This window comes from Leucoraja erinacea, chromosome 10, assembly GCF_028641065.1.
Source record: "Leucoraja erinacea ecotype New England chromosome 10, Leri_hhj_1, whole genome shotgun sequence".
Lineage (NCBI taxonomy): Eukaryota > Metazoa > Chordata > Chondrichthyes > Rajiformes > Rajidae > Leucoraja > Leucoraja erinaceus.
In genome coordinates this window covers 33,516,095-33,568,305 of record NC_073386.1, presented here as the reverse complement: position 1 = coordinate 33,568,305, position 52,211 = coordinate 33,516,095, and the positions used below count along the sequence as shown (strand labels likewise).

Below are 52,211 nucleotides of genomic sequence, written 5' to 3'. Positions count from 1 at the left end.
ACAATACAATACAATACGGTTTTATTCGTCACATTGCACATAAAGAGCAAATGAAATTAATTTGCCAGTATTGGTACAATGATAAAGAACACACAATACACAATAACAATTTAACACAAACATCCACCACAGCGTTCATCACTAGTGGAAGGCACAAAATGTAGCCAGTCCTCCATTTTCCCCCGTGGTCGGGACCTCAACACTCCGCAGCCGTAGCTGCGGGCGTCCAGATGTTCAGACACGGTAAGACCAGATAAGTCCTGAAACGGTGCCTCCCCACCAGAGACCGCGGCTTCAAGATGGTGCAGGCCAGCGGTCGAAGATTGAAAGTTGCCGCAACCAGAAGGACCGCAGGGCCAGCGGTCGAAGCTCGCCTCCAGGTGTGATGACATGTCCACGCCGGGTTAGGGTGCCACAGCGAAGGCCAGTGGAAACCAATTTCCAAACTTGTTAAGGTAAAGCTGATCTCACTTGCACTATCCTAGGCTTGCATTGGTTTCCACTGGCCCACCGCTGTGGCACCCTAACACCCCGAAACAGAGGCGCCCAATGGTACCATTGCGGATGGAAGGGCCTCAACCTGAAAAGTCACCCATTCCTTCTCTCCAGAGATGCTGCCTGTCCCACTGAGTTAATCCAGCATTTTGTGTCTACCATGTTTTTTTTTTTAACCACTATCTACTGTGTTGCCATTTTCAGGAAGCTTGGACCATCAGATCCCTGTGTACTTTAATGCAGTTTATAGGTCTTGCCATTAACTGCATTACTCTTACATTCACCCTCCCAAAGTGCAACACCTCTTAATTGCTTGGATTAAACTCCATCTGCTTTTTCTCAGTCTGTTTATGTAGCAAATTTGTATCTCACTGTATACATTGACAACCTTCCCCAGTTGATTCTGGCAACCTTGCTGTCATCTGCAAAATTACTAACCAAGCCATCAACATTTATTTCCAAGTCACATATTGCAAACAAATCCCAGCAGAAGTCCAATGGTCACAAACCTCCAGCCCAGAATAGCACCACAACCCTGTCATCTATGGGCAAGTCTCCTGAATCCATACGATGAAATCATTGTGAATCATCTTAATCTTCTGGATCAGTCTGCAATGGGGGACATAATAATGTCCATCTAGACAACATCCACTGCCCTACCCTCATCAGTAACCTTCATCACTTCCTCAAAAACAATCAAGGTTGGAAGATATAGAAACATAGAAAATCAGTGCAGGAGTAGGCCATTTGAGCCTTTCCTGCCATTCAATTTGATCATGGCTGATCATCTAACTCAGTATCCTGTACCTGTTTTCTCTCCATACCTCCTGATCCCTTTAGCCACAAGGGCCACATCTAACTCTTAAATATAGCCAATGAACTGGCCTCAGCTACATTCTGTGGCAGAGAATTCCAGAGATTCACCACTAAAAAAAAATTTTCTCATCTCAGTCTTAAAAGATTTCCTCTTTTATCCTTAAACTGACCACTTGTTCTGGACTTCCCCAACATCGGGAACAATCTTCCTGCATCTAGCCTGTCCAACCCCTTAAGAATTTTGGAAGTTTCTATAAGATTCCCCCCCCAATCTTCTAAATTCTAGCGAGTACAAGCCGAGTCTATCCAGTCTTTCTTCATTTGAAAGTCCTGACATCCCAGGTATTAGTCTGGTGAACCTTCTCTGTGCTCCCTTTATGGCAAGGATATTACCTACCGCAGACAAAGCCATACCGGTACAGTGGCACAGTACAGTTGCTGCCTTACCGTACCAGACCCGGCATGGGGGAAATGAGAAAATTGGTGGGGGGGGACGACAAAACAAGAGAGAATCATTATCTTTCCTCCTATGGCACTGGAACATGCCATGTGCTTTTGTCGGCGCGTAGGTGACAACGCTATTTGTATACATCATAGTATCTTTATGCAAACTTAGCAAAAAATCTCACTGTGATCACATCCTCTAGTCATAATAAAGTAAATTCCTGCTGCTTCTCCAGAGACCCGGGTTTGATCCTGGCAATGGATGCTGTCTGCACGTTCTCCCTGTGACTGCATGGGTTTCTTCCCACACTCCAAATGAACAGGCTGTAGGTTAATTGGCTTTAGTAAAAATTGTACGTTGTTTCTAGTATGTAGCCTGGTGGTTACCTGGAGAAGGAGCTGCTCCAGTACATCAAGTGTATGGACTGGACTTTTGGTTAATGATGCGAAAATATGGTGACTCGTGCATGTGCGATCTATGCAAAAAGAATTTCACTGCATACATGACAGAGCACCACAGAATCATTATCTTTCCTCCTATGGCACTGGAACATGCCATCCTAAACTCTGATCAAATGGACTTTTAAACAAATCCCACATCAGATGCAGCCAACAACTGCTCCCAATTTACTGCCTAATAACATAATGTGCCTTACTCCAATTTAGTATCCCGGAGTATTGTGACGCATGGAACACTTTTATTCATCTGGAGCTATTTACAGAGGTTAGGGTTCTGATGAGTACAGATATTATAAACGGAGGCGCCGAAACGGCAACTCCGAAAAGTACCCGACCCCTTCCATCAGTCTGAAGAAGGGTCTCGACCCGAAACGTCACCTGCTCTCCAGCATTTTGAGTCTATCTTTGAATTAAACCAACCTCTGCAGTTCTTTCCTACAGGATAAAGTAGACATGATATGCTTGCCTTCATCTGTCAGGAAGCTTTATAAGACTGATTAAACCACATTTGGAGTATTGCAGTTCTGGTTGCCCTGTTTCAGGAAGGATGCAGAAGTGATTTACCAGATTACTGCCTAAATTATAGGGTGTTTGTTTTCTCTAGAACACCAGAGGCTGAGGGGAGATTTGATAGGAATATAAAGTTATGAGAAGTATAACTATGTAGATAGAACCTTTTTCCCCTAGCGAGGAAATGTCAAATATTAGCCTTATGGTAAAAGAGGCAAAGTTTAAAGGAGATGTGCTGGGTATTTTATTTAAAAAAAACACTTGGGGTGTTGGGTGCTTGGAATGCTGTGCCAGGGGATGTGGTTGAGACAGGTGCACATTGGCTTTTAAATAGGTGCATGGATATGGAGGGATTTGGATCATGTGCAGGCAAGACAAGATTGGTTTATCTTGGCATCTTATTTGGCACAGCATTTTGGGCTGATGGGCCTATTCTTGTGCTTTACTTTTCTGTGTTCTGGATGAGCAGAAGAGTGAGTGAGAGGAGAGCTGGAGCTTCAGAACAAAGAAAAGAGAATGGAGGTACAGGGTTAAGGCTAAATGTCTGAATCAACAAAATATGATAGTCAAATGGCAGATTCTACCAGGTGAATTAGGGGGGTGTTTTTGGTTGGCAGATCCCTTTGAAAGTGTGTTATGAAAGTGGAAGTTAAATCAATGACAATCAATAGTTGGATACAATTTTACAGTCCCATGACATCCAGTTATGAGTTATGGTAGGCAAACAGATAAAAGGAGGAGACAGCTCCATGAATAACTTAAATGATGATAAGATACTAACATATGGGTTGGAGTTGTGGCAATCTTCATCTATATATGCTGATTAGTAATCCAGTCATGTAAATCTTAGGGTCACTTCATGTGTTAACAAACTGTCTGAATGGACTGAACACAAAGTTTAAGAGTCAGAGTCATACAGCGCGGACAAGCCATTTGACTCGCCTCCCCACAGTGGATCATCCATCATTTGGCCCATATCCTTTATGCCCAGTGGCCATCTAGACACCTCTTAACATGCTGCTAGTGACTGTTTCTAGCACTCTTTCAGGCATGGGTGAAAAAGCGCACCCCCCCGCCCTTGGATCTGTTCTAAATCTATGTCCTATTAATTTTATCTACTTTTGTTCTGGGGACATTTTTTCTGCAGTCTACTTTATAATCAAATAGCCCTCATAATTTAATATGCCTTAATTATTCATGTCCCTGCTTAGCCTCCTCTACTCCTGGGAAAACAGATCCCAGTGTCTCCTTATAACTGAAACACTCCATCCCAGAAAACATCCTAGTAAATCCCGGCAATGAAGAATCGTGCCTCTAAGCACATGGATTTTAGTGTAACCACATTTGTTTGGACAATAATGTAAAAGGTGTCAAGGATGTCCTGGCCATGAAATGCAGGTTAAATGGAATCTGAAATTACCATCATAACAATTTATTCTTAATTTTTTTAAATCCTATCAAGGAGTACTTCCTTACCAATAAACGGCTCATTTTGCAAGACTACATTGTCTCTTGATTTTATTAGAACCATGCTCCAGATTGAGAAAGGTACTTATTTCCAGAAGTGAAATGAGTGACTTCTCTTGATTTCATGTCAGCATTTAACAGGGTAGAATTAATAAGTCCAAGTAAAATTAAAGGAAGTGGGGACAAATGCATTGAACCATTGAATAGCTTTCACTGTTCACACAAAATATAGTTTTCATTGCTAATCATATCAGCCCTAGGATTTTTCAGGGTTGTCCTAAATCTTCAGATATTTATCACTAGACCAAGTGCAGACCCGTTGGGTCTGTTCCCCCAACGTGTGGATGAGGTGGGGGCATGCGGAGTCACACATATTAACCACCCCTCCCCCACACACATTAACTACCCCCCTTATGAATATAATTAACTTGCTCCTTTTACCCCATAATCGCCCTATCTACTGACGCTTAGCCCCCAGCTCGCAGGCGTGTCTAGAAAGGGAGGGTAGAGTGAGGGCAGAGAGTGGAGGACTTGCAAGAGGCACGACTGGCAGCACGTTGGGTTTGCAGAGGGAGGGAGAGAGGGAAGGAGTATGGCGAGAGAGGGAGCGGGTGGCTCTGATGGAACAGCTCTCGCATGACGATTCCCCGTGTCCCTGCGATTAACGGAGGAATTTCAGGTTTCCCCAGAGGGAGTAATGCCCCGCGTGACAATAACTGCCGCTGCCATGCTCAGGCCGGTGACCTCCCGATCTGCGGAGTTAATGAGCAGGCGAGCGTGGAAGTCCAGCTGCGGGAGGCGTGGCACGAGCGTACTTGAGCTTTAATCCACAGCGGGGGGGCGGCGCCTGGAAGAAAGTGGGCCTCGATTGGCGGGAATGGGGACATTGTGACATCAGCAGCTCAAGCGGCGATTTAAAAAAAAAAAATTTTAAGTGAGTTTTGTGATCAATTTTATTCACAATCTGGGGAAATAATTGACCAAGGAGTGGATTTTCGAACTCATAAGGTAAATCGCTACCGAAATGGTAAAAAAAAACTGCGTTTTTGCGTCTGGTTTTCGAGGAGATACGTTTCACATGCAAACCCCCCCCCCCCCCCCCCCCCCCCCCCCCCCCCCCCCCCCCCCCCGCAGATGTTTCCGCACTGTATCTCAAAACTAAACTTATTTGAAACAGAACAAATGTTATGACAGGAAAAGCACAGCAGCTGTGTATTCAATGATAACTAATTAAAATTCTTAATTCTTAAAAACAGCAAAATATCTTGCAGAGAATTGAAATGGACAGATTGATTGATGCACCTTCCACACCAACGCAATTCTGGTGCAATGCAGCAATTTCCCCAAATGTTTCTTCAACTGCACTCCCCAAACACTGTTTTCTATCTCTTGGAAGTACTAAGACAGCATACGTACTGAAACACTTAATCTCCAAGTCGCATCATCCTGAATTGGAAATACCATCCATTTCAATGATTGTTGCAAGAATGCACATGAACAATTTTGCAATCATGAAATGGGGACAGCCAAAATCAACACAGGCTCAAACAGTGGCAGTCTAAAATGCTGAAACTGTTTAACGCAGCAGTGGTAATATAGCTGCTGCTTAGCTACCAAGAGATAAAGGCAGTAATTGCAGAGAACATACCTCTCCAGATTGATAAGGACATAGTGCTGCAGTTAGAGCTCCCTGATCACAGGAAAAATAATACGACTCGACTCGGAGAATAGTCGCATCCTCGCCAGGAAGTGACTGGGAAACGGTTTCCCCCTTACCCTTCCCCCACAATGAAAAGCTAAGAAAACCTCAAACACAAACTTTTAAAACTGACTAAAATTTTAAAAAGACAGAAAAACAGACAGACTGTAGGTAGAGGCTGCCATCAATGCAGCACCCCTAAACAGGCATTAGGCTCACAATGTGCTAAACATAATGCAAAGTTAAACAGATTTCATCTGCATTTTCACCACCACCAACAGGATCCCACTAATGGCCACATGTTCCCATCTCCACCCCTTTTTACTTTCCGCAGAGACAGTTCCCTCCGAAACTCCCTGGTCAAATCGTCCCTTCCCACCCAAACCACCCTCTCCCCAGGTACTTTTTCCTGCAACCGCAGGAGATACAACACCTGTCCCTTTACCAACCCACCCGACTCCATCCAAGGATCCAAACAGTCTTTCCAGGCGAGGCAGAGGTTCACTTGCACCTCCTCCAACCTCATCTACTGTATCCGCTGTTCCAGGTGTCAACTTCTCTACATTGGCGAGACCAAGCGCAGGCTCGGCAATCGTTTCGCCGAACACCTTTTGTATCCATGATACAACTTTTAGTGCAAGATATAATTCTGATAGTCCCATTATAGTTAGTTCAAAGGTCTCCAATGAAGTAGATAAAAGGTCAGGATCACATTCGAGCTGATGAGGGGACTATTCAGTTGCCCAATTACAGCTGGGAAGAAACTCCCCAAATCTGGAGGTATGCACGTTCAAACTTCTGTATCTATCTAAAAGCCTCTTAAATGTCAGTATCGTATCTGCCTCCACCACTACCCCTGGCAATGCATTCCAGGCTCCCAACATAAATGTAGTGGATTATCTATTCCAAATTGTATGCTAGTATCAAAGGGATGCACACAACTATTCATAGAATTTTACAGTACCCTCTTCCTTGTTAGGAAAGGCTGTTAGCATTCATTCATATCCCTCCAATAAACTAGGTTAAACCACTTTGCACCTGGTATCCCTTACCTAGACTTTGTGGGTTAATTGGGTTCAATTAAAAAAAAGCAGCAACAGGCAAGTCTAATTATATAATTTTAATGGTAAATACAATTTAGGAAATTTAGGAATTACAATCAGGAAAATACAATTAGACTTAGAAGTGAAAAACTCAAAATGAATCATAACTGAACAAGTTTTATATAGTAACAATAGTTACTAAATTGTTGTTAATTTTTCAGTCTTTATAAAACTAAAAACAATTTAAAGAAAACAAGTACAAATGTGCTGGATTTTGAACCAAATTTGTACAAAGCACATTTGGTAAACAACTTTATGCTAGTTTATCATATCAATACCTCCAGATACTGATAAATATATATATATATGATACTTTTTCTTTAAAAACTCTAATCATCCAATTTAATATTTTCATATCATGACATGTGTATTCATTGCTTCATGCTCCCATTTTTGTTAGCATTGTGGAACGGTTCCGATAATTGTTGAAATGTTAATTTTACACAATCTTTCAAGTAGAGTACAATAAAATTCCCTGCAATTAACTTGTGATGTCTAAGACTTGAAGGGAATTGCAAACTTCAAGGTCAGCAGTCATGAATAAGACATGTAAATCAATTACAAGAAATGACATAACAGGCTAGAAATGAGTCACATTACTCTGTTCCACAAGTGAGGTAGCCTTCAGACAGTTCTCACTTGGATAGTCCTACTTCGACTTTCAACATGGTTATACAAGCATTAAATTTTAAAACGGAGGATTTTTTTTAAAAGTGGTATTTACTTGGTAGTTATATACAATGCATTAATTAAATGAATAATTCTGTTCACCACAAAGCAACTGTTTGAATGAACAGCAACTGCAAAACATTGTGGATTTATTCTATTAGTTTTTAAAAACATTTTATACAAAAAAACTTCAAAATTGTGTAGATTGTGTATCGAACATGACACAATTTCTCATCAGCTGAAGCCTACCTGTGTTTGACACACGGTTGTCCCCATGTGGATGTGTTAGGAATCATCAACTGTATTTAACAGAAATTGACTGGCCACTTGTCTTTTCACTTGGGATATTGTCAGGCATAGCCAAACAATGCTGTACTACTTTACACCTGAACAGACCTCAAAATCTTACTGTGAATTTCATAATATCAGCTTAAGCAAGTACCACCACTTTGAAATCTTACTGATACACAATGGTTTTTATACAGTCATTATTCAGTTGCATTGAAACTGTTTTGCTTATGGAATCACCTAATTAAAATAAAGTTCAACTTGGAATTGGAGAACACGAACCATTTCCTTCTTTGGACAGTCATACGGTGTGAATAATGTTCCCTCTAATATTGTGGGTTATTCTTTCAAAACCTAGCTTTTCAATTTGCTGATACTTATAAAATTAAATTAATGTAGTTACAATAGTGTTTAAGATCATAAAAGGGTACACAAAATCTAGTGTACAAATAAATATCAAAATTGTAACAGCAAACCTATTTTGGAAACAAATGACGCAGCAGTGTGATATTTTGGAAGTTGCTGGGATGTATTCCATAATAATTTTCTCTTTTCATTTAGCCAATTTTTGAAGGTGGATTACATCAAAGTGATAACCGTTGACATTTCTAGCAACCAAATGATAAATATATACATGTACACATTTATGAAAGTGAAGTTATTTTACAAATAGAACATTTTGAATTTAAGGTCAGGAATTTAATAAAAGGATTTTTCCAAATCAACGAAAAAGCCGTTTAGTCTATTTCTGTAAGACATTACACTCTCCCATTTAGGAATGTTCCAAAGTTTCTCCAAGTGATATCATTATATCACCAAAGAAGAAAGATGTTAAACTTGTGAAGGGGGAAAAATAAGCACACAGCACCTAACACTTCTCATCATCCGACCATAACCAGGCAGCCAAATCAAAGTTCAGGGAAGCGGCTGGGATCTTCACTATAGTCTCTTGGAATATTGAAGATTGATTCATCAAACCCGTCATATCGGAATTCCTGAAATGTCACAGTGGCAGTGATGGTTGGAAACACAGGTATGTCTAGACATTGGGAGAAAAGTCAGATTAGATCACGTTGATCCTAAATTGTTCTTTCCAAACTGGTTATTTCCATCAAATGGTTTTATTATTACTTTAATTTCATTGTACATCATTATGTTTTGGAATAAATGTTACCATTTTAAATGGGAAGTTGCAGACCATAACAAATATTGATTTTAATTCATTCAAGAACAGAATTAAAAATAATCTGTTCCACACCAAATACCATATTAAATTAGGTCAAATTCTCTGATGCCAATACTCTTAGATTGTTCTTGTCCATTGCCTTTGGACAGCCTTAAATACTGACCTGACGAGCATCAGGCAACAGTTAGAATATAATTTTGCACGAGAGAAACAATCCATTCAGCAAATAAAATTCATGGCCTTTGTTATATTTCAATCCTAACTTAGTCTGCTAACAAATTCACCATTAGTTCATCTTAAATAAAATGAAGCAGAATTGTGTGGCAGCATGATAGCTAGTGGCCAGTGCATGGAACAATAGTTCTGTGTGGCATTTCCTAGGATACCCAGCAAAAACAAAAGATACTGGAGGAACTGAGCAGATCAAGCAGCATCTGGGGAGGAAGAAGGGATAGACAATGAGCCCTGCTGCAGGGTTTTGACATAAACCATTGACCAACCCACTATTCCCCTATCCTTTGATTTTTTTCAGCAGTTTGTTGCTTGCTCCAGATTACAGTATCTGTAGTTTCTCGCTTCTGAATTTTTCCCATAAGTTATAGGAGCAGAATTAGGCCATTCAGCCATCAAACCTACTCCACCATTCAATCATGGCTGATCTATCTTTCCTTCTCAACCCCATTCTCCTGCCTTCTCTCCATAACCCCTGATAACCTTACAAATCAAGAATCTGTCAATCTGTACTGTAAAAACACCCAATGACTTGGCCTCCACAGCCACATGTGGCAATGAATTCCACAGATTCACCAGCCCTTGACTAAAGAAATTCCCCCTCACCTTTCTAAAGCTACATTTTTTATTCTAAGGCAATGGCTTGTGGTCCTAGACTTTCCCCAATGGTAGAAAAATCCTCTCCACATCGACTCTATCCAGGCTTTTCACTATTCAACAAGTTTCAATGAGGTTCCCCTTCATCCTTGTAAACTCCACTGAGTACAGGCCCAGTATCGTCAAACGCTCATCACATGTTAACCCAGTCACTCCTGGGACCATTCTTGTAAACCTCCAGTGAACCCTCTCCAACGCTAGCACAACACTCCTCAGAAAAGAGGCCCAAAATTGCACACAATACTTCAAATGTGGTCTGACTAGTGCCTTAAAAAGCTTCAGCATTACATCCCTGTTTTTATATTCTAGTCCTCTAAAAATAAATGCTAGCATTGCATTTGCCTTCCTTACTACTGATTTGACTTGCAAATGAACTTTTTGGGAATCCCAAGTCCCTTTGCACCTCCAATTTCTGATTTCTTTCCCCATTTTGAAAATAGTCTATGCCTTCATTCCTACTATCAAAATGCGTGACACCACACTTTGCTATGCTGTATTCTACCTGCTACTTCTTTGCCCACTCCTTCTGAGCGTAGCTGCTTTTCCAACACTACCTGTCCCTCCACCCATCTTCGTATCATCTGCAAATATGGCCACAAAGCCTTCCATTCCCTCATCTGCACCATTAATAAACAACATGAAGAATAGCGGCCCCAACAGCGTCCGCAAGTCACTTGCAGCCAACCAGAAAAAGCCCCCTTTATGGCCGTTCTTTGCCTTTTGCCATCCAACCCTGCTAGTACCTATCCTCTGATAACATGGACTCTCATCATCTTTAGTAGCCTCACATGAGGCACCTTATCAAAGGGCTTCTGAAAATCTAGATAGCCAACATCCACTGACTCACTTTTGTCTATCCTGCTATTTATTTCCTCAAAGAATTCCAACAGGTTCATCAGGCAAGATCTCCCTTTCACAAAACCATGCTGACCGGCCTATTTTATCATGTGCTTCTAAGTACTCAGAAACCTCTTCCTTTATAATGGACTCTAAAATCGTACCAAACACTGAAATCAGGCTAACCGGCCTATAGTTTCCACTTCTGTTTTGCTCCCTTCTTGAACAGCGGAGTGATATTTGCAATTTTCTAATTGTGTGGGACAACTCCTGCCTATAGTGATTTTTGAAAGATCACTACTAATGCCTCCACAATTTCTAAAGCAATCTCTTTCAGAACCCTGGTGTACAGTTCAAGAGGCTTATCTAACGTCAGACCTAGGTGTTTTGCAAATTAAATACATAGTTGGGACTGTTTATCTCGAGAGCATGGTATTTCTGAACCTTGAATTTTCTTAACATCCCTCCATGTTTAACACATTTCTAATGTATTTACAGCAGTGCGGCAGAAAGTCAAGAAAATTCAGGTACAACTTCCAGCATGACTTTAATCTTTTTCAAACAAAAAGTATCTCTCCTGAATTTTTCATTTAATTAAAATAAAATCCAATGAGCGTACAGAGAGATTTAACAATTACAAAAAGACAGGCCAAAATGTTTGAAATATTTTGCAATAAAAGATGGAGTTCACCGATTGAGAGATTAAGACGACATTCAATGGAAACTCCAACACAAATCAGGCATACATTAGCATAGCAGTGAAGGGAATTTATTACATCAATGTATACAAACTGCACGAGGGAGTTTTGTTGTTTCCTAATACTATTTGAAACCCTAGAAATAAACTGTCCAACTTCCAAGACAGTTTTAGATATTACCATTGAGGTAATTTTTGTCGATAAATATGATGATGTTGTTATCATCTCAAACCTAATGCCGCATTACCAGTTGTGAAATTATTACTGAATGGAAAATATGCCCTGAACAATCCAAATTTCTGGTTTTGTTGATTTAGTAACATTCTTTACATTACCAAGACTGCTTACCTAGTTTAACAGGAAATCCTGGTGGAAGTTTCATCTGAACAAATTCTCTGAGTTTATTAAAGTGCTTGAAGGGTGCTATGACCTCTAAAACATTCAGTAATCTATTAATAAGAGACCAAAACAATGAACAAATTAGGAAACATAAATCAAGTTAGCATTTAAAAAGTGGAAGAGAAGAAAACTTCTGAATTGATTCTGTATAACCGTCACGCAAACATTTGATATCGTGTGCCGATCGATATCCACATAGAACAAGCTTATAAATCGGCAGGTCCAGACAACCTTGAGCCTTACTTCCTAAAGTTAGCCGCTGATTTTATTGCATTGCCTCCGACTTATCTTTTTAATCTATCCCTGGAGACAAACGAAATTCCCCTTATTTGGAAATTTGCCTTTGTTCTCCCACTGTTAAAAGGGGGAGACCCACTGTGCTAAACAACTATAGGCCCATCTCCAAACTGTCAGTTTTAATTAAGGTGCTGGAATCCATTGTAAACCAACAACTGAAGGACTTTTTATCAACTAACAGTATTTTATCTGAATTTCAATCTGGTTTTAGGAAAAAATATAGTACGTCAACAGCTGCTTTAAAAGTAGTAAATGATTTTATTGAATTTTTAAACAATAAGCAACACTGTGCAGCCCTTTTCGTTGACCTATCAAAGGCTTTCGATACTGTGGATCATGCCTTATTGTTACAAAGACTATGCAGCATCGGTTTGTCTGATCAAGCTGTCTGTTGGTTTAAAAACTATCTATCAGGCAGATCCCAGTGTGTGCGAGCAGAAGGTATTACTTCTAGCTCTCTTAATGTATCCAAGGGTGTGCCACAGGGATCAGTTTTAGGACCTTTATTATTTACTATTTATATTAATAGTCTAGATCATAAAGCTCCGAACGCAAATTTTCACCTATATGCTGACGACACAGTGATATATTGCTCTGCGTCTAACCCAAATCAGGCTCTCTGTCAGCTCCAAACTGCTTTTAACACTGTGCAACGTAACCTGTGTGATTTAAAACTTGTTTTAAATGCTGACAAGACAAAGCTCATGCTGTTCACTAAAGCTAAATCAAAGCCCTCGGACCTCCCTCCTATCACCACTTTGCAGGGCTCTGTGATTGAATCTGTGTCTCAATATAAATATCTGGGAATTATAATTGACGATTCTCTCTCTTTTAAACCTCATATCCAGCAACTTGTGAAAAAACTAAAGATAAAATTAGGTTTTTACTTTAGAAACAAATCTTGTTTTTCTTTTGAAGCCAAAAAAAGACTTGTTGCTGCAACGTTTATGTCTGTGTTGGACTATGGTGATGTTTTATATATGAATGCATCTTCAAAATGCCTACAGTCTTTGGACACGGTCTACCACGGAGCACTGAGATTTGTTACTAATTTTAAAACCCTCACGCACCACTGCTCTTTGTATGCTCAAGTTGGATGGTTTGCCCTGTCCACCCGCAGACTCCATCATTGGCATATCCTTATTTATAAGACTATCCTCGGTGTTCTTCCTTCATACCTGCAGAAGTATGTAATTCGAAAAAGCACAGGAACCTATCAGCTCCGCTCTGAGGACTTGTTCTTACTAACTGTACCTAAAGTCTGGGGTAACTGGGGAAAAGGGCATTTAGTTATGCTGCTCCCTTCGCATGGAACCAGCTGCAGAATGAACTGAAACTTAAGGAGCTGGTTTATAATAAACAGATTTAAATCCCTTCTTAATGAAGTTGAAGCGGGCTCTTCTGTCTGTACATGCTTTGTTTGATGATGTTCTGACTGTGATTCTATTTATATGTTCTCTGTTGTTTTTAAATTATTGTCTGTAACTGTGGAACTGTGCTGCTGCCTGTCTTGGCCAGGACTCTCTTGTAAATAGATTTTTAATCTCAATGAGACTTCTCCTGGTTAAATAAAGGTTAAATAAATAAAAATAAATTAAAAAATTGAAAGGCTTGTTTAATATATGCACTTTTTAAAAATTGTTTTGCTCAATTTAATACATAATTTCGTTAAGAGGAAGGGAATGAGAAAAATGTAAACTATCTTTACTTTGGTGAAAGTAAAGTTATTTTGCCAAATATATTCTTAAAATAACTATGCCAACCAACAGCTGGAATGTTTGGGAATTGTACATTTTTATAGAATCAAAATTTTCATTTTGCCATATTTTCTCTATACACATATTTCAATTGCAAATATATGAGTTTTATATTTACAACGTGTTCAACCATTATACATCCATACAAGGCTACTCACGAGTCTATGCCAAGGGGAAACTCTTGGCTCATGGCTATTGTGGCTTTGAATATCTTTTTGCTCTCTTTGCAGACTAGTTCTCTTCCAAGATGTGGAGCCCTAAATGGAAATTGAAGTTGTATTTAATCACCATTTATTTCAGGTTAATTATACTTCCATGTCCAATTCAAGTGATCTTAAATAGACAAAATGAGCTGGTGGAACAGGCAGCATCTCTAGAGGAAAAAAAGATGAGCAACGTTTCCAGTCAGGACCCTTATTCATACCAAAACCTAGTCAAAAAGTGAAATGCATTTTGCTTGGCTTAGAAAATAGCATCAGCAAGCCTGCAATTTGTTAAAACTACGTCAACACATGAACAGATTTAATGCAGAAGATCCCAGATTAGCATTCCTTGAAATCTCTGCTTCTCCACTTTCTACCTAAAGGATTCAATGTCAGATGCAAAAATAAAAATAAATTTCAAATAATTTCCTTGGATGAATTATTGAAGCAAACATGTATTCTGTAGTAATTTATATTTAACAATTAGCCAGAGTTATAAAATTTGCTGGTGTTCATGCCATCATAGCCTTTGTGTTTTTATATTATTGACTAGATTAAGTGGGACCATTTGGGCCCCCGTCACACGGGAGGCCTGATCCCCCAACGCAACCAGTTCCCCAATGCAATATTCCACCACTCACCCGTTCCCCCAATGCAACCCATCGCCCCCAACGCAATATTGCACCACACACACCACACACACACATAGCCCCCAACTGCGCAGGCACGGCTCATTCCCCATCATCCTCCAGCACTCCTCCTCTTCACCCTCCTTCTTTCCCCTCTCCTCCCCTCCCCAATCCCTCACCCCTACCCTCAGTCACTCCCTCCCTCCATAACTCCTCTCCGTACCCCCTCCTATCCCTCTATCTTCCACTCCTCACCTTTCGCTATCCCCCCCCCCACTATCCCTCCTGACCTCCCCCACTGCCCTCCTCTCCGATTCCCCACTTCCTACCTCCTCCCCCACTTCCTCTACCCCCATTCTCCTCACCTCCCCCACTTTCCTTCTCTCCTTCCCTACCCCGTCCTGTACGACCGCTGCTGCCGCCGCTCAGACCATCCCCACCCGCTGCTGCCACTTGGCCCGTCCCCACACTGCCCTGCCTACCCGCTGCCGCAGCCGGGGAGATGGAGCCGGTGTTAGTCACAGTGGGCACCACGAGCTGGTGGAGGAGATCTTCTCCGAGAAGGCCGTGAGGGTGAGTTGCCACAACGGCGGCGGCAGTCCCAGGTAGACGGGACCGCCATTGCCACAGAGGGCGGACGGGGGAGAGCGCGGCAGGTAGGCGGCGCGGCTCTGGCCAGCAGCGGCCTCTGCAGCCTGTCCGCGTTTTTGTTATTTTTTGTCTGTGTTTCTGTGTAGTTTTTTGTTATGATTTATTATATGGTGTTGTGTGTGGGGGGTGGGGGAACTGTGGTGGTGGGTCTTGGGGGGGGGGGAAACTTTTGAATCTCTCCCTGCACTGGAGACCCGACCTTTCTCGTCAGGTCTCAGGTGTCGTTGAGGCCGCAACGAGGAGCGGCCTCCAACGGGAAGAAGCCAGGGACTCTGGTGCCGACTCACCTCACCGTCGCGGAGCTGGCCGAGACTGGAGCGGGTGGAGCGGTGGAGGAGCACTGCTGCTGCTGCTGCTGCCGATGCCGCTGCTGAGTCGGAGGCTGCTACTGCGAGTCTGCGGACGGCTCGGACGACCCCGCGCGGCTCCCTGGAGGGAGACCGCTTTTCGGGCTGCTGCAATGGCGAATTCTCCCCGCCATTCTGTAGGAATTTTAGTTAACGACCCCCGCCATTTATGGAGAAAACCGCTTTTGGCTGCTGCGAATGCCCCGCCGTGTCCCCGTGTTGCGGGGTTGAAGAGCTCCTGGAGCGGGGCCTAACACCATTGCCCCGCGCAGCTGGAACGGCCGCGGGACTTTGCGAGCGCACACCGGGGGCTCCAACATCAAGACCCGGTGTGCGACCTCGCACCACCCGGCGTGGCTTCAATGGCCGCGGGACAATCGCCATCGCCAGCCGGGGGCTTTGACTTTGACATCGGGGGGGGGGGAGAGTGCAGTGGAGAGATAAGTTTTTTTGGCCTTCCATCACAGTTATGTGATGGATGTTTATGTTAAATGTAATTATGTTGTGTCTGGGGTCTATTTGTGTGTAATGTATGGCTGCAGAAACGGCATTTCGTTTGGACCCCCAGGGGTCCAAATGACAATTAAATTGACTCTTGACTCTCTTGTCTTGACTCTTGAGTAATGAGGCAGAGAGAGACAAGACCTGGACTTCCACTGGACCTTCACTGAACCCCCTCCTGCGGCTGCCGCTGGTGGTGGTGGAGACAATAGACTAAGTTACTGCGAGGAGCGGAGAGAGGGATCTGTGAGTGAGGCGGGACAGGCTGCCGCCATTCCGGCCGTGGCATTGACTGACAGGAGAAGAGACCATTCTGCGGGTCGCTGACTGAAGGATACTGCGCACACGTGCTTTTTAAGATTTTTAAACCTCGATAACTTTTACAATTTACCACCGATCAGTATGAAACTTGTTGCACTCGCAGCAGGAGAACGGTGAGTAGCCTTGCGAAAAATCGTAGCGCTACCACGTCTCGTTTTTGTGCAAATAGAAAAACCACCAAACCGGAAGAGCACAAGATTAGTTTTAGTTATGTATAGATGACACCAATTTTATGCAATACATTAAGTACCCCTTGCTAAACATGACCCTATGTTAAATAATGCAGGAACACCATTGAAGAGTGTAAGAGATCAATTTATTTTATGGTCTTTGTGCTGTGATAGATGTAGGAATTCAAACTGGGATTTGCAGCAAAGGCAGACAAAAACTTGGGAGGCTTCCACACTTCCAAGGATGCTGCAGTGGAAAAAAGATGATTGCTGAAGGGACAGTGGTTTGATAAAACACCTAGCATGGGCTCTTGATAGGTTGGGAGAGGGGTTTGGAGTCATGGAGGAGGTATGGATTGTAACCACAATGGTTTTGAAAATGGGAAAATGGGTGGTACCCAAGAAAAATAAACTGCAATTTAAGATCGCATGGAGCAGATTATTATTATTTTTTTATTTTTTTAAATACAACATTGGGTGAACATAACTTCACAGAAAATAGCATCAATTTTGCAGCAGTAGTCATCCATTTTCATCTTGGTTTGGAAGAGTCAAGGTAATAGGACAGGCAGTTGGAGTGGCGAGAATATGTTAAAGTCTAGTTATTGTTTCCAATGTAATCTTAGTGCAAGCAATTTTGGCAGGAAATTTAAATGTTGAAGTTATCATTAGCAGAATAGGCGAGAATTAAACCATGGACCAAGAAGTGGTTAATAGGCTGAAGATGGAGGGCAAGATTTACAGTTTGAGGTTGTAACCTGAAAATTGGTGTTCATTTACCGTTGTTTATACGTTATATTAATGATTTGGATTGGGGACCAACACTACACAATCAAGTGTGCTTGTGCTATAGATTGTAGTGAGAATTGTCAGGATGCAGCACAAAACTTAACGGGAACATAGACCGAGTGAATGAGCAGGAACATAACAGACAGAATATAAATGTGAAAAAAAGTTTAAATTGTCTACTTTGTTGAAAAGCAAAAAAAATGGTGATGGATCAAAAACATTTTGGTGTTCAAAGGAAATTAGGTGGAATAGTAGACAAATCACGCAGTTAACTCAATGGTACAATAAGCAATTATGCAAATATATTGAGCTTTACTTTTAGTTTAGTTTAGTTTAGAGATACAGCGCGGAAACAGGCCCTTCAGCCCACTTGGTCCAGGCCGACCAGTGATCCCGCAGATTAACACTACCCCACACCCACTAGGGACAGTTTTTACATTTACCAAGCCAATTAACCTACAAACCTGTACGTCTTGAGTGTGGGAGGAAACCAAAGATCTCGGAGAAAACCCACACGTCACAGGGAGAAGGTACAAACTCCACTCAGACAAGCACCCGTAGTCGGGGTTGAACCCTGGGGTCTCCGGTGCTACATTCGCTGCAAGGCACCAACTCCACTGCTGCGCCACTGTGACCGCCCGTAAGAGGATTTGCGCACAAGTGGAAAGAAACCTTACACAGAGCCTGGATGAGACTGCACCTAGATTCTTGTTGACAGATCTGTCCTCCCAACCCAAGGATGTAATTGTGATTGTGGGAACATAATGAAACTTCACCAGAATGGTTCACCCAGGATGGGTTTATATTTTCTTTTAACTGCTCACTGAACAGGAATGTCTGAAGAAGGGTCTCGACCAGAAAAGTCATCCATTCCTTTTCTCCAGAGATGCTGCCTGACCTGCTGAGCTACTCCAGCTGTTTGTGTCCGTTTTAGGAATATGTCAGCTCCACATACTATGCCACCATGCTCATATACGAGGTATTAATTGAGTAATATAGGAGTAAATTTCATGCAACTCCTGAATAACAGAAACATAGAAAAAAGGTGCAGGAGTAGGCCATTCAGCCCTTTGAGCCATCACCACCATTCAATATGATAATTGTTGATCATCCAAAATCAGTACCCCATTCCTGCTTTCTCTTCATATCCCTTTATTCCATTAGCCCTAAGAGCTATATCTAACTCTCTTGAAAACATCCAGTGAATTGGCCTCCACTGCTTTGTGGCAGAGAATTCCAGATTCACAACTCTGGGTGCAAAGGTTTTTCTTCATCTCAGTCCTAAATGGCCTGCCCCCTATTCTTAAACTGTGACCCCTGGTCTGGACTCCAACATCGGGAACATTTTTCCTGCATCTAGCCTGTTCAATCCCTTAAGAATTTTATATGTTTCTATCAGATTCCCATCTAAATTCCAGTGAATATATCGATCCATTCTTTCACATGTCACTCCTGCCATTTCAGGAATTAACTTGGTGAACCTACACTGCACTCGCTCAATAGCAAGAATGTCCTTCCTCAAATTAGGATATCAAAACTGCACACAATGCTCCATGTGTGGTCTCACCAGGGTCCTGTACAATTGCAGTAGGACCTCCTTACTGCAAATCCTCTTACTGACGGCCAACATGCCATTTGCTTTCTTCACTGCCTGCTGTACCTGCATGCTTACTTTCAGTGACTTATGTAAAAGGTCTCGTTGATCCTCCCCTTTTCCTAATCTGACACCATTCAGATAATAATCTGCCTTCTTGCCACCAAAGTGGACAACCTCACATGTATCCACATTATACTGCATCTGCCATGCATCTGCCCACTTGTGGGAAACTGTGGTGTTGCTTTTTATTTTCAACCATATCTTTATAGTCAAGCGATTGAGATTAATCCATCTTGTTGACACAAAACAAATCTTTGAAACATGCTATTATTCATCTATAATATGCCAATAGTGTAACACAAATTGAATAGGAAACACTGCCATCATATTCCTGAACCAATCACCTTTTTCACACCCTCTTCCAGGATGTGCTGCCATGTACTGTAATTCTACCTCATTCTGTTAATCGATGAATGCACTCTTTTTTTGTTTGCACTACTTCACATTGCACTACAATTTTTGCATCGTTCTGCTGTTTTGGACTTATCATTGTATCTATCATTACCATGTATTTGTTTATAAGTTTCATGCGAACAAGTAATTTCATTGCAATCTAGTGCATATGACAAACATATCAAACTTAATGCCTTTAAGATATGGATTAGAATCAAAGGCCAAAGATGTTGTTTCATGATGAAAACAATATACATTACTACCAGTGATTACACAGTACTTACTTTCCAGATTCTGCCGAGATGTACTCTTCCCAAGTGATTGTATTGGCGGGGGGAGCACTGAGCGATTGTCTTCGAACAGGCTGAAAGGGAAGAAATGTATATTTATTAAAGTTCAATATCAAACCAGAATTTCAAAATGAGTACAAAGCGGGAAGTTTAAACCCATTAGGTTTATAACAGTTCTTTGTAAGAGCAATCCAACTAGTCTCACTCCTCTGCACTCTTGCCGCAGCCTTTCAAATTCTTTCCTTTCAGATATTTTCCCCACTTCCTTAATTAACTCACAACAGGAACAATCTCTCTTCATATTCTCTGTCCTTACCGTTTATCAAATGCCCCCATCCGTTATTAATGCAACCTCCTCTATTCGAAGGAGGACAACCGCTGCTATTTCAGTCCCTACATTCGTCGGGACTATTAAACACTACAACGTCCAAATAGCCTCCGACCTAGTCTCGAGGATCTCTGGCGTCACAACAGGCCCACGGGTCGTCTATATATTTGTCAGTTTTTTTAAATATACAGAACTATTTTTGTTTGTTTATTATAGGTTTTACAGAGTACTATATTCACATCTGTTATGCTGCTGCAACTCAGGATTTAATTGTTCTGTTTCAGGACATATGACAATAAAACACTCTTGACTCAACAGTTAAAGTCCCTAATGCTCGAATCATTCGGGCAAACCTCAGCAAAGAAATGAATCCATATCCAAATTCAGCAAACCCTAGTCAGGTTCAAGCTTTGAATGATGTGGTGTAGATTGGCTATTGCATGTTGGCCAATCAGAATGCTTAGTAATTATAACTCCGCCTAATTATATGATTTATAGTGTAAGAACTCGCCTGCTGCCTGGCAGTAGCTGCAGTAGACTAAACGTGTGATGTACTGCATATGTAATAATGAACAAGACAATAAAGATGCTTGTGCTTCAACCTGTGTGAGACTAAGGTATTTACATGGTGTCAGAAAATCGTGTCTAGCCCGCGTCTGTTCACCGCGATTTATTTTGTTTATCAGTTTTTATTTGTGAGTGATTTTGACGACATGGCTAACTCTTGTCGAAAGCCAAGCCCGCTCGTGTTTGATTCTGATATAGCCGAGCGCTGGCGAATGTTTGAGCGAGACTATGCTCACTATATCCGCATCGTTCACCGAAATGACCCCGATGACCTAAAGGCATCGCTACTGTTGAATCTAGCACGTCCAGAAGCTATGATCCGCGCTGACTCCTTTAAATCTCTAGTAATAGTACTTTTTTTTTTTTTTTTTTAAAACCTATTCTTTGCTCTACCAATTCGAATCTTAAGGTAGCATTTTGCCTTTCCCTTGATCTTATGCATTTGATAAAATAGGGCAGCTGACTTGTATCTCTCAATGACAAACAACCACTACATTTTTGGGTGTAAATCCTTTAGGATTATACATTAAAGCAAAGATACATCTGCAAATGGTCCTATGACACTAATTCTCTTCCTCATTTGACTAGTGGTTTTGAGCACAAGAGTATCCAGATCTTAGAATATCCAAGTAAACACCCAGACATAGCATCTAATACATCTAGGCACAACAGAATGTTTTTATTTTAATTTTTTTCATATTAATCCAGAGTGATACAGAATGTAATGATTGGTGTTGATAGAGAAGGGAGGAGACAAGATCCTTTGCAACAAACTGGCATGATATTTTAAACTAATTTCTAACAATAAAAAGGACTCTCAGCTTCGAAGTGAATTAATTTAAAATCTATTATTTCTGCAAATTATTAGTAAAGTACAGGGATGCAAATTGGTATGGTTATTTACAAATAGTATCAAATTATCATGCACCATTTTTCTTATCATTCACCATGTATACCATTAAAAAAAATCCATTAGACTCCTATTTATCAGGCATAGCTCCACCTACAAGACCATAATCCCATCCAAATTCATCACCAAAATCCTGGACCTAGGACAGCCACTGGATCCTGGACTTTGAACCACAGAGGATACACTGACAGCGACACCACCTTCTCCAGAATAATTCTCAACACCCATGCCCCACAATGATGCATTTGTCAGTCTTCTACTATATTGCGTGTACACATCAGACTGTGTGGCCAAATTCAGCTCTACCCCCATCTATAAATTTGCAGATGACACCACAGTGGTAGGCCAAATCACAAACAATGATGAGATAGAGTACAGGAAAGAGACAGACTCGGTAACAGTGTCAGGACAATAACCTCTCCTGCAATATCAGTAAGGCAATGGAACGAGTTATCAACTTCAAGCAGCATGGTGGAGTTCATTTTGCAATCAGCATCAATCATGCCAAAGTGGAAATAGCTGATCCTTGGCATTCATATTACCAACGATCTGTCGTGAACCAACCACATTCATGTGACAGCCAAGGCAGCACACCAACACCTCTTCTTTCTGTGAATGTCTCCAATGACCCTTATACATTTCTACATATGCCCATAGAACACATACTGTTCGGTTGCATCATAGATTGGTTTGGGAACAGCTCTGCTCAAGACCACAAGAAATTGCAGAGAGTTATAGAAGAACCCAAGTCCATCATACAGACCAGACTTCCCATCATTGGCGGCCCCTACAGGCTGCAACGTCTGTCTTTTTTTTTGTCTAGTTAAGTGTAGTTGTCTGTGTTTTTTTTAAATACTGTTTTTAACTGTGTATATGTGGGGGGGCGGGGGAAAAAAAAACGTTAAAAAATCTCTTCCCTGCACGGGAGACCCGACTTTTTCCTGTCGGGTCTCCACTGTCGTTGGGGCCTAGCACCGTGGAGCGGCCTCCAACCGGAACAACCTGGGGGCTCTAGTCACGGAGCTGCGGACTTACCATCGCTGCTGCGGTCCGACTCCGGAGCTCGGAGGTCCGGACGGGAGACCGCTTTTCGGAGTTCCCGCAACGCAACTTCTCCAGCCCGTGTCGCAGGGTTGGAACGACCCGGACCGGGGCCGTACATCACCCGGCGCAGCTTTAATGGTCGCGGGACTTATCATCGCTCGCCTGGGGCTTCGACATTCGGGAGAGAAATGGTGCAGGGGAGAGAAAGGACTTTGCCTTCCATCACAGTGAGGAGGAGATTCACTGTGATGGATGTTTGTGTAATTGAATTGTTTATGTTTTGTAGGAATTGTCTTTGTTTGTATGGCTATGGAAATGGAGTTTCGTTTGAGCCTCGCTGAGGTTCAACGACATGGAATAAATATTGTATTGTATCTACACTTCACGGTGTTTCGGAAAAGCAGCGAACATAATCAAAAACTTGTCCCACCCGTCATTCTTCGTTCTCCATGCTCTTGTCCGGTAAAATGTACAGAAGCTTGGATTGTGGATTCCATTGTGGGCACTGGACTTTATCTATGGAAATGATGTGCTACAATGCTGAGAACAATATTCTGTACTCTGCATCTTCCCGTTTGCGTTATCTATTGTACTTGAGTTTGACTAGATTGTATCTATGTATGGTATATCTGATCTATATGGATAGCATGCAAAACAAAACCTTTCATTGTACCAATGAACACATGACAATATTAAACCTAAACCACCAAATGTTATTTCTGGGCACTTCCAACAAAATTAAATTAATTTCCACTCTGATTAAGCGGTTTGCTACTTAAAACCCACATGGGAGACATGAATGAAGACATGGGAGAATTACCAGATTTGCTTTTACTTACCACTCAAAAAAGTATCAAACCTACCTCAAAATTTTGCTCCATTAAATTTCCTCCTTTGCTCAGACTTTCCATTATAGCTTTATTTCTTAGAATATCCTCTTCACTGAGGTGCTCACGTCGTTTTCGAGATTCCAAAACAAGGCCATTTACAGTGTAAAAATCTGCCAAGAAATTCCCAACTCGCTCCTGTAAGAATTTTTTTTTCCAAAATTAGTCAGCCGCCCTATTTTATCAAATGCACAGCATCATATTCAAATAAGATCAAGGGAAAGGCAAAATGCTACCTTCAGATTAGAATTGGTAGAGCAAAGAATAGGTTAAAAAAAAGTACTATTGCTCAAATAATCTTTTCTCATTCCATACCTTAATATATATTATTCATATATATGCATTTCGTTGTCTCTGTACTGTACACTGACAATGACAATTAAATTGAATCTGAATCTGAATCATAAAATAGCAATCTCGCTTCTGTTCTTACAATCACATCCAAAGATGTATAGAGGTTCAACAGGGCCCTGGTGAGACCGCACCTGGAGTATTGTGTGCAATTTTGGTCTCCTAATTTGAAGAAGGACATTACTGCTAGGGAGTGCAGCTTAAGTTCACCAGGTTAATTCCCGGGATGGCGGGACCGACATATAATGAAAGAATGGGTCGACTGGGCTTGTAGTCACTGGAATTTAGGATGAGAGGTTATCTTATAGAAACATATAAAATACTTGAAGGATTGGACAGACTAGATGCAGGAGAAATGTTCCTGATGTTGGGAAAGTCTAGAACCAGGGGGTCAGTTTAAGAATAAAGGGTAGGCTATTTAGGACTGAGATGAGGAAACATTTTTTCACCCAGAGGGTTGTGAATCTGTGGAATTCTCTGCCAGAGATGGCAGTTTAGGCCAATTCACTGGATGTTTTCAAGAGAGTTAGATTTAGCTCTTAGTGCTAAAGAATCAAGGGATATGGGGGGAAAAAGCAGGAACGGGGTGGGGGGTACTGATTTTAGATGATCAGCTATGATCCTGGCTCGAAGGGATGAATGGCCTACTCCTGCACCTATTTTTCAATATATGTTCTAGTCCAGTTAAAAGTAAACTCAGTTTTAAAAAAGCTTTGATTTTAAGACCCTTCATGAAAATGCCTTTTCACAGCTGCAATTTCCTCCAGTACAATAGTCTTGTTGGGTTCCTTCCATTCAGGCCCGGTCTTGCCTTCAATAATTTGAAAACTCTAAAATGTCCTCTCTTCCCTCTATTACATAATTTCTCAAAAAATCTTTATCAAATTAATCCTGCTAATTGGCCTGCAAAGAGCATTATGAAATTTTACATTAAGGCATAGCACAAATACAAGCTGTTGTTAGGTCAATGCCTTTTTTTAAAAAAATTATGCAGAAAATAAAATCCTATCATCAAAGCACGAAATGCAGATTAATACAAGCAGAGTCAATAGATAAGAGGCAGAAATGTACATCCAGATGGATGCAACATAAAAATAAACGTTTAGGGAGAAACTATTTAAAACTAAAGGGGGAAAAATGGGGTCACACAGAATTTGCATTTTTACCATTGCTCCGAATTTATATCAGTGATAGATAGACCAGCAATCCAAAAAAAACTTAAGTTTGTGAACAACCAGTTAAGAGGAATGGTCCACACCGAAGAATGTAACATATTTTAGGAAGCCATTTAATACATTTGTAAAATTAGCAAATAATCAGAATATGAATTTCAACATATTAGATATTGTTTAAAAATGTATAATTGAGGTCACATATTACGGAGATAATTTAGGGGAGCAATGAAATCCAAAAGTACTAGGTAATCGGAGATTACAAACATAAAGCACAAATTAAATGCAGGAAAATAAGGAAAAATAAAAAAATTAAGGTTGACCTTTGGACGTGGAATTGCCAAACTTGTACCAAAGCTTGATAATACCCAGAGGACTTTGTATGTTTCTTTTCACAATATTGCCAAAAGGATATTGGGAAAAATAATGTTCCAGAAGTGTCAGGCCTTGTCTATCAGCAAACAATGACCAGACACAGTCCCTTTACTAGTCTTTAGGCCATTTAATGGTTACCAGGAGATTAAATCAGGGAATGTGTAACAAATTTATCTTTATTGACAATGGGGCAGGAAAGTGGAACCCATTACCACAGAAAATAGTTGAGGATGATATGTAGGCTAGACAGGTAACATAGTACAGAACAAAGCTTTGAGTGGAGCATGGACAATACCTGTTGAAATTTCAAGTTTTAATTCCACATAAAAGTGAACATCGTAGAAAGCTTAATTTATACATAGTTTATAAAATTTGATTAAAATTCATCCACACACTAAAACAATGATACCGTTTTGTCTTCTCGGAAAAGCCAGCCAGTCTGCGCACGTGCAAAGGAAATAGATTTCGTAGATAATGTTGCCGAATAAATATCACTGCTCATCAAAATATCTACCTCTTCTTCTGTTTCCATCTCAGATTCCTGAAATAAAACTATTATTAAGCAGCAAGAAATCAAGAATTGTCATTTACCCAATTAATCTGGCAAATATAAAATGTGATCATGTCCACAGGAAAACACCTAATGGTTTCATTATTCTTTTAGTTTGGTTCATAGAGACAGTGTGGAAACAGGCCCTTCGGCCCACCAAGTCCACGCCAACCATTGATCACATACTGCGCTATCCCATTCTACACACTAGGGGCAATTTACAGAACTATTTATTTATTTATTTGGGAGATTGTGCAGGCTTTAAACAAGAAACATTGAGAAATATATTTTGGCAAATAATAAAATGTCCTAATTTTATCCAACTAACAGCTGATAATTATCCCATTCCTTAGCTTGCATCTGACTAAAATTTATTTCAAAACGCATTGATAGTTTACGATTATTTAAATGGTAAATGTAGCTTCAGAAGCGTTTTCATTTTGCATGTTAAAACCCACCTGAGAACCATGGGCGATTTTGCAATTTTACTGACGGATTTTTCACTTTTAAAACTTTTCAGATAACAAATGAATAAAGATAAAAAAAGTCAATAATGCCTTACTTATGATGAAATGCAGCGAGCAAACGCCATAATTCCCGATATTTTGGATCTTTAAATCTCCACGATAAATGTCCGCGAAGCACTTCCGCTGTTTTTGCACCTTCAGCTCCCTCTTGAATTTACCTTAGTTTCTATCTTTTTTTTGGACTGTAAATTTAGGTAGCTGTGCCTCACGGTCACCCCGACTGGCACAGTAAATTGCAGCTCCAAAACGGGCCGTTTTCGATGTTTTTAACGGGTGTGAAAGTGCGTGTTTTCCCATTCACTAACATGTACCGGAAGTAACCAAGTGTCCTCCAGTTAAAATTTTCGGTCACGTGGGTGCGGATCTACGCTCCAGTGACCTTTCGTGAAATCACCCTATAGACATACCCTATCTGCTCAAGTTTAAGGCCAAAAAGCCAGTCTTGGCCCAGTCCTTACGTGGCATTCAGAGGCAGGGAGAAGAGATTATTGGCTGAAACCCGTGGGAAAGAAGGTGTCAGAGGGAAAAAAAAAAGTTTTAAACTGAGGAATTTGATTTATAAATTATCAAATTAGGTAATTTATCAGCCAATATAAGCAAGGCTGCTTCGGGGAGCCGCAGTGGGGGAGCGGCTTTGTGAGGGAAGTGCCTTGTGAGAAAAGTACGAGTCTTTGGCTCAAGAGTCTTCGACGAGGAGGCCGAGGAGAGGAGACTACGCATAAAGCTGGAGAGAACAGGGTGAACACATGACGGGTAAGATGAGGCAGTGTGATGCTTTCAGGATGTGGGAGGCCAGGGACACGAATGGAGCCTCTGGCTGCTACAACTGTGGCAGGTGTGTCCAGGTTCAGCTCCTGAAGGACCGTGTTGCAGCACTGGAGAAGCAACTGGATGACCTCAGGGCCATCCGTGAAAACGAGAGTTTCCTGGACAGGACCTACAGTGAGGTTTGTCAAGCCAAGGATATGGGAAGAATGAAGGTGTGTGACTGAGAGAAAGTGGAGTGCAGGAGACCCAGGTGGCTGTGCCTAATGAAAACAAGTACGCCCTCTTTGGAACTGTCGGGGGAGATGACGCTTCCAGTCCAAGCGGCAGACAAGTCGGTGGCCCCAATCCTAGAGATGGGACTCGACCAGCGAGACCGACGTCGGGCAGAGCCATAGTGGTGGGTGAATCCATTGTCTGAGGAGCGGACTGGAGATTCTGTGGCGGCAGGCAAGGCGCGAGGATGGTCTGTTGCCTCCCTGGTGCCAGGGTTCAAGATGTCACAAACCAAATTCAAAACATCCTCGAGAGGGAAGGTCGAAAAGACAGACAGGTGGACAGAGGGTGGGGGGGGGGGGGGGGGGGGGGGAGAGGGGGGGCAGGTAGCTCTATAGGTGAGGAATTAAATTCAGTCCCTTGCAAGGGGCGACATTGAAACAGGAGTTGTGGAGTCAGTATGGATAGAACTAAGGAATTGTAAGGGTAAAAAGACCCTAAGGGGACTTATCGGCTAGCCCCCAAACAGTAGCCTGGATATAGGGTGCAGGTTGAATCAGGAGTTAAAATTGGCATGCAGTAAAGGTAATGCTACGGTTGTTATTGGAGATTTCAACATGTAGGTAGACTGGGAAAATCAGGTTGGTACTGGACCCTAGAAAAGGAGTTTGTGGAGGGTCTCCATGATGGATTCTTAGAGCAGTTTGTATTGGAGCCTACCAGGGAGAAGGCAATTCTGGATTTAGTGTTATGTAATGAACCGGATTTGATAAAGGAACTTGAGGTTAAGGAGCCATTAGGAGGTAGTGACCATTATATGGTCACGGTTAATCTACAATAGGAGAGGGAGAAGGGTAAATCGGAGGTGTCAGTGTTACAGTTGAATAAACGGGACTATGGATCCATGAGGGAGGAGTTGACTGGAAAGATATCCTAACAGGGAAGACAGTGGAACAACAATGACAGGTATTTCTGGGAATAATACAGATGGTGCATGATCAGTTCATTCCAAAGAGGAAGAAAGATTCCAAGGGGAATAAGGGGCGACCATGGTTGACAAGGGACATCAGGGACAGTATTAAAATAAAAGAGAAGAATTACAACATAGCAAAGGAGCAGGAAGCAAGAGGATGTGGGTAATGTTTAAAGAGCAACAGAAGATAACTAAAAAGGCAATATGGGGAGAAAAGATGAGGTACAAAGGTAAGCTAGCCAAGAATATAAAGGAGGATAGTAAAAGCTTTAGGTATGTGAAGAGGAAAAAATTCTCTTAAGTTAAGATCAAAGTTGGACCCTTGAAGACTGAAAAGGTTGAATTTATTATGGGGAACAAGGAAATGGCAGATCAGTTGAACAGGTACTTTGGACCCGTCTTCACTAAGGTGGACACAAACAATCTCCCTGATGTACTAGTGGCCAGAGGATCTGGCGTGACGGAGGAACTGAAGGAAATCCACATTAGGCAGGAAATAGTGTTGGGTAGACTGATGGGACTGAAGGCTGATAAATCACCAGGGCCTGATGGTCTGCATCCCAGGATACTTAAGGAAGTGGCTCTAGAAATTGTGGATGCATTGGTGTTCATTTTCCAATGTTGCATAGATTCAGGATCAGTTCCTATGAATTGGAGGGTAGCTAATGTTATCCCACTTTTTAAGAAAGGCAGGGAATTATAGACCAGTTAGCCAGACATCAGTGGTGGGGAAGTTGCTGGAGTCAATTATAAAAGATGAAATGGCAGCACATCTAGATAGCAGTAACAGGATAGGTCCGAATCAGCATGGATTTACGAAAGGGAAATCATGCTCGACTAATCTTCTGGAATTTTTTGAGGATGTAACTAGGAAAATGGTCAGGGGAGAACCAGTGGATGTAGTGTACCTGGACTTTCAGAAAGCAATTTGATAAGGTCCCACAGAGGAGATCAGTGGGCAAAATTAGGGCACATGGTATTGAGGGTAGAGTGCTGACATGGATAGAGAAGTGGTTGGCATACAGGAAACAAAGTAGGGATTACCGGCCCCTTTTAGAATGGCAGGCAGTAACTAGAGGTGTACTGCAAAGCTCGGTGATGGGACCGCAGCTATTTACAATATACATCAATAATTTAGATGAAAAGATTCAAAGTAACATTAGAAAATGTGCAGATGACACAAAGCTGGGTGGAGTGTGAACTGTGAGGAGGATGCTATGAGAATGCAAGGTGACTAGGACAAGTTGGGTGAGTAGGCAGATGCAGTTTGATGTGGATAAATGTGAGGTTATCCACTTTGGTAGCAAAAACAGGAAGGCATATTATTGTCTAAATGGTGTCAAGTTGGGAAAAGGGGAAGTACAACAGGATCTAGGGGGTCCTTGTTCATTAGTCAATGAAAGTAAACATGCAGGTACAGCAGGCAGTGAAGAAAGTGAATGGCATGTTGGCCTTCATAACAAGAGGAATTGAGTATAGGAGCCAAGAGGTCCTTCTGCCGTTGTATAGGGCCATAGTGAGCCCACAGCAAGTGCATTGTGCGCAGTTTTGGTCCCCTAATTTAAGGAAGGACATTCTTGCTATTGAGGGATTGCAGCGTATTTTTTAAAAGGTCAATTCCCAGGATGGCGGGATTGTCATATGTTGTGAGAATGGAGTGGCTGGACTTGTATACTCTGGAGTTTAGAAGGATGAGAGGGTATCTTATTGAAACATATGATCATTAAGGGTTTGGACACGCTAGAGGCAGGATACATGTTCCCGATGTTGGGGGAGTCTAGAACCAGGGGCCAGTTTTAGAATAAGGGTAAGCCATTTAGAACGGAGATGAGGAAACACTTTTTCACACAGTTGTGAGTCTGTAGAATTCTCTGCCTCAGAGGGCAGTGGAGGCTGGTTCCCTGGATTCTTTCAAGAGAGAGTTACATAGGGCTCTTAAAGATAGCGGAGTCAGGGGATACGTTGAGAAGGCGGGAACGGGGTACTGATTGGGGATGATCAGCCTTAATCACATTAAATGGTGGTGCTGGCTGAAAGGGCCGAATGGCCTACTCTTGCACCTTTTGTCAAAATGCCTCAAAACTCATTGGCCAGCGGTTCATTCTACAGCCAGACAATGATCCCAAACATACTGCGAAAGTAACAAAGGAGTTTTTCCCAAAGGTAAAAAATTGTCCATTCTTGAGGGACCAAGTCGATCACCCAATCTGAACCCAATTGAGCATGCCTTTTATACACTGAAGAGAAAACTGAAGGGGACTAGCCCCCAAAACAAGCATAAGCTATATATGGCTACAATACAGGCCTGGCAGAGCATCACCAGAGAAGACGCCCAGCAACTGGTGATGTCCATGAATCGCTGACTTCAAGCTGTCATTGCATGCAAAGGATGTGCAACAAAATACTAAACATGACTACTTTCATTTACATGACATTGCTGTGTCCCAAACATTATGAAATGTGGAGATTATTATGAACACTTCTGTAATTTCTACATGGTGAAACAAAAATGTATAAAAATAGCCATTATTAAAATCTGACAACGTGCACTTTAACCCAATGTGATTTTTTTCTATTACAAATCTCAAATTGTGGAGTATAGAGGCAAATAAATAAATGATGGGTCTTTGTCCCAAACATTATGGAGGGCACTGTATATTGTACAGGTTGCTGTAATCAAGTTGAATAGCATTTGTCAACATTATTTAAATAGCAGAAGACTCACCTCATGGTGTATTCGCTGATAAACCTTTTGCTCATTGTCTAATACTATGAAAGATTCAGAGGGTGTTGAATCACCATTGAAAATGAAGCTTAAATCTCCACGTTGACATTTCATATCAGTAAAGTCTATTAGGGTTGTGTCAAGCCTGAAAATGCATGTAAAATCATAACAATTAACTACACATTGATGCAAGCCGAGCAAACCATTCAGTTGCACTGAAAGGCTTTAAAGCAGTTTTCTCGGGGACCATAGGGAAGAGAAATAAATGCAGGTCTGTTGATGAAAACATAAATATTTTAAAAATTCATGAAAAACATTGCATCCACAAGTGCACGTGTTTTATAGGATATCTATGCAGTTTCCATTAATAAATTTGGGTTAAAAACAAACATACCTGATGTTTATTCCCTGTTTGTAAATCTTACAAGCATCTGAAGGCAGAATTCTGGAAAGTAAAGGCACTGTAATAGAGAAACAATAGGAAGGGAACAATGAATCTAGCAGTGGCTATATATTTAATAATTCTCTAGCAATTGAAGAACACATTATGGGTTTCAATCAAGCAACCTTAACTCACTGGAAACCAAGTTCAATAACAAAGGTAGCACATGAAACATTAGTAGAAAATTAACTTTAACAAAATGTTTACCAATAACTAAATCAATGTGATTGATAACTAATGGGGGCTTTGGGTATCTAAGCATTTAAACACAAAGCTGTGTTGACATTAAACAAACAAAGAGTCATTGAATATAAAGGACCACCACTGAGCTTGTGGCTTGTGGACAGACAAGTTGTAAATGGAAGGTACACAAAAAAGCTGGAGAAACTCAGCGGGTGCAGCAGCATCTATGGAGCGAAGGAAATAGGCAACGTCTTCAGACTGATGGGGGGGGTGGGCGAGGAGAAGAAAGGAAAAAGGAGGACGAGCCCGAAGGCTGGGGGATGGGAGGAGACAGCCAGCAGGAGGGCTGAGGAAGGGGAGGAGACAGCAAGGGCTAACAAAATTGGGAAAATTCAATGTTCATGCCCCCAGGATGCAGACTCCCCAAGCGGAATATGAGGTGCTGTTCCTCCAATTTCCGGTGTTGCTAACTCTGGCCATGGAGGAGACCCAGGACAGAGAGGTCGGATATGGAGTGGGAGGGGCAGTTGAAGTGCTGAGACACCGGGAGGTCAGGTTGGTTATTGTGGACCAAGCAGAGGTGTTTGGCGAAACGATCGCCCAACCTCGCTTGGTCTCACCGATATAGATCTGTTGACATCTAGAGCAGCGGATGCAATAGATGAGGTTGGAGGAGATGCAGGTAAACCTCTGTTACACCTGGAACGACTGCTTGGGTCCTTGAATGGAGTCGAGAGGGGAGGTAAAGGGACAAGTGTTGCATCTCTTGCGGTTGCAAGGGAAAGTGCCCAGGGAGGGGGTGGTATGGGAGGGAAGAGAAGAATTGACAAGGGAGTTATGGAGGGAGCGGTCTTTGCGGAGTCATTGAAAGTAGGCATGCAGGTGCAGCAGGCTGTGAAGAAAGCGAATGGTATGTTAGCATTCATAGCAAAAGATTTGAGTATAGGAGCAGGGAGGTTCTATTGCAGTTGTACAGGGTATTGGTGAGACCACACCTGGAGTATTGTGTACAGTTTTGGTCTCCAAATCTGAGGAAAGACATTCTTGCCATAGAGGGAGTACAGAGAAGGTTCACCAGACTGATTCCTGGGATGTCAGGACTTTCATATGATGAAAGACTGGATAGACTCAGCTTGTACTCGCTAGAATTTAGAAGATTGAAGGGGGATCTTATAGAAACTTACAAAATTCTTAAGGGGTTGGACAGGCTAGATGCAGGAAGATTGTTCCCGATGTTGGGGAAGTCCAGGACAAGGGGTCACAGTTTAAGGATAAAGGGGAAATCCTTTAGGACCGAGATGAGAAAAACATTTTTCACACAGAGAGTAGTAAATCTCTGGAACTCTCTGCCACAGAAGGTAGTTGAGGCCAGTTCATTGGCTATATTTAAGAGGGAGTTAGATGTGGCCCTTGTGGCTAAAGGGATCAGGGGGTATAGAGAGAAGGCAGGTACAGGATACCGAGTTGGATGATCAGCCATGATCATATTGAATGGCGGTGCAGGCTCGAAGGGCCGAATGGCCTACTCCTGCACCTATTTTCTATGTTTCTATGTATATATCATGTCTTAATTGGTGAATATGTTTAATTTGTGACAGAAATTCCGACTAGTAACTACACACTTCGTCCGAGCACATTATTGCACTCGTCATGAGCACCTAAACTGTAATTTGGCAACCTAAAAAGCTGCCTAGGTTGCCCATCTGGCAACAGGGGGAATAAGTTATGCGAGAGCCTTGACTATCTTCCAAAATAATGGGGGGGGGGGGGGGGATTAGGGGGGAAAGCTGAAACAAGTTCAGCAAATGCTGAAATGCCAAACAGATCAAGCAAAGTAAATCTGATTAATACTCGCAACACAAGAGACTACTGATATTGGAATTTTGAACAAGAACAAAGTACCAGAGTAATTCAGCAGGCCAGGCAACATTTTGGAAGTACATGGGATATGTTCTGAAGGGCCCGACCCCAAATATCATGTCTATGACCTTTTGATTTTTGATGAGCAAGATTTTGCCTTTTTTCCTTCATAGGCACAACCTGATTTCAAGTCTCAGCAACATGTCCCTTTCTCTCTAATTCCGGTCATAATGTCTATTTTTATAAAGCCTCAAATCCTCCATTTGTTTTAATATTTCCTCAAACCATCCTGCCACTTTCAACAAATTGCACTCATATACCCCAGGTCCCTTATATCCATTTTGGAAATGAAAAATTGAGACATTTTATTTTGCCTTTCATAATTTGAATAATAGTATTTATAATTGTTAAAATAAATATATTCCACATAATTCCAAACTAGCTGGAAGGATGTCTAATATTATAATTTTTTAAGTCTGAAATAAGAGAATAAAGAGCCAAAGGACAAAGGTTTAAGATGAGTGGGGAACGATTTAATAGGAACCCAAGAGCCTTTTTCCGCACAGAGAGTGATGAGTATATGAAACAAAGTATATAGTTACTATGAAGTATATAAATACTATATATCGTATCAAACGAGAACATAGTTGAAGCAGATATTATAACAATATTTAAAACACATTTGCACAGGTAAATATATAGGAATGGTTTAGGGGTGGGATTTGGGCCAAATGTGGGCAGGTGGGACTAGTTTATATGGGGCATCTTGGTTGGCATGGGCAAGTTGGGTCGAAGATCCCATTTCTGTGCTTTATGAATCTGTGACTGAGGATAATGTTTAGCGTTATACACAATGAAAAAAATACATTTCACTTACCCCAACTTTGAAAATCCCAGTGAAGCTCTAAATAAAAATCTCCCAGCTAAAGAAAATATAAACAAAGTTATCTCCTAAATAACAATCTAATTTATTAACCTTTTCATTTGTGAACAGAGCCATTTTACACTGACAGGTAGTCTTATGTCAATTTACTATTATATCTTTTGAGCTGTAACATTCAATACTTTCATTCAATAATTTTCAAATTTACAGCTTTGGTTTCCTCTGGTTAGCTTATAACTATGTCAGTCCAGACAAGAACTTGCTTGCTTCAATAAATGTCCTTGCTCAATTTGAGGGATGGAATTAATAGGCATCAAGTCACCTTGGGTTAGTGGTTGACAAAATCACTTATAGAAACATAGAAATTAGGTGCGGGAGTAGGCCATTCGGCCCTTCGAGCCTGCACCGCCATTCAATATGATCATGGCTGATCATCCAACTCAGTATCCCGTACCTGCCTTCTCTCCATACCCCCTGATCCCCTTAGCCACAAGGGCCACATCTAACTCCCTCTTTATGGGAAATAACTCCTTTAATCTTTCTCAATGATATTTTTAAAATCAGACTTAAGAGATTCAGGAATCTAGCATTTCTATAGTTTAAAATCACTAATGGTGAAATGTTTAAGGTTTAATGTCATTTAGTTAAAAATAGCTTATTTAAAACTAACTTAAAAGGACAGTTTTATAATCTGTAACCATTTACACCAATGTTTGAAATCTGTTTATAGAGAAAAAATGGTAAATTAAAACAAAATAAGGTATCTCAATTTATAGCCAGTTCTGGTAAAGAAAATACCCTCAATGTTTCCATTGTACCTTCTGCCTGATGGAAAGCTTTGAAAGTGTCTTTTAACATCCTTCTTTTCTATTCTAGTAAATTAGCTAAGTAGGACCTGAAGATGGATTCGGTATTGTTGCCGAATTTATGGTAACAAGAATACAACAATATGGATCCATTATATACTGTACACTCCTTTTGAAAGGGCAACTTAGTTATTCATGCCAACCAAGAGTTATTATTTTAAAATAATTGTGGTGACTTACAATGTTACATTGTTCACAGAACAAATTTTCACTATACATTTCGGACACATTTTTCTCCGATATAGCTGAAAGCTGTTTACAAAGCCAGTTTTAAGTTAGATACAAGAATGGATGTATTGACCAAAATTCCAAACAGCTCTGGAACTCTAATATCATAATTTGACATAATATAGAAATAAATGTACAAGATGAAAAACATGCAGGTCACAAATTTTGAGTGACTATTACCTCAGGGCACTTACTATTTTCCCTAGTCAACACCTAATAGTTCTTTGAATCACATAACATAATCCATAAATCATGACATACAAATGAACTTTTGGGAGAACACAGGAAAAAGCTAGAGAAACACAGTCAACGTGGGGAACTATCCTTTGCCTATAATACAGCAAACCGAGCTCAGAAATCTGAAAAATAACCTCCAAATCAACAATTAAACTTCCATTTAATCTCATGGGTTTTTAACCACATTTCAAGTCATTGATATTTATAAAATGTTGTACTGAATGAAGTAACCATCCACCAATTCAATTAATTATTATTTAACTCTTAACTAGAGCAGTTAGTATAATCCTTTGTATTTAAATAATTTTTAATTTAAACAAGTTTCAAAATTTCAAACATACCTCTTTCAGAGCTTTCAGTAATTGAGGTCGTTTTTCCTCTACATTTTCTCTCGACTGTTGCTTAAGTTTACGCAACAGAGCTGTAACTAAACACAATCCATTAAAAAACAATTACAATAGCACCTTGATTGCTCAAGATTAAATGTTTCAGTGGCTTTCAGATTTCACTCCTACTGTAATGTTTAATTATAAATCAGATATGCAAACATTTTAACTTGCATCCTGAAAAGCTTCCATGTAAATTGTCATATTCCTTTACATCCCCAGAGATACCTATTATAACATTTCAAAGGGGCAACCCTTTGGTCGGTCACGGTCGCGCAGCGGTAGAGTTGCTACCCTACAGCGAGTGTAGCGCCAGAGACCCGGGTTCGATCCTGACTATGGGTGTTGTCTGTACAAATTTTGTATGTTCTCCCCGTGACCTGCGTGTGTTTTCTCCAAGATCTTCGATTTCCTCCCACACTCCAAAGATGTACAGGTTTGTAGATTAATTAGCTTGGTAAATGTAAAAATTGTCCCTAGTGGGTGTAGAATAGTGTTATTGTGCGGGGATCGCTGGTCGGCACGGACCCAGTGCGTCAAAGGGCCTGTTTCCTCGCTGTATCTCTAAACCAAAAAAACAAAACTATTTAAGTCAGTTTGAGCAAACTGTCCAATAGTTTAAACTGTGATTACCTATCCCCATTGGCCTACAATTGTTTACAAAGATGATCCCTACATACCTCAACACTGTGCCATCAGATACAAATTCCTTAGTTTATTAGTTCAATACAGGGCAATTTAGCTCCAGCATTCATTTGCAAGCCATGCATTAGCCAATTTAAGACAGCAACAAACTTACGTCAAGAGCCAACTTGTTAAAAGTAACAGTCTAGTATTTAAGGATGTCACAATCAGATTTGCCAACAGCTAAACTCAACATTATTCAGAGGCAGCAAGCATCCAACAAAAAATAATTGTTAACTGGTGAAATCCAAGGCATTATAGGCAAGTGAGCCTCACATCAATGGTAGGGAAGCTATTGGAGAAGATTCTGGGATAGGATTTATGTTAATTCGAAAGAAAATTAGGGACAGTCAGCATGGCTTTGTACACAGCAGGTTGTGTCTCAGTTAGTAAGGCATTGGTAAAGTCCCATATGGTAGGCTGATCCAGAAGATTAAGATGTGATTAACATTGACTTGGTCCTATAGATTCATAGCTGGTTTACTGATAGAAGACAGAGGTTTTGTGGTGCAAGGACACTATTCAGGCTGGATGTTTGTGACCAGTGGAGTTCCACTGGGATCTGTGCAAAGGAGCATTGATGTACAGAAAGATCTTGGGGTCCAAGTCGATAACGCCATGAAAGTGGCAGCACAAGTAGATACTGGTAAAGTAGGCATATGGCATGCTTGCTTTCATGGCACTGAGTACAAGAGTCATGATGCATGTTTAAAAGGACTTTGATTTGGCCGCATTTTGGAGTATTGTATGCTGTTCTGGTTGTCTCAATACAGGAAGGAGGTGGAGGCTTTGGAAAGGGTGTAGAGGATTACAGGAATACTAAAACAAGGAATTGCAGATGCTGGCTTTCAAAAACAGACAGCGCTGGAATACCTCAGCCGGTCAGGACCACCTTTGGAAAACATAGATAGGTGAAATTTCAGGTCGGGACCCATTTGGGAATACTCTAGAGCCAAAACATTAACTATCCATGTCCTCGGGGGCCACTGCCTGACCCCCGACTTACTCCAACACTGTATTCTTTAGTTAAAATCAGAATGCTGTTTGGATTAGATGGTATTAGCCACAAAAAGAGGTTGGACAGACTGGAATGGTTTTCTCTGGAATTGAGTTTGAGAGGGCAACCTGATAAGTACATAAAATTATGAGGGGCATTGACAGGGTAGACGGTCAGAACCATGGCAGAGAGGAAACAGAGAACGGGGATTAACAGGTCCTTTCAGAATGGCAGGAAGTGACTAGTGGGGTACTGCAAGGCTCGGTGCTGGGACCGCAACTATTTACAATATATATTAATGATTTAGATGAAAGGATTAAAAGAAACATTAGCAAATTTGCAGATGACGCAAAGTTGGGTGGCAATGTGAACTGTGAGGAGGATGATATGAGGATGCAGGGTCATTTGGAAGGTTGGGCGAGTTGCAGTTTAATGTGGATATATGCGAGGTTATCCACTTTGGTGGCAAGAACAAAGCAGAATATTATATGAACGGTGTTAGATAAGGAAAAGAGGAGGATCAATGAGACTTGGGTGTCCTTTTACATCAGTCACTGGCAACAGGCAGTAAAGAAAGCAAATGGCATGTTTGCCTTCATAACAAGAGGAGTTGCCTATAGGAGCAAAGAGGTCCTTCTGCAGTTGTACTGAGGTCTAGTGAGACCACACCTGGAGTATTGTGTGCAGTTTTGGTCTCCAGATTTGAGGAAAGGTATTCTTGCTATTGAGGAAGTGCAGCGTAAGTTCACAAGGTTAATTCCCAGGATGGCGGGACTGCCATATGTTGATAGATTGGAGCGGCTGGGCTTGTATACTCTGGAATTTAAAGGGTGAGAGGGAATCTTATTGAAACATAAGATTAATGGTTTTGGACACACTAGAGGCAGGAAACATGTTCCCAATGTTGGGGAGTCCAGAACCAGTGGCCATAGTTTAAGAATAAGTGGTAAGCCATTTAGAACGGAGATGAGGAAAAACTTTTTCACACAGAGAGTTGTGAGTGTGCGGAATTCTCTGCCTCAGGGGGCAGTGGACGCTGGTTCTCTGGATGCTTTCAAGAGAGTAAGATAGAGCTCTTAGGGATAGCAGAGTTAAGGGATATGGAGAGAAGGCAGGAACAGAGTACTGATTGTGGATGATCAACCATGATCACATTGAATGGCAGTGCTGGCTCGAAGGGCCGAATGGCCTACTGCACCTATTGTCTATTTTCCCCCAGGGTGGAAATGATAAGTACTAGATGACAGAACTTTAAAGGTGAAAGGACTAATTTTTTTGGTCATGTGCAGGACAGGTTTTTTTTAAACTGAGGGCGTTGAGTCCCTTTAACACGCGGCAGGGAGTGGTGGTGCGAGGCAGATTCGACAGTGCCATTCAAGAGACTGAGATAGGCACATGGATATGCAGGGAATGGAGGGATATGGATTATGTGCAGGCTGATAAATGTTGGTCTTGGCATCATGTTCAGCATAGACATTGTGGGCCGAAGGGCCTCTACCCGTGTTGTTCTATGTTATAAGGGCAGTAATAGAGAAAAAGATTAAGATTCCTTTTGTGCCAGATCAAATTACACAGTGCTATATGATTTTATTGTAGAATGGATTGTAAATCAAGTTATGCAGGTCAAGGTTTATAAAGTGCCAATTACATTGTGACTAGCATGGCCACAATGCTGTAGGGATTGTATATCAAGCATTATGGTTGTTTTCTGTAGATCAATATAGACAATTTAACAGCTAGCAACCTTATTGAACACCAGGTTATCCATCCTTTGAACATACAGGGAGAAAATAAGCTGGGTAGAATGGGAGTGGGAAGTACAAATGTATTCTGTAGCACTCCAGACTTGAATAAATGAAACAAAAATCATACTCATTTGTCGGTCTCCATAGCTGATGGCTTCTGCCAGCGGACTCCATCCCTGAGCATTTTTCACCTTTACCAGCGCATTGTGAGCTAGAAGTAAATGGGCGCACTCTGTAAATGGAAATAAAAACAAGTTATGACACAAGTCAAGCAACAATGATGCATCTCCAATTTCACTTGAATGGCAAGCATTTACTGTCTGTATTCATTACTTTCAATTATACAAAATGAATTCCCAAAATCCATTTGCATTATTTCAGCTTAAGTATCAGATAAATTGTTCAAGATTATCTACCAATGTTTATGTATCAGCAAGTGTTTAATATGCAGAAAACGCAAAAAAAGGAAATGTAAGTCTAATCTTCTTCTTATCGAGTCCACACACAAGATTAGAAGTTGTTCAGCCAGAGCTGAACACACTTCTCGGCATCTGCATACAATGGTGTCTGTCTTGTGCTTCTTGGTGGAAAGATTGGTGGAAACAGGGCCGCGACGTGAACGCTCTTTCCTTGACCCCGAAGTCTAAAAATGTTTTCTTGGTACAACAAAACTCTCCACCACCAATCAACTCCCAAAATAAATTGTTTAATTAATTAACAAGCAAATTGAGAAACGCAATGAAAAAAGGTCAATCCATCACAAGCAGTTGGGAAATGGCTCAGTTCAAATCGTCAAGTTAAATCTCAGTTGGGATGAAACATGCAGGGTTCTGTGCACCCGAGTCAGCAAATCAATCATGACTTCTACTCCTATATGAACTGCTCAAGGCACCAATATTTCAGAGTTGAATGATTAGGCATAACTGGATCATTTTTTTGTTGCCCTGTTGGTGAAGCCGACACCTTTTGCCATCATACTTTGTAATTGATGATTCGAGAATTTCCACCAATAGATTAAAAAATTAAGCTTTAATGTGCGAGTAGTGAATCTATATTTAAAATGGCATACTAGGCCATAAATCACACCCATATAAACACTCAAGCTCTTAAAAAAAGACATGGATTGTAATTCATTAAAATTCTGAAAAAAAGTATCTTTAAATGTTTGTACTAGTCCACCACCGATTTTCCGGAACCCTTGGTTCCAGAGCCTTTCTGGATTATCCGTTTTGTTGGACCAGAGGTCATGGTCTCCAAGAGGCATTCAATGGTACTGGAACTAGGCCACCGATGAGCCAATCTGTTGGAGTCAATCTTTTTGTTTTGATTGTTGAGGATGCCATCATGAAACAGGCATCGAATGTAGACAAGTGATAGCATAATCAGGCCATTTGGCCCATCAAGTCTACTCTGCTACATGGCTGATCTATCTTTCCCTCTAACCCCATTCTCCTACCTTCTCTCCATAACCATTCACTAACCAAGAATCTGTCAATCTCCTCCTTAAAAATACCCAATGACTTGGCCTCCACAGCCATCTGTGGCAATAAATTCCAGATTCACCACCCTCTGACAAAATAAATTCCTCCTGATCTCCTTTCTAAAGGTATAATCTTTTATTTGGAGAATGTGCCCTCTGGTTCAAGACTTCCCCATGTAGAAACATCCTCTCTACATCCACTCATCCAAGCTTTTCACTATTCGGTAAGTTTCAATAGGGGGGAAGGGCAATTGACTGAGGTATTAGTGGATGAACCTTTTGGGACCAGCGATCACTGTTCTACTAGCTTTATAATGTTCTATCAGCTTTAAGATAGAAATGTATAAAGACAGGGCAGGCACACAAAATTCTGAATTGGTGTAAGGCTAACTTTGATGGTATTAAACAGGAACCTGCTCAAGTTGACTGGAGTAAGTCGTTTGCTGGCAAAGGAACGTCCTTGTAAGTGGGATGTTTATCAAAGTGTGGTGACAATAGTTTCAGGTAGACATGTTCCTGATAGAGTGAGGGGCAAAGCATGTGGGAGTGTAGAAGCTAGGATGAAGTGAGAAATTGTGGTTCTGGTCAGGAAAAAGGAGGCATAGGACAAGAATAAGAAGTTGGGATCAAGTTTATCCCTGGAGGAGTTTTGGGAACTGAGAAGCATACTTAAGAAGAAAATCAGATGGGCAAAAAGGAGACAGGAGACAGCTCTGGTAGACAATATGAAGGGAAGTCCAAAGAGATTTTATAAGTACATTAAGGGAAAGAGTGACTAGAGAGAGAATAATGCCCCTTAGAAACCAAAGCGGACATCTCTGTGTGGAGCCAAAGGAGATGGGCAAGGACTTCAATGAGTATTTCTCCTGTCTTTACTTTTTTTTTTGAGGAGGTAACAAAAAGGTTGCGAGGGTAAAACTGTACACATTGTCTAGATGGACTTCGGCAAGGCATTTGATAATGTTCTTCGTGGTAGGTTGCTCTGAAAGGATAGATCAAATGGGATCCAGCCGACTGGATAGAGAGCTGGCCTCATGGAAGGAGGCAGAGGGTAATAGTGGAAAGTCATTTCTGAACTCTAAAGCATGCCCCTGTCCCACTTAGAAACCTGAACAGAAACCTCTGGAGACTGAGCCCCACCCAAGGTTTCCATGCGGCTCCCGGAGGTTTTTGTCAGTCTCCCTACCTGCTCCCACTACCTGCAACCTCTGGCAACCACCTGCAACCGGGAACCGCACGGAAACCTTGGGTGGGGCGCAAAGTCTCCAAAGGTCTCTGTTCAGGTTTCCTAAGTGGGACAGGGGCATTATAGAGCACAAGCGGTTCACCACCTCACAAAATATTGGGCTCATAAGGACCCAGGTAAAAGCCTACTTGGAAGGTAGAGAGCTTGTTAAAAGTGTTAAATACTTTGAATCCACCTTCACAAAGGAAATGCTGATGAATTTTACACCACCAGAAAAATATGGATAGACAGAAATAGAGAAGGACAATGTACAAGCAAGATTAAACAAACTAGAAAATGCAAGTTTGATAGATGCAATCCAAATGTGCTAGTGAAAATAAGAGGCAGGAACAGAAGAGGAATTAATTGTATTTTTTCCAATTCTAACAACACAAATTGATGGCTTAGGCCGGGACATGAAACACTGAAAATCTAGTATGGTTTAATGTTTCAGATAAAAAGATGCTGAAAACCTGGAATAAAACAAAATACATTAAAAACTCAGGAGATCAGGCAGTATTTATAAAAAGAGAAACAGTCAACGTTTAGAGTCTGCACAATGTGGGCCATTTTCGGTTTCAGATGCTGCCTGAAAAAAGTTGAGCTTTATCAAAATTTTCTGTTTTTTTTTAAAAATTAAGTTTGTCACGCATAACACATTGACAATATCTTCCCCTCACAGATGTTGCACTAATGCCGGGTTCCTCCAGTTTCTTTTGATCCAGATTCCAGCATTGGAGTCTCTCAAGAGTGCATATCGACTGTTCCTATATTTGTAGTTATTACATTTTCATGATTATTTCAAGTAAAGACTTCACACTACATACTCTTAACAGAGGAAAACAATACTTTTGAGTTCTGAACTAACTGATTTCACTGGGAAGGAGGCACTTCCCATTAAATGGGAAGCTTTAGAAACAACCAGTTTTTGAGCCTTCTAGCATGTCCAATCATGAAAATATCCCAGAAACCGTTTGCAACAAGTCCATGAATTGGAAATTAATGAAAACTGTTTTATGATTGGTGCAACTTTTAGATATGCATTCATTACATTTATAAATACAAAATAAGCACCATTTACAAGAAATCAACATGTGCAAAAGAAATGAATTAATCTGATTTTTGTTTAGTTGGTAAACCGGCATAAAGAGCCGACAGTTGAATCTTGTTCAGCGTTGTTGCCAACAATGCGTCCTCCTGACCTATTCGACACTTAAGAGTTTTCTGTAAATTCACTCTGTACTTTCAATTGGTTGATTGAAAGATACAGCATGGAAACAGGCTGTTAGGCCCACTGAGTCCACACTGTTCTCCAGAGATGCTGCCTGACCCACTAAGTTACTCTACCACTTTGTTTTTGGAGTACTTGCAAACTTTGAAACATTAATCCATCAGACAAAATTAACCAGCAATAGGAAAATATACATTTATAAATCCAAGCCAGCACCTGAAATTATTTGATAAAGTAAAAGAGGGTTGATAAAGGAAATACAATTGCAGTTTCAAAATATTTGACTAAGACAGAGAGATGTTCAAAAAAAAATGAAGACCCTAGCAATTAAAGGACTGTAAATGTGAAAATATAATTATTTGGATAACTGATTTAAACCCTTATGGTCCTTAAATAATTTATTCTTCTCAGAATGGAAGGAAGTACCCAAATATCTTCAGATTTGGTTAGCATTCTTTTAGACTAAAATTTTAAGAACATCGATGTACAGATGAATTCACTGAGGAATCTTGGGGAAAAACTCAGGCCTACTGGTCTGCATAACCATTAAGCACCAATTTACACAAATGCCATGTTTTAATTCTCCCTACATTTCCATTCCCAGACTCTACTACACGTGCACAATTTTATAATGGCCAATTTAGCTACCAACCTCAGAAACTACAATCTTAAATGGAGCAAGTGGAATACCAATTTTAATGAACTGCTAATTAACACCTGTAGAATGATCAAAGGTTAGCACTGTAAATGAAATCACATTTTTTTTTACAACATAGGCATTAGCAATACAAGCATAGTTAAGTCATGTGAGACAATCCATTTGTGCCTAAATTTCAGTGATTTCTACTGAATGCAATACAGGAAGCAATTGAATCAGATATATATTTGGAAAAAGCCAAATAAAGTGCTGGAGGAACTCAATGGGTCAGGCAGCCTCTGTGAATAGAATGGACAGTCGATGTTCCAAATCAGGACCCTTCTTCAGACCAATTGTAGGGGGGGGGGGGGGGGGGGGGGGGAGCTGGAAAAGAAAGCGGAGACCAGGAAAGGCCTGGTATGTGAGATAGGTGAATGCAAGGGGTTTAATTGGCATTGCAAGACAAAAGGGTGTCAGATAAGAGAAGTGAAATGTATAGCCAGAGGAAGGGACATAGGTGGAAGGGGGAAGGAGGGAACGGGGAGCAAGAAGGGAAAGGGGAAACAAAGGGATTCAGGTGGTAGATTTTACAAGAGCCTCAAATACTTTATCAACTACTAAATTCAAAGTTGATGACTGAGATGATCTTTAGAATGTTATGTCTAAAAGTCAATTAGGTGAAAGTAACCAACAAGAATTGCAGGTTAATCAGTTACTGCAAAGATTATATGAAATGATGGTCAAGGTTTGTTTAAGCAAGTGCAATGAAAAAAATTCTAATTTTAATTTTAGAAACATTCTGCCAAATTCAATGTCTTAAGAGATTATATGACCACTGATATATCCAACAGCACTTCAAGCTCTATCATAATCCAATCTTCAGCTGAATGTTCTACAATATAAAATGTGCAACTTTTTAGCAAAGAGATGCTAAAACAAAAGTATTTACCTTTGTGCCCTAACATCACAGCAAGGTGTAATGGCGTGTTTCCTGAAAAGACAAGATGCAGACAAGAGACATGTGCATAATTTTTGTCAGCAACGTAATAGTTATTACTTTCTATAATTAATTAAATTAAATACATCTGATAATGACTGACCCCTTTATTTTAGCTTCACTGTTACCTGAAATATAACTTTAGTGAAGCAGAATGAAATCATCGAAAACTTTTGCTCTTTGTAGAATGATGTTTTATAGGTGCAAACGCAATCTATTGCAAAAAATAATTTTACAATGGCAATTGTAAAAGCATACAAAAACAAAAAGATTTGAAGTGGTAGGAACTGAATACTATCAAGCCAATGGCAACGACAAATATTGAATCAGTAAATTGGTATGACATTTAGGCTACAGTAATCTGTGAAGCAAATAAAATGGACAATTTCGATAAGATCGTGCATGGAGCGGGTCACTCTTGGATCCAGATGTTGAAGAGGACTTGGCAAGATCTACCAATAAAATTCTGTAAATGGTCAGCCAAACAAATCAACGTGCCCTAAATGGAGTATTGCTGTGATCACTGTTGGAATAGTACACATTCAGGCCATGCAGAGTATTTCATCATCTGCTTTAAAGACCATCTTCTTTGTCAATGGAATCAGGAAATGGGGTAATGAGTAGAAAATATATTAACTACGACTTGTTCTGCAGTCACAGTATTTGTGTGACAGGTTCAGTTAAGTTTGCAGTAAATGGCAACCCACAAGATTTCAACAGTGAAAGACTTGGTAATAGTAACATTGCAAAAGAAATGTCAGGGTATGGTAGGTAGGCAGGAAAGAAAACTGTTATTTTAAATGATTAATGCAATCAAGAATGAAGGGCATTGGAATGAGTTTTTTTTCCAGTACAAGTTAAACACAGATTTTCTGGCAGCCTCAGTTCCAGAGCCTTTCTGGATTATACGTTTTTCTGGACCAACAGAGGTCACGTGATAATGAAATCACAATACACCCCTGGCCCACGAATGACACCCTTCCTCAGGGTTCTCACTTAACTTTTTTTCTGTTTCCAGCCGGGCAACCTAGGCAGCTTTTTAGGTTGCCAAATGATAGTTTAGGTGGTCATTTAAGACTGCTTGCATGATAATGTGCTCGGACGAAGTGCGTAGTTACCAGTCGGAATTATGCTCAATGAAGCATTCACATATTATTTCTGCTTCAAATAAAGTCACAAACTAAACATATTGGCCAATCAAGGAGAGAGCGACAGAGAGAGAGGCCCCCGCTCAGAGTTGGAACGATAGGTGTCCCGGGTGCTTGCCAAGCCAGGCAAAATGGCACGGCTTTTAGGTTGCCCGGCGGGACTTTAGGTCGCCATTGGCATCCGGGCAACCATTAATTACGAGCCCTGTATCCTGTGTCTTTAAATCACCATGAAATGCCAGTAACTTAAACAAAACAGGAATAAAATGTAAATGGAATGACCTGCCGGCTTGCACCGTCTCTTTGGCTGTTTAGATCGCTTTCTTCCGACGCCACTCCCGACTCGCAAGTCGCACCAGCGAGTCCTTCACCCACCACAAGGACTAAAGTGTTGGTAATTCAGCGCGTCAGGATATCTAGAGAACACGGATAGGTGACCGGATCCTTCCTCAGACTGATTCAGTCGGCTGAATTACTCCACCATTTTGTGTAATTTTGCTTTAAAACTGAAAGCCAATGCCGCTGGTCTGCACCAGCAAGCCCCTCTACACTGGCTCACATGGCTGTTGTTGTGGCTCATGTTGTTATCCCCTGGCAACAGCGCTTTCTTTGGGTCACCTTCCTCCCCCCAACCCCTCCTTCTCCGCCCGGGGTCACCAAAATACTCCACCTTGGAAGCAACAGCAGGAGAAAGGGGAGGGAGCCCCTTGGTTACTGAGCACATTCTGTCGGTAGGGGCACATTGAGGAAAGCCGTCGCCAGAGGCTATGTGAGCCGCAACAACAGCCATGCGAACCTGTGAAGAAGGGCTCACTGATGCAGATCAGCGGCATTGGCTCCCAATTTTAAAGTGAAATGACACAAAACGCTGGAGTAACAGCCAACTGAATCATTCGGCGGAAGGGTCCCAATGTCACCTATCAGTGTTCTCCAGAGATCCAGATGCACTGAATTACTCCAGCACTTTGGTCCTTATGGTGGGCGAGGAAAGGCTCGCTGGAGCTCCTTGCGAGTCAGGAGTGGCGTTGGAAGCTAGCTCTCTAAATGGCCGTGGAGACGATGCAAGCCGGCAGTCGGTCAGCAGGTCCGTCTGGTATATCAAACATCTATTATAAGGGGGTCATAAAAAGAGGGTTTATTGTATTGCCTTTGCAAAATAGTTAGGAGAGATGATTGAGAGTATAGTTAGTTATTTCACAACAGAGGGACATGACCGGAAAGAGCGCTCGCCACTCGCAAGCCATTTATGGCTGCTCAGAGAATTTCAACCGAGATCTCATAATTTTGACTGGATGGGTGGACCATCAGTTGCCAGATAATTGGGTCAACCTATATTTCCTGTTTTTGTTGCAAATAATATTTGGACATACTGTATATGTGCACAAGCTATTATCCAAGGAAAATACAAGTAGCACTGAACACGGCAATCATCAGCACACGTCTGCTAATCTGAAAGAACTGTGGAAGGGTAAAATGCTGGATATCAATGATGCAGTTGACGATGAATGAACCTAGTACACTTCTCCAATTATATAAATACCCCAGCACTGGTCTACAACAAGCATCTCAACTTCTCTCCTGAATTTAACCCTTTTGTTCTTAGTTTGACCAGAACAATATTGAGGTCAGCAGCAGAATGGTTCCAATACCAAAATAAGTCTGCGCAAGTGACTGCTGAGTAATTATCGCTCGATAGGAATGTTGACAATACCTTCCATTTCTTTATTAATGGAATTATAATAGACAGCTGACTAGACTACATTTTTTGTCCTGGTTTTAGGACACAAGACATCTCCGAGCAATGTTCCACTTTGCTGGTTGGAGGCTGATGTTGTGGGTGTACTGGATTTACTTGGCTAGAGATGTATCTGGTTCTTGAGCACATCTTTGGCACTACTGCAGAATATTGTTGAAGGTCACAACCTTTTCTGTATTCAGTATGCTCTGCCTGTTCTTGATATCACATGGACTGACTCAGTTGGCTGAAGATTTGACTTCTGTGGCAATGACAAGGCCAAAATAGATCATCCATTGACTGAAGATAGTTGTACGTTTCACTTAATCGTTACGTATTGAGGAAAAGTATAGCTTGCCAATTCAAGTAAACCTTTAGCTGTATCATAAAGTCTTAAATATAGCCAACTATGCATTTGGAAGCGACAAATTGTGGTGGTGTGGTGCCATTAGATCTTAATTTTACTACAACATAAAATTTGTGTGTGTTTGAAAACTTGTCTCATCTTAGTTCTAATCCTTTTTGTTTCCTTATACTGCTTTTTTATGATTTGACATTAGATATCATAAGCATAATTTCCTAATTACTCCTTAAGGGATTTAATTCCTCCACCCATTCCACTTTTTTCCCTTCTGGAAATGGAGAACTTGCCCAACCTGACCTGTCGGGCAAGTATTTCTTCTCTGTATTTTGCAACTTCTATAATCCATTACCTCACTCTTTAACTGTGCCTACTCACTCATTGACCAAATAACTTAATTACCAGCTCCACAATCACTCTGGTTTTGCTCTCCTCCATCCCACCCTCCCAGATTCTTAACAATCTTCTTCCCTGTACTGATAAAGGTACTTTGCTCCTCTTCTCACAGGTGCAGTATAACCTGCTGAGCATTTCAAGTATTTTTCTGTTTTATTTCATAACTCATCAATCCAATTTGTTGCAAAATAAAAACAGAAAATACTTGATTAGTTGTTGATCAATGCTTGATTAGTTGTCCACTAAAGCTCCAGATCTCCCACTGTTGAAAGTGTGCTATTCCGAGTCAATTTTTCACATGGTCAGGGTGAAAGCCCATAGAAGATTTGGTCAAGTATAATGAATGGTTAGTATTGTTCATCATCACACCCCTCAAAAATCCAAGCCTTTGTTTGTAAAACTGTGCAAAGCTGGACAATAAACTTACTGTGTCAAGATCTTAGAAAAAGTCTAGCCGTAATTTACAGAAATTGGATGTGTGATGAAAGAGACCAAAGAAATTGAGGCCGTCTATTTGGAGGAAAAAGAGAGAATTACAGAGCAAGCTACTTAAGTATTCCAAAATTATGGAGTGTTTTGAAAAAGTTAACATGAGAAGCCCTAGCACTAAATATCTGTAATGGGCAGTTTAATTTTGAGATGCAGTTTGGAAACAGGCCTTTCAGCCACCTCGTCCACTTACAGCATCCTACACACTAGGGTCAATTTACAGAAGCCAATTAACCTACAAACCTGTACTCTTGGGGATGCGAGAAGAAACTACAACACCCGGAGAAAACCCACATGGTCACTGAGAGAACGTACAACGTACAGATAACACCAAACCCGGGTCTCTAGTTATGTAAGGTAGCAACTCTATCACTGCGCCACCCCTTACGTTAAGAACAGTGAGATTAAAAGGTCAACATAATCTGTCATAGCATTTCCAGAATGTGCAAAAATTGAGGATAAACAATACGATTATTTTCCCTTTTTCCTGACTAGGTCTGAAGAAGGGTCGCAACCCAAAACGCCAATTATTCTTATCTCCAGTGATCCTGTCCGACCCACTACTCCAACTTTTTGTACCCATCTTCGCTTTAAACCAGCATCTGCAGTTCCTTCCTACACAAATATTTTAAAACAAACCAATGCCAATTAATGAAATTCATTTTAAAAGTCTCCAATTAGCTAATTAATTTAGTTAAGCAAAATTCAGACACCACTTAATTGATTCTCCAAACTACAGTTCTTATCCGAAAGTTTTCAGAATAGATATTTGAGGCCTACTACTAAACAGATTCCAGTTCTTTCCCTTCAAGGATTACGCCTACTTTACAGACTTATCTTTATGCCGCTTTTGTATAAATGGCGAGAACAGCGTATGCCAAATGTTAAAACCATGGAAGAATATTAAACAATTCAAATTTAAACAATTCAACAAATCAAACATAAAACATGCGTGCGCATACATTGAACTTTGATTAGTTAACACTACTTTGGGCAAAGAGATTCCCATTTTCCCCAGAAGAGTTCATTAACGCCGTGTCAGAACTTACCGTGGAGATCTTTTTGAGCTATGTTGTGGGTCCTTATCGATGACGATAATTTACGAATATCGCCTTTAAAGACGCATTCATGGACTGGAAAATCAACGCCTCTGGCTGCCGCTGCCGCCGCCTCCGTGGTGGAAGCCGGGCTCTTGATCAGTTTGTGGTTCGCAAAGAGTTTAGCCCGGTTTTTAGTCCTAGTCGCTTCGTCGTCGTGCTCAGCTTCAGCCTCTTCTTTGAACAGCCTGTGATCCCTACGCACCGAGCGGCCGTTAGCAATCCTTTCCGCCTTCTCTCCTGTCATGACGCCGAGAGAGATGGGAGAGGGCAGAGTGGCAGTACTGCTGCCGTGGACCTCGCACACACTCGGAGGTTGACGATAGCACTTCTAGCTGCTGTTGTTGCACCGCGACCGCCACACAACGACATGTAGAGCAATCAGATACGGGGCTCGGAGGCTGCGGTAACATAGGAATAAGACAGCGGCCTGAAGGGTGGGGAGAGGGCGGCACCAGAGAGAGCCCGGGGAAGGCAGCGAGCGCTGAACGATGTTGAGGGGAGGGGCGGGACGATTGAAAAAGCAACGCCAAACAACCACTGAAATATAATCACGGACGCATATAAAGCCAGAGGGCCGCTGGTCGGCAGCGCCACCATCCAGTTCGTAAACTCTTCAACCTGCACTTCAGCCTAGGCCGCCATTTTTGTCCCCTCACTCCCCTCTCCCAACTATCGCGATGTTTTGAGCGGTCTCCACTTTTGTCGCGATCTTTCATGACTCCCGATTGTCGCGTTGCGCCGTCACCGTGGCAACGCGGGCAGCGACGCGGTTTCACCAGCGGGCCCCGGCGGCGTGTGGCGAGTGAGATGTTGCTGCAGAGATGCTGACACACAACAAGATAACTTTGAGGAAAACATGTGCAGGAAAGAACTGCAGATGCTGGTTTAAGTCGAAGGTAGACACAAAATGCTGGAGTAACTCAGCGGGATAGGCAGCATCTCTGGAGAGTAGGAATGGCTGACGTTTCGGGTCGAGACCCTTCTTCAGACTGATCAGCCAGAATTGAGGAAAACATGTTGGCTACAGTGTAAACTTTGATGCAAAATGAGCAACTCGGCTCCAAGTTCCAGGATGATACAGGGGGACCGTTTGGATGTGATGTTAAAATGGAATAAGCTTTTTTTATGAAGGAATTTACAGTCGCCCACTTATTGTGGATGGTTCTATCAGTCTGGTGCCTGATCTTCCAGGTGAATCTGTGAGATGCACGGAGGCTCTTCAACTATGTCTGATGGCTCTTTTGTGTTGCAAATATACAAGTAGAAGGATGCACAGCACTTTAGAAGAAATTGTAAATATCAACTATATAGCATTGTTTCGTACAATAATATATTAAAGTCCTGCCACACTTAGTTTCACTTAAATACATTACCCTGTTTTCTCTAACCTACCATCGAGTATTTACATTAATGGAATTATACAATCAATGTATTCACATTAACGTAAATAGTATATTCAACTGATTGTAAATTTGCCAGATTGTTTAATCATGTCAATTACTGAATTATTCATTGCAAGTTGAACTTGATATCTTTAAGTTTCCACTC

At 41.2% G+C, this 52,211-nt stretch overlaps 1 protein-coding gene across 1 annotated transcript; it reads right to left on the bottom strand.

The window, feature by feature from the left end:
* Nucleotides 1-6,999: 6,999 nt before the first annotated feature.
* On the bottom strand, nucleotides 7,000-51,341 carry ankrd13c (ankyrin repeat domain 13C). Its single transcript, XM_055641895.1, has 13 exons — nucleotides 50,613-51,341; nucleotides 45,387-45,428; nucleotides 39,992-40,096; nucleotides 36,394-36,479; nucleotides 34,716-34,761; nucleotides 31,748-31,814; nucleotides 31,354-31,498; nucleotides 26,007-26,138; nucleotides 23,676-23,837; nucleotides 19,958-20,037; nucleotides 14,171-14,269; nucleotides 11,908-12,008; nucleotides 7,000-8,989 (listed from the first exon to the last, which is right to left on the bottom strand). Exons 1-13 carry the CDS (start codon nucleotides 50,905-50,907, stop codon nucleotides 8,859-8,861), a joined length of 1,491 nt encoding a protein of 496 aa, XP_055497870.1. The 5' UTR covers nucleotides 50,908-51,341; the 3' UTR covers nucleotides 7,000-8,858.
* Between the last annotated feature and the right edge of the window lie 870 nt (nucleotides 51,342-52,211).

Coding starts and splice junctions, on each gene's coding strand:
- ankrd13c (XM_055641895.1), bottom strand. CDS start 50,907: ATGACAGGAGAGAAGGCGGAAAGGATTGCTAACGGCCGCTCGGTGCGT. Junction 26,139..31,353: donor ATCAGCGAATACACCATGAG/GTGAGTCTTCTG, acceptor GTTTTATTTCAG/GAATCTGAGATGGAAACAGA. Junction 8,990..11,907: donor AGGATTTCCTGTTAAACTAG/GTAAGCAGTCTT, acceptor CCCAATGTCTAG/ACATACCTGTGTTTCCAACC.